Source organism: Cibotium barometz, chromosome 38, assembly GCF_041138505.1.
Source record: "Cibotium barometz isolate CiBa-2024 chromosome 38, ASM4113850v1, whole genome shotgun sequence".
Lineage (NCBI taxonomy): Eukaryota > Viridiplantae > Streptophyta > Polypodiopsida > Cyatheales > Cibotiaceae > Cibotium > Cibotium barometz.
The window spans coordinates 17934237-18006325 of NC_141083.1; the positions used below are offsets into that span (position 1 = coordinate 17934237).

The window sequence follows — 72089 nt, forward strand, 5'->3', positions numbered from 1 at the left end:
ACCCCATCATCCTCGATTGGAACTTAAGCGCTTGCCAAAGTCACTGTCTCGGGCTCCGAGTCCTCAGTAGTAAAGAAGATGCAAAAAACAAAGAAAACCAAAACTAAATTGGAGCAAGCGACACTTCTTTGAGTGTATTGGGCATTTCTCCTCTACTCTATTACTGCAGCTAGGAATCTTTTCAAGACAACGGCTAAGCCTCCTCTTCATGACTTTATCTGTTGCAAAATCATATGGATGAACATATCGTTCACCATCGGACATAACGATATTGGCAGAAACAGTGTCTTCATACTCCTGCTCATGGTCATCGATAACAATCCCTACAAGAATTAATGACGTTCTCAAGAGAAAGTTCCTTGTTGAACATTAAAGACAACTCCGGGATACGCTCGTGGGCTTGTGCATTGTACAAGAACATAAACTTTTCTGCACAAGAATCTTTTGCCTCGTCATCCGATTCATAGACAATGTCAAACTTTTTCATGCCTAAAAAAAACATTTCAGTCAATTAGAACATGCACACTTATTATACATGGGGTCAGTACTTGGCAATAAGGAGATTTGGATATACACATACAAGCCCCCTGTCACTTGGTACTAGCACCAAAAAAAGAGGGGTCAGTAGCAAGCGGTAGAGGGCTCACGCAAAATTCACGAGCCCATCACCGCTTGGTAGTACTGACCCCAAAATTTAAAGAGACTTAAAGGGGTCAATAAGTTTTATTATTATTTTTAGATAAATCCTTTATATATATTAAATAAAAGACATACAAACGGCATATTTTTCATTTTACATTACAAGAGAATCATTGTTTTTTCGACGCTTAGTTTTCACACGTCGTCGATATGTGCGTCGAAATAACAGTCGAAATATGCGTGGAAAAAGTCGTCGAAATAACAGTCGAAATTTTTCTTTTTAAAAAAAGTTAAATTTATATATAATATTTGCTAGTTCCCATCCTGGGGTGTGTTTTAGCCTTCTCTTTCTACCTCTTTGCAAGCATATGTATCTATGAGAGAGAGAGAGAGAGAGAGAGAGAGAGAGAGAGAGAGAGAGAGAGAGAGGCAGGGAGCCGAGGGAGAGGAGGGTATAACTTCCATCATGCTCTCTGAAGGAGAAAAAATGCTAGCTCCTCCTCCTCATCACTAAGGTGCAATTAAGAAAGTGCTCTATTTTACAATGAAATTAAAGTTCATCATCAACTTGCTTGTCCTCAGAGCGAGATCCATGGCTCCAAATAAATCTATTTCTAGAAATACTCCATCACTGTTGTCAATTTGGTAGAACTAGTTGTCTTGTAGTAGTAGAAGGTAATTCATCTATGTCGTCATCCTCTTCTAGCTCTAGCATGAGAGCTGTCGATGCATTATGATCATACTCATCTTGAATCTCTTCTTCTTCTAGATTATCTCTAGTGTCTGTTTCTTGTTCAAGATGTATTTGCTCAATGAGTACACCTTCATCCGATCCTAATCCCGTGTGAGCCTCACCTCAACTAGTATGTCTTCTTCTTGTTGTTCAATAGGTGCTATAGTGGTGTATGCTCAACCATCACATGATCTGGGGGGAGTTCCTCAACATCTGGCAAACAGTCAACTACTATTTTCACCTCTTCAAATATTTGTTTTCCACGTGGATTTATTTGGATCACAAACAACTATTTATGATATGTCGGGTCTTCCACAAAGATGACTTGCTCACAGTGCTCTGGTAGCACAAATGTGTCCCTTTGGTCAGTCCATATCTTTGTGTGGTCTACTTGAAGAAATCCACACTTGTCTTTGCGTACAGTTACTTGTGCCCCTTGAGTTACCAACTTGAACCATTTCACATCAAAAATGAACATATCAAACTTTTTGAATCCAACCTTGATAATATCTTGGATTGTTCCACAATAATCTAGCATGCCTACTTCAGTATTGCCATCACTTGCACTTGAACGAATTTCTTGCATGAAATTAGCCTTCACACCACAATCAAATGTTGTTCTCTTTTTATCTATTCCTTCTACTCGAAAGTGACATCCGCGTGACCAAATTGCCTCAAACTTACGATACTGCAAGCACACTAAATAAGTACTTTTATTGTATAAATTCACGAAAGCACAGCATAAAAAAGACAATGCGTAGATATCTCTAACTCACATACATGGAAATCACAACCATATGCAAGCTCCTCCTTCTCATCACTTATTGATTCACCATTGCGTTTAGCTTGTAGTATGGTTTTCTCGAGCCATTTATTAGAAGGAAAGTCTGGAAGAAGTGCAAGTTCTGTTGGGTACGGTAGTGTGCGGGTTGTTTGACTCCTTCTAAAACTCAAACGAGCTTGGTCCCTTTCAGCCTTCACAAGTTATATCTCTTGATCCGTTTCTCCATAGCATGTGAGTTTAAGATGTAAAATTTATTGATCTTCTTATGCAATGCTACATCCATTGTTCTCACAAGGCCTTTTCCTTGTGGCTCTTCCCTAACTAGTCGATCATCTTCTTCTTGTGTCCATAATCTTGGTATATCGGGATCAGAGAAATTCAGTTACATATACAAGTGATTCTTGAACAAGCCATCCCGCTGCCATACTACCTTCAAGACGAGCTCTTTGATGAACAAATCCTTTAAGTGTCTTTATAAATCTCTCCAAGAAAAGCATCCATCGGCTACTATCGACAACCCCAGCCACAGCAACTTCATCACCACATGAACTAGCAAGTGCAATTGAATGGTTAAAATACTTGTTGGAAAGTATTTCTCAGCCATTGTAACAGCCTCGATGGAGTTTAATCGTGCTGCTTCAAATGTCTCTACTAATCTCTTTCCTGGATATCCAACGTACCACTGCACCAATTTTATAAATTGTTGCTCTAATGTCATCATTGAGGCAATCCTTGATGGCTATGGCTATAGGAAGCACGAATTGCAAGAATTTGTGCCAATCATGACTCTTCAAGCCACTAAGCTCATCGTCCTTTGTAAATCCCTTCAAGCAAAGCATGCATCCTATAGGGGTACGAAACTCACTAATGCACTTCTTTACACGTCGTTGCTCATCCTTTGTCATGACCCAAGGTGCTTTTGGTAGCTTCACCTTTCCATCTACTCTATTTTGGGCCCATAAGTGGTGCATGCATTGAACCTCTTGTAAATTATCTCGTTGTGCCTTGCTCTCCTTTGCTCCTGTGATGGTTTTCCAAACCACCTCGGCTATGTTCTTGAAAATGTGCATTGGGTCAAGAAGATGGTTCACTCTAGAAGGTCATTCCAGTATGGAAGCTGATGAAAAATGGATAGACGCTTCATTCCTGGAGGTGTACAGGTTGGATTCAGCTCCCATAAGGTCCTCCAATCACTGCTCTTCCATATGCGAGGAGACCTCCCTAGAAATCCCTCACACAAAGGATGGTCCATAAGGTCCTCCAATCACTGCTCTTCCATATGCGAGGAGACCTCCCTAGAAATCCCTCACACAAAGGATGGTCCATTGGGAGATACTTCTTGTGGCCCTTGTATACTATCTTCTTCATGAACGTTGAGTATTGAGCCTCAAGTTGCGGCCCACATAATGGACATCTAGTATACCCTGACACTAAAAGCCTTGTAGAACATCAGAAAAGATTGTAGCAGCAGGTAAGTTTGGATGACAATCATGACTTAACATAATATGTTAACAAGCTACAGTAACTGAGCACTCTCCATAGCAATGCCAATCATGCATAGTCCACATAAGTATTCCTCTCAATGTTAGCGCACGTTGTCCAAACCTGTTGGAAATATCATGAACTTCAATGCCCTCCCATAGAACACGACGCTCCTCAACTAAAGGGGCTAAATACACATCCATGTTCTTCACCTTGTACTTTTCAGGAAAGACAATAAAAGATGTCCTTTTTTTATCACTAGCCATGGTGGAAGATTATGGTTAAATAGACAAAGAGGCCACGTAGTCCATGATAAACTTTGTAGACCAAATGGATTCACTCCATCCATCACTAGTCCGAGTCAAATATGGCAAGCCTTATGCCAAAAAAAAAATTTAATACCTACACGCATCAAAATAAGCGTTAAAAGTTTCCTGCATCCGTCGAAAACAGCGTCAAAAGTTTCTTGCATCTGTCGAAAACAATTTCAAAAGTTTCTTGCATATCCGTCGAAAACAGCGTCTAAATAACAGTCAAAATAAGTATCGAAATACGCGTCGAAATTGTAGTCGAAATAACCGTCAAAATTGTAGTTGAAATATCAATCGAGATAGTCGTCGAAAACATCGTCGAAAAATGCGTGGTAGAATTACTTTTTCGACACTTATTTTCTGTGCTTATTTTGACATTTCTATTTTGACACTTTCTTGGACGAATATTTTGACGTTTAGGGGATTTTAAGCTTAGTTCTAAAGCATCAAAAAAAGCATGGATAATGGCCCCGCCTCTTGTAGTGTTAGTTGTATTTTGTAAGCTGAAATAGTCTATCTTCCAAGCGTGAAAATTTAAGGCCTGCCCTAAGCTTCGACTTGAAGGCCTATAAACTTACTTGGCCTTCATGTTTACACATTTGCAACCCACTACTACTCTAGAAAATTTGATTTCAATTGAAACCTTAGGGAGGGAGAGATGGGCATACCTGTAGAAAATATTGAAAGCTTTGGTGATGGCGTTGGCGATGCAGAGGGACAGCGATGGCGATGCAAAGGGACGGTAACGTAGATAACTCAATGCAAATGGACGGCAACGTAGATAACTCAATGCAAATGGGTGTCTCAGCTTATCATAGAGGTGGTTAGCTTTGAGGATTTTATATAAGACTTAAACCTAGAAGGATTTTAGCATGCAAAAAAACTTTATGAAATAGTGTAAATTTCTAAAAATGTATGTCCCAAATTGCTTGATTTGCTAGTTTGAGAGGAGTCCACTGGGAATTTGGGTACGTTTCTCAAAAATATCCTCCCTAAACAGTGCTCCTAAGGGAGATTTGGGACTTAAAAAACTAGTACCACACACATGAGGAGTTTTGGGACGTTATCGACTCATACCACTCGTGCCATGGACATTTAAAAGGTCGATCGCATTAACGATGCATGAATATGGTATGTACTTTGTGCTCACTCATCGACTTTCTTGTATGTGTTCATTTTTTCACCTAAGTCTCTGACAAAATAGCAATAGCCAAATGCCATCACTGCTACATCCATCATCCTCCGAGTCTCCCACTACATCAACCTCCTCAACGCCCCCCAAACTGAGCCAGACGCCATCGGCCGCTACATCCATTACAGGTATTTCAAAGTTCTTTCAAACCCTCTATTGACGTTTTGTTGTCTGCTTTATGAGTGTTGATAATAGTGTCTATACAAAGCGCTCAGGGTTTCATCAGGGTCCTTCTGGTCCCATATCGCTTAATACTGACCCCCTTGGCTCACGTCGCCCACGGGTCTAGTACCAAGCGATATTGGTACCTCTGGACTCCTGGACTCCTATTTGTTTCATATCGCTTGGTCCCGACCCCATTGTGAGTCATGGGGTTAGTACCAAGCGAAACAAAGGCCTCGGGGATCCTGTCTCCTTTATATCTCTTGGTGCCGACCCCATTGTGAGTCATGTGGTCAGTACCAAGCAAAACAAAGGACTCTGGGATCCTGTCCCTTTATATCGCTTGGTATCGACCCCACTGTGAGTCACGGGGTCAGTACCAAGCGAAACAAAGGACTTCGGGATCCTGTCTCCTTTATATCGCTTGGTACCGACCCCACTGTGAGTCATGGGGCTAGTACCAAGCGAAACAAAGGCCTCCGAGATCCTGTCTCCTTTATATCACTTGGTACCAACCCCACTGTGTCACGGGGTTAGTACCAAGCGAAACAAAGGACTCCGAGATCCTCTCTCCTTTATATCGCTTGGTACCGACCCCACTGTGAGTCATGGGGTCAGTACTTAGCGAAACAAAGGCCTCCGGGATCCTGTCTCCTTTATATCGCTTGGTAACCGACCCCAATGTGAGTCACAAGGTCAGTACCAAAGCAAAACAAAGGACTCTGGGATCTTGTCTCCTTTATACCGACCCCACTGTGAGTATTGAGCAAAACACATGTTATTTTGCTAACTCTGTTCAGCAGTATCATGGTGGCCGCGTTAGAGAGTAAGTCCCTATTGACATTTCCCTCTTCCACAAGCATGTATATTTATTTAAGTAGGATAAGCTGATGCGGGTTTTTGGACCTCTCAGATGTGCTCAAAAGTTTGTATATGCATTGAAACATCTCCTAATGGAGCCGAACCTTGTTCAACGCATGACATATCATAGGATAAGGGTGCCAGTCCAGCCAAATGATGTCAGTTGTGGATGGAGGACGACCCTAAATGCCTATCTTTTAATAAAGAAGATTTTTGATATTCCTGATGTAAGTGATGTTTGTTAAGTGATGTTTGTAACGTAGACTTGCATAATCAAACGTAGCTATAATGTCCCTAACAAAGCTTTTCTCTGTGTATAGCAAATATGTTTGAAAAATATGCTCCCTTGCACATAAAACAATTCAGGACAAAATCTATACAAAGAATTATTTTGGATGTCCATGATCGTGTAGAAGAAGAGATCAGGAGGGCAGATGAATTTGTAAGGGAAGCTGCAGAGAGAATACGTCAGCGAGATGAGGAGCGGCAAAGACAAGTCCAAGAACATGTGGCTGCCCTTGAATGAGTATGACAAGTTGCAAGCAAAGGTGGATGAGTGGGTGGACTCCAGGAGGCAAGTCAAGCCGCAAGCGGAGAGCGAAAGAGAAGAAACACTATGGAAAGAAATGGAAAGGCTGCAAGAGAAGCAAAATCGATGGCCCCCTCAGTCCCAAGTGCAGTCGACCTCTCAATCACGACATCGCTCCCGTGCCCTTGACTCTTCTGATTGGCGTCACCATCATTAGACTTATATTGACATTTGTAACATTAACATTGTTTTGTAAGAAAAAAATCTTTCATATATACAATTGCTTTTGGAGTTATAATGTCTCGATACTCTCATCATTTAACGATTAATCAAGTGAATAGTATGAGAGATAGATTCTTTGCAAAAAGTCATTTTCTCTTTCGCCTTGGCACCTGTAAAAAAGGGGTTTTGTTAGCATTATATTACATAATGTTATGCATAGCATACTAAATGGTGAATGTAAATATAAATGGTTTACCTTTTAGTATCCATTGTAAATGTATAATCTTTTAGTATCCATTGTAAATGTATAATCTTTTCGCAATTGTTCAATCTCCTCGTATGCAAGGTCTTCTCTAATTTGAGAAAGATATGTTTTAGATAGTGTGTTCAATATTAAAAGCAATTGCCCTTCCAAATATATCTCCATTACTAGAGGCGTATTCTCGGAATATAACTCCAAATCTTGATCTAATGGAACAAGGTTGCCATTAACACAATGATATCTGGTGTAGTGAAAAGTTGCAATGAAGTTTTGGGAGCCAATAATGTACTTGCAAACTATTGACTTCTTCTCCAAAACAGAAATGATGCCTTCTGTCTTTATCCTGTCCCAACCATTGTCTTTCTCCTGTACTTGCAAACTATTGACTTCTTCTCCAAAACAGAAATGATGCCTTCTATCTTTCTCCTGTCCCAACCATTGTCCAAAAATTCGAGTGCCTTACTTGACTTGCAAATAAACATTGTTGAAGTATTTCCTATTTCTTCATCAAAGAAGAGGTCAACAAACACTTCGATAGGCATAAAAATAGTAAGCTTGACATTCTTTGTACAGATGCCTTAAGAGACTTCTGTATGTCGTGATACAACCTGATCCTATAACTCACTAGTTTGTGAAGTTGGCAATGGCCAATCTTTACTTCTAAATAATGGGAGGGGTAATGGAGTCAAACGAACCCATACCGAAGACGTGTTTGGTTCTAAGTATTGCATATCATAGAAAAATATATCGTAGTCTGCAAGATCTCTATGAGTTCTTCCTTTGTAAATTTGTTCTCCTACATATGCATGGAAAGCGTCAAAAATCCCACTTATACTCTCCACTGGTTGCGAGTCTATCCTATTGGATGGATAAATATCTGCATAAAACCAAATGACTACACATTTTTAAAACAACAATTAGACACTTTTAAAACAATAAGGAGACATGATTGAATGGATAAAAGAGTGCATAATAACAACAATTAAACACTTTTAAAACAAAATAAGCTTTGACTAAGATACTACTCACAGTTGGGATGATATCGTGGGGAAGACCAAGAGGAAATTTTTTTACCCTCAATTCTACATGCTAGAAAACATGTTGTATTAGTACCTCTGCCACACGCTTGCTCGATTCACATACCTTGAACTCTTTAAATTGTCCCTTCTTGAATGGCTCCACAAATTCATTAGCATTTCTCCTCTTCCTCTTTCTTCCCTGTAAAAGTACCCAGCTCCCGATTGTAATTGTAGATGGTATCCATGTCCCATCGTCCATATTATAACTATTGAATACAGTAATAGTTGAAATGCTAGTACGAGGCTTTCTACAGGTTACCATTTTGTGTAGCAAAAGACACACGGAAGAAGAAGATGATGAGAGCTTAATTTGGAGAAGACTTAGAAAAAGAAAGAACGACTATGTTGGAGACGAAGAAGATCAGAGCTAGTTTTGGGGGGAAACTTAGAGACTCTATCATTAACTACCATTCTCTATCATTAACTACCACTATCTTTTAGCATACGTGCAAAGATTCGGGAGTATTATTTTAAGTTGAGTAAATGTTATTTTAAGATGCATTTGAAGCATAAGCGCTCCTTCTCGTCACCCTGTAATAAACTCCCAATATCCTTTTCCCATGAGGAAGTTTGTCATCCTGAATGCTTGAAAGTTGTTCTTGTCCAATTTCTTGCTCACAAACTGGGATAGACTACTATACCTTTAGTAACTTTCATGTGCACCAAATATGGTCTTCTAGAGGCTAAATCAAACTTGCTCTGTAACTTTTACACTCACAACAATCCTACTACAAACCTATTATTTTATGTGAACCAATCACATTAACATAAATATGTCATACATGTGCAGATTCCAAAATATCCCTAGGCACTTCAAATCAACTACTATGCACAACACTCTATGCAAAACATGCACAGAAACACATGGCGAAAAAATATCAGTACTGACACTTCTACAGAGTGTGTAAAAACCTAGCAGAAACTATAAGGGAAAGTACTCAACCACTCAAACATTCACGGTCCATAGTGTGAACCTGACTATATGAGTTGGCGCTATAACTGTATGTAGCCATAGTGTGGACCCGACTATATGAGTTGACGCTATAACTATATGCAGCCTAATGGCATATCAATCATAATCTCACCAACAATGCCAGTGGCATAAGTGCGAAAGTGTCATCCTAATGTGTCATCCATATTCATATTCATACTAGTTGACCTGGATATCTTAACAATGGTTATGGTACCCACACCATCTCTTTGGTATTTGCCTTACCCGTGGGGTTTTCTTTTTTGTGGAGCGAGAGGGTGCCAAGGCCTTAGAGAGCCACACATCAGTGTTAGTTGACCTCGATATCTTAACAATGGTTATGGTACCCACACCATCTCTTTGGTATTTGCCTTACCTGTGGGGTTTTCTTTTTTGTGGAGCGAGAGGGTGCCAAGGCCTTAAGAGAGCCACACATCAGTGTTACCTTCATAATATCCATGTACTTGCAAAGCAATTCATCCTTGACCCATCATGTCTGTGGTTGAGGCTTTGAGTTTTTATACGAATTGGTCCCTTGTTTACCTCCCGGTGTGGGTATAGGTTCTTCTATCCGCTTGTGTAATTATAGATTGCTATTACCTTCATAGTACCCTTGTACTCGGAGTATATGCTCTTCGGAACCCACTATTGGTGACCTTCCTGATGATAGGTTTTGTCGAATTGAGGACCCTTGGGAGTTTGATCAAGAGGAGCTCCTATACAGAGGTTAGTTAAGTTAGTGGAGGTGTTATGGTGGTAGCAGGTGGAGACAATTATTGCTAGCAAGTTAGTGAAGGTGTTAGTAGTGTTAGTAGGTGGAGAGGATTGTTGCTCCTATTGGGGGGTTAGTGTTAGTGGTTTTAGTAGGTGGAGAGGATTTTTGCTCTTGGGGGGCAGGCAAAAGGTGAGGATGCCACATGCTTTGGAGGCTTTAAAGTGAATAGGACATCTTACATCTATCGTGAGTTGAAGCACGTACCTCTTTTTAAGAGGTATGGTTAATTGTGAGGTTTCCTTGATTCTCTTCGCTTTTACTTAACTCCTCAATGTCTCGGGTTCTTCATTTATCATGAGAATAGTTAATTATCTAGAGGCAAGTTGAATTCTTGAAGTCCAATCAATATGATTCAACAAGCTTATGTCGGACTAAGAGGTCCATCAAAAACAATGCCCCATTTCTCAAAAGGGGGTGTAGAGGCATCCTAACTTTGTCATGTATGGTGATGACACCCACAGCAACAACCGCTTATGAACTAGATTGCATCACCAAATAGTGTAGGCCACCACAAGCCTCATAGTAGGAGTAAAGGAATCTGGTGTGTGTGTAATGCACGAGTCTCCTGGAGCTCATGTTCCACACACGATTGGCTTGACCTTGTCGTAAGCCTCCCCTAAGCTAGAGTCTTTGCTATCACTTGTGTCTTGATTGCAGCGGCCGTATGGCTTCTGTAGGGCTCTAAGGACAGTGCTCGATGATGGGCTTAGTCTACCCTAGAGGGTGCTTGAGATTTTGCATTGTTTGAAGCACTTTCCTCTACGTGTAACAAACCTCCCCAAATTTTTTCATGTACATGAACTGGTTATTGGTTTGAGGAGGCCAATTGGGATAGGTTTGGCTTTTATCAGGAGTCAGATTCTGCCTAATTCAAAAATAATTTCGGTCTCTGTCACACCTAGGAATGTACGATTGCAAGGTGTAAGAACGAACGTGAAGTTGAAGTGGGGATGTTCCAACTCAAACTTTAGTTATAAAACACCTTGTCTATGAATCTTACCTCTTAATCTCTTAATATGTACCTTTAATTTCCACTAAAACTTTTAGGTACTTTTTACAACATTTGTAAATAAATCTTCTATAATTGTGCTTCTTTAGACTTCACTAAATTGTTTTAAATTAAAATGTCTTGTTTTGTAAGCCCTTGTAGTGTGCATATTCTTTGATAGTACCAAGCAAGAATCTATGTTTGTCCTCTTTGAGGCCATTGTACTTTCCCATTAAACATTTTTGTTGAATCACTTTTAACAATGAATAAGGTAATCATTTTAAATAGAGTTTTGAATGTGTTAGCTCCAAGTACATTTGCACTCAAGAGTACTCATATTCGTAAGTTCTGTTTGAGATTCCTCTCTTGATGCAAAATCTTTAAAGAAATGTATGAGGAACCGTATGAATTGGAGTGTTCCTGCTTCAGCATCACCTCAAAGAACCACAACATTCTCTTAAGGGCTTAAACCATTTCTAATATGGAATGCCATAGTCTTTTATTCCTCTACCTTGAAAGCTACCTAGCTCAATCTTGAGGAATCTCTATAAGGCATCTTTTGCTTGTTTACTAAAGAAATTAGCTACCCACAGCCCAAGTATTCCAGTTTGATATACCTGTCTTTGAGTGGCATAGTTAATTGTACACAAGTACACTTATGATCGTAAGTGTACACAAGCACCTGTGTTTCAATGGCACACGAAGGGATCATAAGTGTACACAAGTACACTGTGTTAGAGTGGCACATGAAGGGATCATAGGTGTACACAAGTACATAAGAACTGTGGTTATTAACCAATCTCAGTATTGATTTGCAGATTTGAAGCATACACCCAACAACATATTATAACATGAAGTCTTGATCTTTGTGATCAACATTCATCTACATAACATAGTTGTTCTAATTGGGATTCATTCAGTTTAGGTGTATGTGCCACTGCTTTTATAAAGGATAGAAGTTCTGAGATTAAAGTTTAGACGAAAGTAAAAGGTCATATGAGTAAACAGATGGAATCCTTTTAATATACACAGAAAAAGATAGAGGTAATTTAGGAGGTTCTCTGCATATTAGAGTTGTAGCCAGGAGTAACTATGGATCTTTCTGCTCTTTGTGGGTTTTTTTACTTTACATGATTTGGTTTTTACGTGAATAACCTCTTCGGTGCTAATGGTGTAGTTTCTTGCACTGATTCCTTGAACCCATATTTCAGAACAGTTAGGATCTCTGCCTTGTCTTAATAACCCCCCTTGCTGGGCTTCGTTCAAGCCTTCAACAATATTAGTTCCAAATCTCCATTTCCTAGTTCCAAATCTCCATTTCCCATATATATGCATTTGTAACTTTATGTCTAGGTTACTTCATTAAAGGAACAAAAAAATACAATCCTTAACTTAGTGTTAAAAATTTATTATTTTTAAACCATAACTCCACCATGCATGGCATAGGCTGCATGCTATTACATCACTACTCAAATCCACAGCATACTGGAGTACAAGGAGGTTAAAATGTAAAGCAATGTGTCTGCCTTGATGATCAGGTCTTTAAAAGTAACCACTTGGCTGAGTTTCTCTCACTTCAACGAGGGTCAAGGAACACCCAGCCATGCTTTAAGACCAGCACAAAAGAGAAAAGCCAATCAATTGTAACAAGTTTTTATCAATCAGCTTAAGAAAGAGAACAAGACAACATAGATTGAAAGTGGAGCAGAAATCATCTTGATTTGTACACAATGACTACTCTTAACAAAAATAAATTGCAAATGGGATGAAAACAAGCTTCTGGTTCTCCACAAAGAAGCCATTAAATGACCTCCCAATACAATGATTAGAGTTTGGTACTCACCTGTGTAAGATCTGTTGTAGATTCAGTCTGCATTTTAGAGAAGTGTCTATCATACTATCTATATCTTTTTTGGTAGGAATAGAGCACATGCCAGCAGCATAAGCATTCAGCCTGGTTACCAAATGAGAGCGGGAAAACTCTTCGTCTGCTGCCACATTCCCAAGAAGCTGCATAAGCTGAGGTTTTCTCCGGAGTTCAAACTTCTGCAGCAAATTATGGTGTTTAGAGTTATCTGCATTTTGAGCTGTTCATTAACGAGTACAACATTGTAATTATCTAGGCTGGATATACACAAAGGGCATGCCCATGAGGGGGCGCCATCTTGATCGCTACTGCAACAGCAGGCAGCCATGGATTTGTTTATCCAACCTTAATGGAGACCTACTGCACAACTACATGAACTGACGCCAAATTCCAATCTGAGCCAAACAACAACAATTGATACCAGTTTGAGCCAAGCAAGCCAAACCGCCTAAGGTCTACCTGATGTTCCGGCTCTGCAGGGAAGAAAACGCCTGCCTGCTCTATTTGGGTTGTCAGAATGCCCTTTCCTACCTTCGCTTCCTGTCTCGCTTTGCTTAACAAGGCAAGATTTTCCTGTTCAGGTCCTTGGACAAAAATAGCAGACCTACATCATACAACCTATCCATCATTGAAACCACTGCTGTGCAAAAGCTCATGATCTGCCTGTGCAAAGTTGCACCTGTAAAGTCAAGAAGCCCTACCGGTACTGATCACCAACATCCGGGCCTTGTCCAAACAGTTGGGTTGGATCATGGCTTGCCCAAAAAACATCCAGTAGCTGTTCGTAGTTTATAACCTTGGGGTTGAATTCTACCTATATAACCCACATGATCAAAACAAAGTCAGTAAAAAATGTTCACACCACGTAAAATAGCCATAATTAGTACACAAGCAGCATTAATCTGAGGTTAATCATGATTGGAGTAAGAGCAGCAAGTAATCTCACTGATTAAGAAACTATACAATACCTTAAATCTGGATGATATAAGTAGATTCAGCAATGAGAGGGCTTTCTGCATAGTTTTTTTATATATCACTAAGCCAGACGTGTCTTATTAGGCTAATTTGCAAGTAGCATTTCAGAACAAAGACAAAAACTTACAAGCATCAAACACAGCAATACCTAATCTGCTAACATGTATAATGCTGAAATATGTTGAGCATATACAACTTCCTTCTGCAGCCTGTCAGAGAGTGACGTGATTGGAAGTTGAATCACAGACTCCTCTCCCGCCCGTTTTCTCCTTCTACGAATGAGACTGACAAGTACAAAGCTGCTGGCTGATTTCTACTGTATTACCAGCCTTGTGCTCTCTTAAGCATTAGCAAGGTCAGATCCCTTTCAACCTGTGACCCTCCGTCCAGTTCCATCCATCAATCTCTGTCCAGTTCCATCTACCGAAGGAAAGCAATCACTTGCTGCTCAATTTTTGTGTGCTTGTTGGAGCTGTGTTTTGCTTGAGTATCCGCTGAATGGGCTACAAAATGGGACTTTTTCCTCTCTTTTTGTGTGTGTGTGTGTGTGTGTGTGTGTGTGGGGGGGGGGGGGGGGGGGGGGGGGGTCTGCACATTATTTACCCCCTACTGCTTCTGGGTCTGCTCAACCAGCAGTCATGAGGATTTTTAAAAACCTTTTTGGCCCTTTTTTAAGGCGACTTTCTCACCCATGGCCCATGTCAAAACCCCAAAGAATCTCCTCGTAGAACGCTCCCGGTTCGAGACTCGAAACCTGCAAACCAAACAAACAAGAAAGGGGTGCAGGCCTGACTCACCTCCCAACCATGTAATAGTCTTCCGGGTCGGTAAAAATCTAGCCATTTTTGTCAAGCGATCTACCACAACCCAAATAGAATCATGGCCTTGATGTGTTCTTGGCAATCCGGTAATAAAATCCATGGAAATACTTTCCCATTTATTACCTAGGATTTGCAAAGGATGCAACAACCCAGCCTGTCTAAAGCGTTCAGCTTTATTTGCCTGACAAATTTGACACTTGAGAACATAATCTTCCACATACCCTTTCATCTTTGGCCAATAAAAAGTGTGTTTCACTAACGATAGCGTCCTGTGTACCCCAGGGTGTCCAGCAGAAGGGACGCCGTGACACTCCTTAAGAATCTTGGACCGAATGTTCGGGATCTGTGGTACACAAATTTTGTCATTACGGAATAGTAAACCATTCCAAATCATCCACTGGTCTCAAGTAGCCTGAATGGTAGACTGCTCAGTCATTGAGTCTTGGTCAATCAATGAGCTCCCGTCCTGGATCTTCTGCCAAAATGGACCAAAATAACTATTAGTCCTGCAAAGCCCTCTCAATGACTGAAATAAGTCAGTAGAAATCTCGGTGAATAACAAAGTATTCACCTCTCTAATTCGACTAAGCGCATCTGCGACACTATTCATGGACCCTTTCCGATAACGAATCTCAAAATCAAAATCTTGCATTATCTCAGCCCAACGAGCTTTCCTTCTTCTCAAATCATCCGCATCACACACATATTTGATTGACTGATGATCAATCAATACCACAAACTTGGAGCCATATAAATAATATCTCCAAACCTTGAGAGCGTGAATCACAGCATAAAGCTCTTTCTCAAGGGTTGGCTAACGAGATTGAGTGTCGTTTAGCTTTTTACTTTCAAAAGCAACAGGTCTACCATCTTGAAATAGAGCAGCCCTGATGACATAGTCACTGGCATCAGTTTCAAGAACATAAGGCCGACTAGGATCGGGTAATGCTAAGATAGGTGCTTCCTTGACTTTATCTTTCAAAAGTCAGAAGGCCATATCCAAATCGTTATTCCAAGTGATAGGCTGATTTGACTTGTGTCCACAACCGTTCAACAAGTCGCTCATCGGTAGTGTGAGCTGAGAGTACTCCCGCACAGATTTTCGAAGAAAAACAACAAAACCGAGAAAAGAACAAAGTTGTTTCACTGTTCGCGGTATAGGCCAGTCGAGAACCTTCTGAACTCGGTCATAATCAATGCTCAATCCATCTCTAGTGATCTTGTGTCCCAAGTAAATGATGTCTGTCATAAAAACTCACATTTACTTAATTTAGCATATAGTCGATTCTGTCTTAAAATAGATAAGACTGAAAAGATGCAGGGGAGAAGAGAGCTTGAGCTCTTGCAACAAACACACACACACTCACAAAACCCTAAAAGAGAACACACAAGGTGAGAGGATGAAAATCTTCTTCTTCTTCACACAACACTCAACACACCATATACAAAGATAAGAGTACACACTATATGAAAAGATACTCAACCAAATACATACTAAGGTTCTCTATAGTGTGAACCCAACTAAATGAGCTGGCGCTATAACTATACCAGTCTCTAGAATGGCTATCACATAGCCTATCATCCCACTGGCCGCATATCACCCATGATCTCACCAACCATGCCAGTGGTGTAAGTGTGGGGCCTATCTCCCAGGCGGGTCATCAGTGTCCACCGCCTCACTAGATGAGCTCGATATCTCAACACTCCCCCTCGAGCTCAACTCCATCTCATGTACACCAAGCGAAGCCCTGAATCTGCGGAGCTTCTCTGTACCCAATGCTTTGGTGAAGATGTCAGCGACCTGATCCTTTGTGCTGACATAAACAAGGTCAACGTCTCTTGCCAAAACCTTCTCTCTGACAAAATGGTAGTGGACCTCTATATGCTTCATGCGAGCATGAAAAACTGGGTTCCTGGCCAATTGTATACTGCTAATGTTGTCACAGAAAATGACAACTTGTCTATCCACTGATAGACCCAAATCTGCAAGTAGCTTTCTCAACGAAGCTACCTCACATGCTGCCATAGCAGCACCTCTGTACTCAGCCTCTATACTCGATAGAGCAACCGTAGGCTGCTTCTTGCTGCTCCAAGTCACAGCAGCACTTTCCAAAGAAAACATGAAGCCACTAGTAGATCTTCTATCTGAGATACTACCAGCCCAATCAGCATCTGTGTATCCATGTACACATATCTCTGTCCCAGTTTCATAAAATAGTCCACAATGCAAAGTAGACCTCACATACCTCAGTATGCGTCTCAATACATCCAAATGTGGCTTCCAAGGAACCTGCATAAACTGACTCACCAACCCAATAGCATAGCTCAAATCTGGCCTGATAATCGTCATGTAGATCAAGCTTCCTACTATGCGCCTATACATAGTAGGATCCTCCAAAATCTCTCCTGAATCTGCACTCAACTTGCCATTCTGATCCAATGGCACTGAGATAGGCTTACAGCCTGTCATACCATACTTGGACAACATGTCCAAGCCATACTGTCTCTGCAGTAATCCAATACCATGTGGTGACCCAATCACCTCAATGCCCAAGAAATATCTGAGCTCTCCCAGATCGTTCATCTCAAACTTCTGTCTAAGCAAGATCTTTACATCAAAGATCTCTGCATCATGGTCCCCCGTAATGATCAGGTCATCTACATAGATGACAACAAGCACAACCTCTCTATCACTGTGTCTCACATACAGCGAGAAATCTCCATTGGCTACATGAAAGCCAATAGTGACAAGATATTCAAAAATCTTGTCAGACCATGCTCTTGGTGCTTGTTTTAAGCCATACAACGCTTTCTTCAACCTGCAAACATGCTCAGGGTGACTCACATCCTCATAACTAGGTGGCTGCAACATATACACCTCTTCCTATAAATCTCCATGCAAGAATGCATTCTTTACATCCATCTGATGTAAAGACCATTGCTTTGACGCAACCACTGCTATCACAACTCTCACTGTTCCCATCTTGGCAACTGGACTGAAAGTTTCCTCATAATCAATGCCATATGTCTGCGCATATCCTTTGGCTACCAATCTAGCCTTGTACCTGCTTATGCTTCCATCACTGTTATGTTTTACTTTATAGACCCACTTGCATCCAATGGCTTTCTTGCCTTCAGACAATTGCACTAAATCCCAAGTCTCATTTCCATATAGTGCATCCATCTCCTCATCCATAGCTTTCTCCCAACACACATTTCCAATAGCCTCATCAATGCATGTGGGCTCTACAACCTGCACAACTTTTGCCATGTATGCATAGTGATGTGCCACATAACCATCATAGATAAACCTCTGCACAGGATTCTTCACTCTCCCAGATCTTCACAGCTTTGCATTCATGGCTTCCATAGCCTTCTTTACACCAGGTGTTCTCATAGCTGGTATTCCAAGATCCTCATCAAGGCTCATCTCTGAGCCACTAGACTCTCCATCAACATGAGAATGCCCCGCAGAAATGTCAGGCATACTAAGGGGCTCAACCACTTTCTCTTTGCCTTTATGTGATATACTAATCACATTTGCAGGACTGGTATTATGACGCAGCCTGCCACTCCATGGTCTATCAACTGAACCACTAGATGAGGACTCTCCTGGCCCACTCAAAGACTATGATTGCTGACTTGCATTCTATACAACCACATTTCCACTCACATCAGCCCCAACAGCTTCTTTTTCAACAGCATACCAGCTGCTCATCTCATCAAAAACAACATCCCTGCTTACCCTCAACTCACATGTAGCAGAGTTATAACACGTGTATCCCTTTTGCTCAAGGGAGTATCCAATAAACACACATTTTTCAGCTTTTGGATTCAGCTTAGTTCTCATCTCATCTGGCACATACACATATGCAATGCATCCAAAGACTTTCAGATGAGACAAATCAGGTTTTCTGCCAGTAAACCTCTCCTCTAGAGTTACATCATGTATAGCTGCAGTTGGAGTCCTATTCATGATGTAAACTGCTGTAGAAATAGCCTCAGTCCAATAACTATGCGGCATATTCTTCTCTCCCATCAATGCTCACGCAATCTCAGCAATGTGCCTGTTTTTCCGCTCAGCAACTCCATTTTGTTGTAGAGTGTATCTGCATGTAAACTGTCTCCGAATACCATTCTTCTTCAAAAATTCAGAAAACTCACTGGAGAAGTTCACTCCCCCTCCATCTGACCTTGGGCACTTTACATATTTCCCTGTTTACTTTTCAACCATAACAATAAAATTCTGAAAATGAGTGAACACCTCACCCTTCTCCTTCATGAAGTATACCCACACTTCCCTTGTGTGGTCATCAATAAATGTCACATAATACCTGCAGCCTCCCATAGACATGGTCTTCGTAGGACCCCATACATCTAAATGCACAACATCTAGTGCATTTCTGTTCACATTTCTGTCACGTGGAAATACATGCTTTGTTTGCTTTCCAAATTGGCATGCTTCACATATTTTCTGCATACCTTCAACTTTAAACTTTGGCAGTCCTGTAGTCTACATAGACTTCATTCTCTGCACATTCACATGTCCAATTCTTTTATGCCAAATGTCTGTGTCTACAACAATTCCTGAACCATTTGCAAACATCGCAGCACTCACTTCAGGCATGTTTACATTCAATGTAAACATTATGCCCACTCTGTTGCCTTTTGCAACCAACCTGCACTTGTCTTTAAAGTCTTCAACATAAAACCCTGCTCAATCATCTGGCCAACTGAAACCAGATTCTTTGTTATGTTCGGAACATGAAGTACATCTGCAAGGTACTTTACTTTGCCATCTTGCACAGACAATGGCACATCTCCAACATGGACAATTGGATGAGCAGTGTCATCCCCTGTTTCCACAAAACCTGGTCTTTCAAGGTTTTTCATCTCCTTGAACCACTCCCCATGACTTGTCATGTGGTTCGAAGCACCTGAATCAACGTACCATACATCATCTTTATGTGCTACTTCAACATTTTCAGACATGGCATTAACGACATGCTGCATAACAAACAACCTTTCATTATCCTCATTGTTTTTGCTCGGAGATGCATAGTTATTTTGCTGCAATTTCTCATTTTGCATGTCAACCTGCTTCTTATAACAATCTGCCTGCACATGTCCAGGCTTACCACAATAAAAGCATCCACGTGTATCATTGTACTGCCTTTGCCAATTTCCACGACCTCTTTGACTCCCCCTGCCTCTGAATTGGCCTCTTCCACCTGCGTGTTGTTATTGTTGTGAATTCTGAGACTGTTGGCCATAATTCTAATTACCTGTTCGGCCACCTCCTTGGCCGCGTCCACGGCCTCCTCTACCTCGTCCTCTTCCTGAACTTGTATAGAAGGCCTGTTGCTCTCAACTGTTTTTGTTTTGTGAAGACTGTTGGTCTTCACCCAAGCTCTTCTCTTCTATAATCAGCATAGACACCAAATCTGTGAAATTGGGAATGTTTTTTCGAGTCTGAATAGACGTCTTGAACGCCTTGTATTGTGGCTCGAGACCACGTAGACAGACTTCCACCTTATCATCATCATCTACTGAAATGCCAATAGATGCAAGGTATTCCACAATACCCTTGATCTTGATCTTCAATGCATAGTCATTCACACTCCACAGTATGAAGTTCATTCTTCAACTATATCTTTCATGCCTTGATATTCGTTTCATAGAGTTTTACCAAGGTATCCCACGCCTCCTTGGGGAACTTGGCATCCTATATGTACCCAATCATGGTGTCCTGTATACTGATAGAGAGCCAATACATAACTTTTCTGGCTCCTTGGTTCCAATCCTTGAAGTCTTTCACATCTGCAGCAGTCGGATTGATCTCCGGTATCTCCGGTACCTTTTCATGCTCACCTTCTATGTAGTCCCAGTAACCCTTTCTCATCAGGAAATTTGTCAACCGGAACCTCCAAGCATGGAAGTTGTTCTTATCAAGCTTCTCAGCAATAATCTGGTTTATGCCATCATTTGACATCTTGCCAAACACACAAATTTACCAGAAACAACACTCTGGTTTGTCCTGCACAAACTACTGTATTTTCTGCAACGGTACTGTACTACACTCAAATGTCACAACCAGTGACCTCAATGTGCATGCATACACCCACTGGCAACTGTTGACCTTCTTGCAGCACACACAATGTCTGCACAACCAATCTGTCTTCCTACAGTTCTTAAAACAGAGTTTTGCATAGAAACGATGACTTACCCGCAGTGCTCGAAATCGCCTGCTTTCTGAAAAACAGAGGTCCTAACGTGTCCGAAACGCGTTTTCGGCTCAAAAATTCTGTCCGATAGGACGATATAGTTGCTCTATAGCTTTACTCCCACGAAGAAAGCTCCTCAAATAGAGATCGTTTGCCGGTGCCTCCCGTAGAGCTCCCGACAAGGGTGTAGTCGCCAACACAAATAGGGAAGAGTAGGTGAAGCTCTTACCCTCGTACCGCTTCCTGTGCTTCTCTTGCTTGCAGCTCAGCCCTTAGCCTGAACCAGGCTCTGATACCATGAAAAGATGCAGGGGAGAAGAGAGCTTGAGCTCTTGCAAGCACACACACACTCACAAAACCCTAAAAGAGAACACACAAGGTGAGAGGATGAAAATCTTCTTCTTCTTCACACAACACTTAACACACCATATACAAAGATAAGAGTACACACTATATGAAAAGATACTCAACCAAATACATACTAGGGTTCTCTATAGTGTGAACCCAACTAAATGACCTGACGCTATAACTATGCCAGTCTCTAGAATGGCTATCACACAGCCTGTCATCCCACTGGCCGCATATCACCCATGATCTCACCAACCATGCCAGTGGTGTAAGTGTGGGGCCTATCCCCCAGGCGGATCATCAGTGTCCACCGCCTCACTAGATGAGCTCGATATCTCAACAAAGACAATCGTGAGGTGTCTAACATGATCCTCAAGAGTACGACTATATATCAAAATATCATCCAGGCACACCACCACAAATTTCCCAAAATGTTCACGAAAAAGATCGTTCATCATTTGCTGGAAAGTGGCTGGAGCATTGGTTAACCCAAAAGGTAATACGAGAAACTCGTAATGGCCATACCTAGTCCGAAAGGCGGTTCTTTCGACATGCCTTTCATGAATACGTATCTGGTGATAGCCAGTACGTAAATCTATCTTCGTGAAATATTTCGCTCCTGCTAACTGTCAATCAGGTCATCTGATCTAGGGAGAGGATAACGGTTCTTAATTGTCAGCTTGTTCAATCTCTTGTAATCTATACACATTCTCCAAGTATTGTCATTCTTTGTCACGTGCATCCCGCACTTGGATGCCACGTAGACATTTCTGTACAGAAGGTGCAGGACCTGGGATGGTGAACTGGTCCCATGTGAGCCCAGTCCGGGACGTGTCAGCCAGGGATCCATCTCAGTCGTCCGAGGTCAGGTGTGCACTGTCCTGCACATGAAACAGTGCCAGTCCGCGCTGTGAGTCTCCCTCTGGAATGATGTCAGATGTTCTGTGTATCTAGTTTGCAACTGGATGCCAGACCTCTGTGGGCATGTAGGTTTGCATGTAGAGATGGGGCCAGCCCATAGGGCTACCCCAATGCGAAGATTTGCACCCTTAGTGTGGGCATGGGGGAGATGTAGAACCACCCCCAAGGGGCCAGGAGGGCCCAGGCTGTGCCCACCAGCCATGGCATGGGCTGGAAGGGCTGTCGGCCAGCTTTAGTGCTTCTGGACAGGCAGCCGACAGGGCTAAAAACCCTACCCAGCAGGTCGGCCAGGTGTAGGGGGCAGTCCCACACCCATGCGCAGAGTGCCCAGCAGCCTGGTACTGTCCCACACAGGCATGCGCAGAGTGGCCAGCATATATTATAGTGTGAAAGCATTTTATTGAAAAAGACCTAGTCGTGGGGCTTCATGAAGCTGGCCGACTGGATGATAAAGGTGTCAGAATATGCAGCGGAGATGATGACCAAATCTGGGAACACGAGCAAAAACGCAGGCAGAAAAACAGCACAAGAGAGAGACAGATGTAGGCGTGTAACTCTGCTCTATATACACAAGAAGATCCCGAGGAATGATACAAATGAGGTATGGGGGCTGGGGTCCTATATATACCTCCCATAGAGGGCAGTCGGCCAGCATAAGGAAGAGCCCACGACTGATAAAAAGGTCCACGACTGCATAAATGCAGTCGGCCAGCATCCAGATGCCCACGATTGATCAAAACCAGTCGGCCAGCAGCCCAGTAGCCCACGACTGATCAACATGGAGTCGGCCAGCACTGGGGTGCTCCTGGCATCACCTGGCAGCCCTCCCAAGCCTCAGAAAAATGGGAAAAAATAGGGAAAAAATACGGAGTGTGGGGAAAAATGGGAAAACACCTCATAAGGGCGGGCACACCCACAACAAAGGCCCTGGTGTAAAAATCTAGACAGGAGATGACTTCTAACACCCCCTCTCAGCTCCTGGCTATGTAACCAACCACTGGGAGCTGGGGTGCCGCCTGAGCAAATCCTGAGAGCGACTTCGTGAAGAGGTCCACCATACTGTCCTCCGTCGAACAGAACTCCAGCAAGATGTCATCAGCAACGATCTGTTCACGAACAAAGTGCCTCTGGATGACCATGGGTTCCTCTAGTGGAAGCCCAAACCTGCCATGCAACCTCCCCTGCTCCGTAAAACTGCTCCTGGGCCATAAGTAGATCCCCTCGTGTCCGGATCTCCTCCCCAAACCGAGTCACTCCAACCGCGGAGTCGGACTCCATCCAACAATCCCCCTCCTGTGTACAAGAGTCCATGATCCTTCGCATGCCGCAGAAACCACAGGAAACGCAATCCTGCCTCCCAAAGAGACATCCGCAAAGAAGAGCTCAACTGCCTCATCAGGAAGCTCCCGTCCAATCCGGTGTCAATCAACCAGATCAATGAACCATACAGCTTCTGAGTCACAAAGACATCACACTGCTCACAAGGATCAACACCTGTTACGGTGCACAAACAAGTCCTGGAAGCCTGATGAAACCTGTCAACCACCCCCTCTGAATCCGGAACCACAAAGCCTGGAGAAACCACCTCCTTCTGCAAGTAATCACCTGTCACCTGCCTGGCTTTCCGAAAGGTCCCCGTGGAAAGAACATCCTCAACTACTGGAAGTTCTATGTCCCGAACACTACGAGACATCAGAGCATAAGTGACCGGTTCAGCTTCCTCTGACTCACGAACACAAGAACTACCAACCTCAGTACTGGAAAGTTCTTGCCAACTGCTGCCATCTACTGGTAAGCTATCCACCATCTGGTCCCGGAAAGCCCGCACCTGCAGCGTATCCACACCTGAGTAGCTATTACCACACTGCCACTCATCACAATCTTGAGGACCTGGGAGAGAGAGTGCTGAAAGCCTGTAGACTCCATTCTCCACTCCACCTTCCCAAACCACTTGGCCTGTTGCTTTGTCCCGGAGAGCAACAAAGTGCTCATCAAACTCCACCCGTACGCCAGTCTTGCAAACCTGATGCACTGACAACAGATGAAAACCAAGTGCCGGAAAATAGAACACCTGGGAGGAATGCTTCCCCCCTCTGCCATCGGGAACTATCTCCATCCTGCCCTCACTATGAACTGGGATAGTGGACGTATCCCCAGTAAGAATATGACCAGAACACCTGCAGAGATCCTGTAAACCGGAACGGGAAGGAGTCATGTGCCTGGAAGCACCACTATCGAGAATCCACTCCCTAGTATCCGTTGCGGAGAGTCCTCCAATCTCCTCCCTGCCTAAAGAAAATGAAACATCGGTGTCCATCACCTCCAGGTGCACAAAAGCCGGAGTCTTCATGATTGCTGAGGGGTCTTCACCCTTCTCGGTCTTCCGCTTGGGACACTGTCTCCAGTAGTGGCCTTTCTCGCCACAATCATTACAGGTCCTCTCTGCCTTCAGTTTCTCGCGGTCAGCGTCGGACTTCTTCTCAGAAGACTTCTCCGATGAAGCCTTCCCTTTGCCCGAGTTACGGCCTTTCGACCGTTGGCCTGTAAAGGCCTCCGAACCTCCACCCTGAGGAGGGTTCGTGAATCGTTCCTCCTGGTCCAGGACCATAGGCACAAGCTCCTCCCACGTGATGGTGCTGAGCCTGCCACTGGTAATCAAAGACGAGTAGAATGCTGAGTACGAAGAGGGCAAATGTGACAGCAACGTTATGGCCATGTCCTCTGACGATATCTCCTTCCCAGCCTGAAGAACTTCCTGCTGAAGAGCCTGCAGCTTGTTAATATGCTCCCGCATCGTCGACGACTTTGCAGGGCTCATAACCCGCATCTGTACTTCCAAGGAAATCCTCTTCATGGGCGATACCCTATTGTAAAGTGAGGCCAAATGCTGCCATATACCTCTGGCCAGCGTCATGTGCTTTACATGATTGATTACCTGTGGTGTGCAGTTGAGGAAAATAAACGAACGGACCCTGGCGTTGACACGATCCCACATCTGTGTCTGGGCCTCCCGGTCCTTTCGGGTTGACGGTAACTCCCCTTCCTCTACTTCCGGCCGTGGAACACCAACAACGACGAAATCGGCGAGATCGTAGGACTCCAGAACGGATTCCATCATCACCTTCCATATGCCGTAGTTGCTCCCGTCCAACTGACGGTCCACCGGGAACGTGGGGAGAGTCGGAATCTTCACGTGTCTCTCGGCCATCTCAAACAGATCTGCCATAGCGGGGATGTACTCTGAAAAGGGTGGGTGGCTGGGAACAAAGAAGAACTGATACCTGCAAGTGGCTGTCCAGCAAATCAGCCCGCCTTCCTCTTGCTTCTCCTCTTCCCGATCAGCCCAAAACAGTCCACCAATCAGCCACAAAACAGTCCCCCTCTTGCTCACACAAATCCCAAGAACTATCTAGAGCCTAGGCTCTGATACCATGTCAGAATATGCAGCGGAGATGATGACCAAATCTGGGAACACAAGAGCAAAAACGCAGGCAGAAAAACAGCACAAGAGAGAGACAGATGTAGGCGTGTAACTCTGCTCTATATACACAAGAAGATCCCGAGGAATGATACAAATGAGGTATGGGGGCTGGGGTCCTATATATACCTCCCATAGAGGGCAGTCGGCCAGCATAAGGAAGAGCCCACGACTGATAAAAAGGTCCACGACTGCATAAATGCAGTCGGCCAGCATCCAGATGCCCACGACTGATCAAAACCAGTCGGCCAGCAGCCCAGTAGCCCACGACTGATCAACATGGAGTCGGCCAGCACTGGGGTGCTCCTGGCATCACCTGGCAGCCCTCCCAAGCCTCAGAAAAATGGGAAAAAATAGGGGAAAAATAGGGGAAAAATACGGAGTGTGGGGAAAAATGGGAAAACACCTCATAAGGGCGGGCACACCCACAACAAAGGCCCTGGTGTATAAATCTAGATAGGAGATGACTTCTAACAAAAGGGAGTATAAATACTCCAGCCTAGAATCATTGAGATCATCTCATAATTCACCAAGTGCTCAAGCAAAAAAGGGCCAGGACAGCCAAGAAGTTGCTAACGCAAAGGGGTGAAGGACTGAAGGTCAAGGGCAGGATTCTCCAGCCAAGAAAAGGTCAAGTTCCTGTATTTGTTTTCAGATTTACATCATTCTAATAAAGCAAATACACCATCCGTGGTGGGGAGGAGCGTTCTCGCTCCCCAGCGTCGCGTTTTCCATCTCCTCCTCCCTCTCCTTCCGTATCCGAGATACCAGATCCTCGTCACAGGGACCCTCTCGCGAGGTCACAGCCGCAGCCAAGCTCCTTGCTTGAGATGCAGATGCGTGCATTGGAGATTCGACAACGAGAAGACGACGCCATGCGACGAGCGGAACACGAGCGTTACCTCAGAGCTTTGGACGCCAGATTGACACCGGCGGCGCCCTCGAATCATTTTCCCGAGAAAATGAATTTCAGTAAGTATAATGGTAAACTCGATCCCACTACTCTTTATTCATGGTTACATCAATTTGAAGCTTACTTTGCCGCAGTTAGGAAAACAGATATTGACAAAGTGATCTTAGCTAGTTGGTACTTGGAAGGTGAGGCCATTCCTTGGTGGACTCAGTGGGCTCATGCCCACACCAGAGCAGGTATGGCAGCTTATGTGTGGGACGAGTTCGTCCGCGACCTTAAGCAGCGGTTTCTACCGCCCCACTACCTTGAGCGACTCGAAGACGAGTTCAGGGGAGCGCGTCAGAACGCGCAACCAGTCCTTCAGTTTGCCAATAAAATTTCGACCTTGTGTCTGCAATTAGGCTTATCTGATACGGACAAGAAAGGGCAGTTTTTGTATGGCCTGGACACGCAAATCCAATGGGAGGTGCGTATGTTTAGGCCAGCCACCTTTGAGGACGCACTCTCGCTTGCGCAGAGTGCAGAAATGAAACACAATGGTGGCAAGCCCAAGACTTCCCAGCCGGCTTCTCCCAAGGCTAACGCTTCGGGGGGCAAAAGCCAGAACCAGACGGGGTCTTCCCCAGGACAAAGCCCGGGAGCCTCTGGCTCCAAGAACTCGAACAATGCGTCTAAGCTTACTCCAGACCAAAAAGCGGAGGCAGGCAAGACAGGTGGCAAGTTGAGTGCTGAGGAGCTTTCTCAGTACAGGAAGGAGGGTAGATGTTTCTTTTCACACAAAAGGACATACTTCTCGGGATTGTCCGAAGAAGTCTCCAAAGGCCGCCGCCGCCTCCACAGCTTCCGTGGTGAGCACAGCTCCCACACAGACCCCAGCGGCTACCCCTAGTTCTTCAACCCCCGGTGCTTCAGTTGGAGCAATTATTAGCCGGGAGCTCGAAGATAAGCAGAAGGGCGCCCATGACCAGGAGTATGAGTGCAACAAATTGCTCAAGTCCTTTGGCTACATAGGTGGCCAGAGAGTCGTTGTCTTGTTTGACAGCGGCAGCACGGAGGATGTGATCACGGAACAGGCCGCTAGGCGTGCCCGTTTCGAGCTGACTCCGGTGGACAATCAAGTTGAGGGTTTTAGCACAGGTATGACAACGAGCGTCAAGTATGAAGCTCTAGGTGCTAAGTTAGTGATTCAGGGCATAGAGTTTGTGCGTGACTTTATGGTTGCCCCTCTTGTAGGAGCAGACATAATTTTGGGTATCCAGTGGTTTCACAAGTTTCTTCCTGATGTCAAGTGGGACAAGCACACGTTCCAAATCGATCGGAATGTGTCAAACACCCCGGTTGTCATGTGCATCACAGATGCCATGGACATTCTCAGGGCTAGATCAAGAAGAGGCAAACATATAAAGACCATGAACCAGTAGAAGATGAACCAAGAACCAATAGAAGATGGACATGGAGCAGGACTTGGAGCAAAGATGGATCAGAAGGCTATCGAAGGCTGACGTCAGCAGTACCAGAAGGGTGTGTCGGCTGAAGGCGCTGAAGTGTGTGGACTGGAGTACAGTCGGCCAACGTGTACAGCAGTCGGGCAGCATTGATGGTCGTGGAACTGGCCGACCAGCAGTCGGCCAGTTTCCCACATACTCCAAGGGCTATAAATAGGGCTCCTTGCTCCTTGTTTTATTCATTCAAACCCACTAGGGGTTGGGATCACTAGAGGTCCCATAGGGGACAGGTTTTGGTGTTTTACCACCTTTTCAAGAAGGCAGCCAAGGGCTGCAAGATATGTACCTTTTTGTACCATAGTATATACTGAATTTCCAGCACTTCTCTCTCTCTCTCTCTCTCTCTCTCTCTCTCTCTCTCTATACTCTCTCTACCTGCGTTTTTGCATCAGATGGTGCGTTTTCACATCAGAAGGTTTCCACGAGTGTTTAGGGCTGAAAGAAGACTACCCAGAGCTTCCGCGTGTTACATTGGTATCAGAGCATCAGGTTCAGCAAAGCTAAACACTGATTCAGTCCCAAATGATGGTGTACAGGTCCAAGGTACAGGAAAGTACACGGATTCGAAGCCCAAGGCAAGAACACAGATCGGGAAGAACTCCCAGGAGGTTTGTTGGTGGTGTTCCACAGTGCCAGATGGGGATGGCAGTTCCGTGAGCCAGATAGGTTCTCAGGTAACGGTCCCAAGGGAGGTTGATCCTCCAAGGGTGATGTGAGAGTGCCAGACTCAGTTCCAGGAATGAAGACCAAGACGGTGTTCAGAGTCAGGGCAAGAATGGATTGTGGACTAGAGGAAGACCAGATGCATAGATCAGAGATAGAGTGGTTTGGAGAACAGACCGGATTTTCAAAGAAAAAGGTTTGCCAGGGATGGATGATGACAGAGGGACTTCGAAACAGGATTGGGATGATGACAGTCATCCAAGAGCAGGTTGGATTCCCGTCATCAAGTTTAGCAGAGGGGGATGTCATGTGCATCACAGATGCCATGGACATTCTCAGGGCTAGATCCAGAAGAGGCAAACAGATAAAGACCATGAACCAGTAGAAGATGGACCAAGAACCAGTAGAAGATGGACATGGAGCAGGTCTTGGAGCAAAGATGGATCAGAAGGCTGTCGAAGGCTGACGTCAGCAGTACCAGAAGGGTGTGTCGGCTGAAGGCGCTGAAGTGTGTGGACTGGAGTACAGTCGGCCAACGTGTACAGCAGTCGGGCAGCATTGATGGTCGTGGAACTAGCCGACCAGCAGTCGGCCAGTTTCCCACATACTCCAAGGGCTATAAATAGGGCTCCTTGCTCCTTGTTTTATTCATTCAAACCCACTAGGGGTTGGGATCACTAGAGGTCCCATAGGGGACAGGTTTTGGTGTTTTACCACCTTTTCAAGAAGGCAGCCAAGGGCTGCAAGATATGTACCTTTTTGTACCATAGTATATACTGAATTTCCAGCACTTCTCTCTCTCTCTCTCTCTCTCTCTCTCTCTCTCTCTCTCTCTCTCTCTCTCTACTCTCTCTCTACCTGCGTTTTCGCATCAGATGGTGCGTTTTCGCATCAGAAGGTTTCCAAGAGTGTTTAGGGCTGAAAGAAGACTACCCAGAGCTTCCGCGTGTTACACCGGTGACCATTAAGTGTGAGCCAGGTATTCCGAACTTTCCGCTCATAAGCCACTTGCAGGCTAAGCGAGCAGTCAGGAAAGGCGCACAGTGTGCGATGATTTACATCCAGACAGCCCAGACGGTGGCCAGTGCTTCCGAGAAGTACTCGGTTCTCCATGAAAAGTTCCAGAAGATTTTTCTTCGGGACAGTCTCCCTCCCCAGCTCCCCCCGTCCAGACCGGAGGATCACAAGATAGACCTCCTCCCAAGCTCGGAACCCCCGAGCAAGTTTCCGTATCGCCTTTCTAAGGCAATGGAATCGGAGTTGGACAGCCAACTCCAAGAATTGTTGCAAGCTGGCTTCATCCGCCCCAGCGTGTCGCCATTTGCAGCACCGATCTTGTTTGTCAAGAAGAAAGATGGGTCTTCTCGGTTGTGTGTCGATTATCGTGCACTCAACAAGCTGACTATCAAGAGCAGATTCCCGATGCCTCGAATTGACTATATTCTTGAGAGGCTGAATGGAGCAAAAGTGTTCTCAAAACTGGATTTAAAGAGTGGGTACCACCAGGTACGGATTGTTGAGAGGGACATCCCCAAGACAGCCTTCCGTACAGAACGGGCCCACTATGAATTTGTGGTCATGCCATTTGGATTGACGAACGCCCCCGCTACCTTTAACCGCATGATGATGCGTATTTTCCGGGAGTTGATTGGAGAGTGTGTGTTCATATTTCTGGACGACATACTCATATTTTCAGCTACAGTTGAGCAGCATGACATTGATGTGAAGAAAGTCCTTAAGTTGCTGGAAAGCAACGAGCTCTATGTCAATGAAAAGAAGTCAGAATTTTATATGTTCCAAGTATATTACTTGGGATATATAATTAGTGCTGAAGGCATTCGACTTGATCCGGCTAAAGTGGCCGAGATTGTTAACTGGGAAGTACCTCAGACTGCTTATGACATTAGATCATTTGTGGGTATATGCCAGGCATATTCCACCCGCATTGACAAGTTTTCTGATCTCTCGGCAGACCTCACCGATCTGCTAAAGGGAGTGAACTCCACGAGCGTTGGAGGCATTCCAGAACCTCAAGGTGGCTTTATCAGAAGCGCCTTGTTTAGCCCTTGCCTCGTGGGACAAACCATTTCAAGTGATCACCGATGCGAGTAACATCGCAATTGGAGGTGTATTGCAACAAAATGGTCATCCGGTAGCTTACATGTCTCGTAAGTTACTGCCCGCCGAAAAGAACTACTCGGTCTATGATCGTGAACTCCTAGCAGTTATACAGGCCTTGAAACATTGGAAACATTTCCTGTATGGCCGTGACTTTGAGGTTCGCACTGACCATCAGGCATTGCGCTGGATTCAGACGATGCCAAGTGCACAATGGAGTGATCGACAACACCGCTGGAGTCAGATATTCCAGCAGTTCGGTGGTATGATTGAGTATCTTCCAGGAAAGACCAATCCAGTGGCCGATGCTTTGAGCAGGAAGGGACAAGTATCTGCGATTCAGACCACTAGACTTGACCTTGTTGGTACAGGACTAGAAGACATGAAACACACGTACGCGGATTCCGAGGAATTCGGTACACAGTGGGAACAGGCATTGGATGCCACAGGACCATGCCATTTTCTAATACGCGATGGTTGGCTTTTCTACAAAGGCCGACTATGTGATTATGAAGCAAAGATTGAAGCAGGTGGGCAAGCGATGCCCAAAGTTGTCTTTCAGGAGCTTCGGACCATTTCCCATCCGGAAAAAGATTAATGAGGTGTCTATGCAGTTAAAGCTACCTCCGAGTTGGACTATGCACGATGTATTTCATGTCAGTTGGTTAAAGCCATATGCAGGTCCACCCCCTTCAGAGGTCAAAGACGAAGCGGAACCAGACATTATTGATGAAGCAGAAGTAATGGTTCCAGAACAGATCCTTCTGCACCGTTTCAAGCATGGCTCAGGCCGAAGACTACGACAGTTCCTCACGAAGTTTCAGGACCGAGGAACTCATGAAGCGGTATGGCTCGACAAAGAATTTTTCGAAGACTATCCGGCATTATTGACGGATTATTTCGAGGCTATGCAGCTTCCGTCAAGTTAAGCAGAAGGGGATGTCACGTGCATCCCGCACTTGGATGCCACGTAGACATTTCTGTACAGAAGGTGCAGGACCTGGGATGGTGAACTGGTCCCATGTGAGCCCAGTCCGGGACGAGTCAGCCAGGGATCCATCTCAATCGTCTGAGGTCAGGTGTGCACTGTCCTGCACATGAAACAGTGCCAGTCCGCGCTGTGAGTCTCCCTCTGGAATGATGTCAGATGTTCTGTGTATCTAGTTTGCAACTGGATGCCAGACCTCTGTGGGCATGTAGGTTTGCATGTAGAGATGGGGCCAGCCCATAGGGCTACCCCAGTGCGAAGATTTGCACCCTTAGTGTGGGCATGGAGGAGATGTAGAACCACCCCCAAGGGGCCAGGAGGGCCCAGGCTGTGCCCACCAGCCATGGCATGGGCTGGAAGGGCTGTCGGCCAGCTTTAGTGCTTCTGGACAGGCAGCCGACAGGGCTAAAAACCCTACCCAGCAGGTCGGCCAGGTGTAGGGGGCAGTCCCACACCCATGCGCAGAGTGCCCAGCAGCCTGGTACTGTCCCACACAGGCATGCGCAGAGTGGCCAGCATATATTATAGTGTGAAAGCATTTTATTGAAAAAGACCTAGTCGTGGGGCGCCGACTGGATGATAAAGGGAGTATAAATACTCCAGCCTAGAATCATTGAGATCATCTCATAATTCATCAAGTGCTCAAGCAAAAAAGGGCGAGGACAGCCAAGAAGTTGCTAACGCAAAGGGGTGAAGGACTGAAGGTCAAGAGCAGGATTCTCCAGCCAAGAAAAGGTCAAGTTTCTGTATTTGTTTTTAGATTTACATCATTCTAATAAAGCAAATACACCATCCGTGGTGGGGACCCTACAGAGGGTAATTGGGACCCAATACTGTGTCCTCTCCATCTCCCCCTTCTCTCTCTATTTGCTGCACTTCTCCTTTCAGTTTGCGTTAATTCCGTCGCGAAAGAGTGCTGATTTCTGAGTTTTGAAGTACCGATCCTTCTCCGAAGCTTCCGCATATTACATTCTTTCTCCTAAGCAACACAGGTGCACCCCAAAGTGATTTACTTGGACAGATCTGGCCCATCCTCAAATAATCTTCGAGTTGTTTAGCCAACTCATCTTCCTCAGCTTGGCTCATCCTGTAAGGTGGAATACTGACAGGATGAGCACCAAGGATCAAGTCAATACGATGATCTACTGTCCTTTCAGGTGGTAAACCCGTTGGCAGTTCCTTAGGAAATACATCTTGAAACGAATCAAGTATCTTCTGTAATTCTTTACTTTCAAACACACTTAATTCATTGACATCCATGGAAGGTATGAGAAATGAAGAAACTGGAATCAATACACAATGAAAAGCGGTATACAAAGAAGAATCCATTATATTTCCAAAATCAACTGTATTTACAAGAGGTCCCTAAGAGGGATGTATACAATCACCTAAAATACTATACTGGGTGTTCCTATGTTGAAAAGAAAAAATATGACTAGACCAATCTATCTAGACTTGAAGAGTCTTAAACCACTCAATCCCTAATAACAAGTCTACATTTTCTAGGTGCATAACATAGCATTCTAGAGTATCTTTTGTCACATGCGGAAGCCTCTGTAACCAGATCATCACTCATAAGAAAACGCAGCACTCCCACTGGATGCTTGATGCACAAACAACTGGATAAAAACGCAAGAGAGAAAGCAGTGACCTAACCTACTCAAAATCTTATTCATATACTTCTCTGTTACAATGCCATGTTGGAAGCTTAGCTTCCCTTGAAAAAGGTCACTTGTACTCCTACCTATGACCCAAGACCCAAGTGGGAACTTGAATGACTGACTAAGAGACCTGGCCCTCTTTATATAGGCCCTTATAATCTGGCCGACTGGACCAAACCTGGCCGACCAGCATTTAATGCTGCCGACCAGCACTTTTGGGCGTTTTCCTCTTGTCGGGCTGCTGTTGGCTGCCTACCGACTGCGGCTATACTACTAAATGCTCCACGCTGCCCTTCACAGCCTTGTGAGGCTACCACCTGGTCCACGCCTTCTCATCCACTGCTGCTGGCCACTGGTTACAGTCCTCTTGGTCCCACTCAGCCCTAAAAAGGTGTCTGACCCTGTCCTACTGCTTGTCCAGATCAGAAGAAGCATGTCCACGTGGTTGGATGTCTGGCAACTTGACTTGACCTGGAAACATTGCTATCCTCCGCGATTGCTCCCCTTGAAGAACCTGCATCCTGATCCACTGAGTCCCCTTGCCATCATGCCTTTTCCCTTGAACACGGGGTCTTGGTGTCCTTCCTTAAGGCTGGTCACTGGCATCTTCGCTCCACCCTTGGATGACTACCATCCCTTGAAACCAGTATTCCTATGGGCTCACCGGTATGCCCTTTGGCATCCACCCACGGACTGCCTTTTCCCTATGGCTTTGCTGAACACCGACCATCCTCCTTGGAGATCTACCCTTAGCTGTGTTCCTTGCCTCGGACTGTGCACCTTCTCTTGGGACTGCTCTTGGAGCACTGGAAATCCTGCTGAGTGCTGGCGCTCTGATACCAATGTCACATGCGGAAGCCTCTGTGGCCACATCATCACTCATAAGAAAACGCAACACTCCCACTGGATGCTTGATGCACAAACAACGGGATAAAAACGCAAGAGAGAAAGCAGTGACCTAACCTACTCAAAATCTTATTCATATACTTGTCAGTTACAATGCCATGTTGGAAGCTTAGCTTCCCTTGAAAAAGGTCACTTGTACTCCTACCTATGACCCAAGTCCCAAGTGGGAGCTTGAATGACTGACTAAGAGACCTGGCCCTCTTTATATAGGCCCTTATAATCTGGCCGACTGGACCAAACCTGGCCGACCAGCATTTAATGCTGCCGACCAGCACTTCTGGGCGTTTTCCTCTTGTCAGGCTACTGTTGGCTGCCTACCGACTGCGGCTATACTACTAAATGCTCCATGCTCCCTTCACAGCCTTGTGAGGCTGCCGCCTGGTCCACGCCTTCTCATCCACTGCTGCTAGTCACTGGCTACAGTCCTCTTGGTCCCACTCAGCCCTAAAAAGGTGTCTGACCCTGTCCTACTGCTTGTCCAGATCAGAAGAAGCATGTCCACGTGGCATGCACGTGACATCCCCCCCCTACTAAACTTGATGACGGGGATCCAACCTGCCTCTTTGGATGACTCTCATCATCCCTCATTCCCTGCCGTGTCTCCTCACTGTCATCCTTGGATGTCTGGCAACTTGACTTGACCTGGAAACATTGCTATCCTCCGCGATTGCTCCCCTTGAAGAACCTGCATCCTGATCCACTGAGTCCCCTTGCCTTCATGCCTTTTCCCTGGTTCCAAGGGATGGTAGTCATCCAAGGGTGGAGCGAAGATGCCAGTGACCAGCCTCAAGGAAGGACACCAAGACCCCGTGTTCATGGGCTCACCGGTATGCCCTTTGGCATCCACCCACTGACTGCCTTTTCCCTATGGCTTTGCTGAACACCGACCATCCTCCTTGAAGATCTACCCTTAGCTCTGTTCCTTGCCTAGGACTGTGCACCTTCTCTTGGGACTGCTCTTGGAGCACTGGAAATCTTGCTGAGTGCTGGCGCTCTGATACCAATGTCACATGCGGAAGCCTCAGTGGCCAGATCATCACTCATAAGAAAACGCAACCTTATTCATATACTTGTCTATTACAATGCCATGTTGAAAGCTTAGCTTCCCTTGAAAAAGGTCACTTGTACTCCTACCTATGACCCAAGTCCCAAGTGGGAACTTGAATGACTGACTAAGAGACCTGGCACTCTTTATATAGGCCCTTATAATCTGGCCGACTGGACCAAACCTGGCCGACCAGCATTTAATGCTGTCGACCAACACTTCTGGGCGTTTTCCTCTAGTCGGGCTGCTGTTGGCTGCCTACCGACTGCGGCTATACTACTAAATGCTCCACGCTCCCTTCACAACCTTGTGAGGCTACCGCCTGGTGCACGCCTTCTCATCCACTGCTGCTGGTCACTGGCTACAGTCCTCTTGGTCCCACTCAGCCCTAAAAAGGTGTCTGACCTTGTCCTACTGCTTGTCCAGATCAGAAGAAGCATGTCCACGTGGCATGCACGTGACATCCCCCCCCCCCCCTCTGCTAAACTTGATGACGGGGATCCAACCTGCCTCTTTGGATGACTGTCATCATCCCTCATTCCCTGCCGTGTCTCCCCACTGTCATCCTTGGATGTCTGGCAACTTGACTTGACCTGGAAACATTGCTATCCTCCGCGATTGCTCCCCTTGAAGAACCTGCATCCTGATCCACTGAGTCCCCTTGCCTTCATGCCTTTTCCCTTGAACATAGGGTCTTGGTGTCCTTCCTTGAGGCTGGTCACTGGCATCTTCGCTCCACCCTTGGATGACTACCATCCCTTGGAACCAGTATTCCTATGGGCTCACCGGTATGCCCTTTGGCATCCACCCACGGACTGCCTTTTCCCTATGGCTTTGCTGAACACCGACCATCCTCCTTGGAGATCTACCCTTAGCTGTGTTCCTTGCCTCGGACTGTGCACCTTCTCTTGGGACTGCTCTTGGAGCACTGGAAATCCTGCTGAGTGCTGGCGCTCTGATACCAATGTCACATGCGGAAGCCTCTGTGGCCACATCATCACTCATAAGAAAACGCAGCACTCCCATTGGATGCTTGATGCACAAACAACTGGATAAAAACGCAAGAGAGAAAGCAGTGACCTAACCTACTCAAAATCTTATTCATATACTTGTCTGTTACAATGCCATGTTGGAAGCTTAGCTTCCCTTGAAAAAGGTCACTTGTACTCCTACCTATGACCCAAGTCCCAAGTGGGAACTTGAATGACTGACTAAGAGACCTGGCCCTCTTTATATAGGCCCTTATAATCTGGCCAACTGGACCAAACCTGGCCGACCATCATTTAATGCTGCCGACCAGCACTTCTGGGCATTTTCCTCTTGTCGGGCTGCTGTTGGCTGCCTACCGACTACGGCTATACTACTAAATGCTCCATGCTCCCTTCACAGCCTTGTGAGGCTGCCGCTTGGTTGATGCCTTCTCATCCACTGCTGCTGGTCACTGGCTACAGTCCTCTTGGTCCCACTCAGCCCTAAAAAGGTGTCTGACCCTGTCCTACTGCTTGTCCAGATCAGAAGAAGCATGTCCACGTGGCATGCACATGACATCTTTGTAGTCCTGAATCTGGATTGGTAGCATCTCCACCTTTCGATCCCATACTTGCCTTCCCGCGCAGGTAGGCGTACCTCATAGGTATGATCGCTGGGGGTCGTATCAAGACTCAATTTCTGCACAAGTTTGTAGTTAACAAAATTGTGTAAACTGCCAGGGTCTAGAAGAATGTGGATTCTATAGCCATTCACTTCTCCATAAACTCGGAGAAGATCATTCAAGCCAAAAACTTTAGAGTTGAACAAACAATCAGAACATGTAATAGGGCGAGAAAGTATAGTAACTGACGTACCTGTCAAAGACAACTGGTTAGCTGCCTTTGGCTTGGGTCCTGCGTTGGTCTTTGCACCCTTTTGTTTTGGGCACTCATTACGCATGTGTCCTTTTTCTTTGCAGATGAAACAACGTCCCTCCTTCTTAACCTTCAAAGCTCTAAGGAAACGTTTCTTCTTCGCTGGTGTTGAACTAGAATTCTTCGAAGGTTGGTCCGAAGACTTTCCTTCAGTCGTGTTAGCCATTGGTGCAGAGAACTTTCTTTTACGCTTGTTCTCCTGCTCAGTAACTCGTTTAGACTTGGAGGAGACCATTGTATCATCATAGATACGAGCTGAATGAATGGCTTCGTCCAATGTTTTGCATTTGTTATTTTTAACCTATAAACGGTATGAGTCTGGTAAACTAGCTACGAAGAACCCCAAAAGAGTAGTGGGATCCATCTATGTAGCTTTCACCTGCAAGTCCCTAAACTTCTGGAGGTAGACCTCATAAGTGAGGTGCTGCGAGGTCATGGTCAAAGCGGTAAACCGGGCAACATCATAATCATCCTCTTTCTTGAGGAATTCCTTCTTGAAGACGTCTTCAAATTGTGCCCAAGTCGTTGACTTAGGGTTCAGTTCTTTCCACCAAAGCAAAGCTTTGCCTGAGAGGAAACCTGCTGCTAACTGGATCTTTTTTCCATCATCATATGGATGAAACTGAAAATGGGCCTGCCACTTATGTAGCCAAGTGTCCACAATCTCCTTGGTACGCTGCTTTTTCTCGCCCCCAAACGGTTCCGAAGTAATGTTGGGGCCTAAAGCAGAGGCCAAGGTATCCATACCCGAAAGAGTAGATAGGGTAGTGGTCAAGAGAGAGATGGAGTTCTGCAAAGCTTGCATCTGGGCGGCGATTTGTGCCTGACGTTCCGAAGAAGAAGCTTCGAGAGCTACTTTGAACTCTTGGAAATCTGATTTTGACACATAATCGTCAAAAAGATCGGCATCGGTATCTTCCGTAGCCGGCAAGCCTTCGCGTTCGACAAGGGGCTCCAACTCCGATTCTTGGGTCGACATCTTGAAGAGGGCAAGTGGAGAGAAATTTCGATCTTTGCACAATAAAAGTGCGAAAACTTGAGAGATGTGTGGCAAGAAGCCCACTTAAGGGGTTTATATAACCTTCCCCAAAAGCAACTTGAGCTTTTGCTTTTGTGTTTTGTTTGTATGTATGTATGTATATTCTGCTTTCTTAAAAAAAAAACACACCTTTAAACCTTAGAGGAGCCTTCAAACTCTTTAAAAAAAAGTTTAATCTAAATAAAAAAACAAAAAAGCCTAAATCGGCGTTTCAATGCCTTTCTTTTTGTTCTTTTTTTTTACCTCTTCCCTCCTGGATTTATCGCTGCCAGCGCCTGCGTTGCTGTCGTCGGCCACCTGGCTGCCGTCCATGCTTTCTTGCCGGCGCCACTTCGTGCATGCGTAGCTGTCTGTGCCAGCCTGCGCCAGCCTGCTTGCATAGGCGTGGCCCTGCATAGGCGTAGGCGCCTGCCTGCGTAGGCCTGGCCGACTACCTACGTAGGCCTGGCCGACTTCATGCGTGCGCCTCCAACAGCCAGCATACACGACCAACACTCGACCGCCCACGATCAGCATGCGACCGCCAACGATCCACATCTCACGCTTTCTCTCTCTCGCGTTCAACAAAAAGCAAACATGCTTTTTTCTCTCTCTCTCTCTCTCTCTCTCTCTCAACAGTTCGTGCGACTACACAAGCACCGAATCTAGCCTTCTTCTTGCAAAACAAATCAACCCTACTAGACCACCTTCTCCTTCACGGGTTCTTTGATGAAAAAGCACATACTATCTAAAAAAACAGCAGCATGCATAAACAAAACAGCAAGCTTCTTGAACACATACCTTTCTTCGACCTCATCTTCTCTACCTACCGACTTACTCGTTCACAAGGCACGCTCTGATACCACTGTCAAAACCCCAAAGAATCTCCTCGTAGAACGCTCCCAGTTCGAGACTCGAAACCTGCAAACAAACCAACAAACAAGAAGGGGGTACAGGCCTGACTCACCTCCCAACCATGATAGCCGTGGGCAAGCCCCCAGTCTTGGCTGTCCCCACCGAGCCACGAGCTGAGCTAACTAGGTTGACGTACCAATCTCTACCTCGCGACGCCCCATACCGCCACGAAGCTACCCTCGCAGGCCTCGAGATTGCTGTCGGCCTCGGCTGCGTAAAGCAGGTGCACGTCTGCACTAGATTCAAGCTCCAGACCATAGAGCTCTCACAAAACATGCAAGACTCTATATGAGTAATGACTAACCTTGGCCACCCTTTTATAGGCTCTTGGCCGGTCATCGGGCGTCCACACTTGGGCGCACACCCGTCCATACTTGGGTGCCCGCCCATTAGTCTCTCCCTAACTCAGCTTGCTAATCAGCCTGCCTAGCTCCAAGCTTCCCCAAACCTCGAAGCTAGTCTTGTGTGCGTGTAGCACACGGTAGATACACATTGTGCACATGACAGCCCAGCTAGCCGGCCACTCTTGGGAAGGCCCAAGCTGCCCACTACCAACCCAATCTACCTGCAATCGGACTGCAATGATGCCTTGCAGCACATCCCCAGGTGTCCAACAGTTACTTGTATTGGCTTCGAGTTTCTAGCATGCTCATTTTCATCTGTTGCCTCCAGGTACTATTTTACCAATCCCTGGCATGAAACTAAGCTATCCTATGCAAAAGCCTACCTGCCTAAGTCCCTGCTTACAAGGACTCACAATTGTCTTTCTTCTACCCTAATTCTCCTTATACATGTCCTCAGGTAGTCATAATACATGCATTTGACATCTGATGCAAATGACAAAACCTGCCTGGTGGGCTGGGAAGGTCTCAGCATACTTGTCTAAGACAAGTACTGTCACATGCATCCCGCACTTGGATGCCACGTAGACATTTCTGTACAGAAGGTGCAAGACCTAGGATGGTGAACTGGTCCCATGTGAGCCCAGTCCGGGACGAGTCAGCCAGGGATCCATCTCAGTCGTCCGAGGTCAGGTGTGCATTGTCCTGCACATGAGTCCAAGGTCAGGTGTGCACTGTCCTGCACATGAAACAGTGCCAGTCCGCGCTGTGAGTCTCCCTCTAGAATGATGTCAGTGGTTCTGTGTATCTGGTATGGTACCGGATGCCAGATCACTCAGTAGATTATGTTTAGGACAAGGGGCCAGCCCATAGGACTACCCCGGATCTGAGTGTGGGCATGGGAATGGTGTAGAACCACCCCCATGAGGGCCAGGAAGGCCCAGGCTGAACCCACCAGCCATGGAGGGGCTGTAGGACAGCCCTAGGGTACAGATAAGGCAATCTCCAGGAGATTACAGCCTTTGTATGGCTGTAGGGCATGTATGGGGCAGCCCATACAGGCTGCCCAGCCTTGGGATTGTGGACAAAAGTGGTGTCCAGCCAATCAAAAGCAAGCGCATCACTTTCAGCCTGTTAGGAAAAAACGGCAGTATTTTTTGGGATTTAATTCAGCATTTATTGCTGAATTTCACCAGTCGTGGGACAATAAGCTGTTTTACAGCTGGCCGACTACTCCTGAGGAGGAGTATAAATAGGGTAGGCCTAAATCCCATCATTCATCTCAGTTTTCACCAAGTGCTCAAGCCAATCAAGGGCCAGTCAAGCCAAGGAGATTGCCAAGCAAAGGGGTGGACTTCTGAAGGTCAAGGGCAGGATTTTCCAGCCAAGAAAAGGTCAAGTTTTCTATATTTGTTTTCAGATTTACATCATTCTAATAAAGCAAATACACCATCCGTGGTGGGGGCCCTACAGAGGGTAATTGGGACCCAATACTGTGTCCTCTCCATCTCCCCCTTATCTCTCTATTTTCTGCACATCTCCTTTCAGTTTGTGCGTTAATTTCCGTCGCGAAAAGAGTGCTGATTTTCTGAGTTTTGAAGTACCGATCCTTCTCCGAAGCTTCCGCATATTACAGTGGTATCAGAGCCTACTTCAAGGACAAAGATTCAGCAAAGAAAACCAGAAAATTTTTTCGCTCGTGTGGTTGGTTTTTAGACACCGGTGGACTACCCCTTTTGGAGTGACTCCTGTCCCTCAAAGGACGGTTGGTTTTTAGCCTCCGGAAGCCTCCGGAAGTCTCCCACACAGATAGTGGATGGTCAGATTGCGTTCCGGAAAGGAATTGCATTTTCCCGCTATGGCGAGTTTCGGCGACGAGAGAGAACCAGAACCATGGGACCAGAGTGCACCAGGCAGCCCAGCTAGGGCACCCGGCTTGAGTGTCACAGACATGTTCCAGCAGATGATGCGAGCAATCGCAGACCAAACAGCCAAGTTGGATGAGCAGAAGGCGCGGATCTTGGCTCTGGAGGAGCGAGATCTCCATGATACCGTTTAGTGCATGAGGGAAGGTATCGGTAAACGCGATAGTATCGATCACGGAAAGCCAGGCCTTCTTGGACAGACTCTCGAAAGTGACTTACAACCTTAGGTTTGTAAAAGGAAGTGTGCGGGAGATACCCAAAAATTTGAAGGTCATATAAAGACTTCCCAAGTCAAAACCTGTAAAGCCGAGAAAGCTTTGCGCCCACTCCGGAAGTGAAAGGACACTTGAATGACACGAGAGAATTGGCTCCAGGTCCGGATGGATTAAAGCCCGAGGCTTTGACGATGGAACAACAACTACGTGTCTTATGGGATCTAAGCTGTCAGTAGGCCTACTGTAGAACAAGACAATAGGAAAATTTCACTATTTCACAAACAAATCACAGGTGTGCAACTGATCTGTGTGCATCCATGATTCCTCACTTCATTCTCTGCCTCTGAAGCCTTCTCAATTAGGGCTCACAATGGCTAACACTCTATTAAACCTTGAATAGTATGATGCATGCAATGTAACGTAAGCTATAACTGGGGAGTGTGGGTCTCGGAAAACCTAACCATTAACTTGATTAAACCCAATTAACCACCATTCTAATGCCACAAAAATATGAAGACCATCACACCACATTGGGGGCTGAAGATGATGAGCGGGACCCCCCAAAAAAAACATTCATGAGGTGAAGATGCTCCTTAAGAAGAAGTTTTAAATGAAACATTGAGCTACGTTACTTCCTTTGTATATAGGTGATCAGATCATATAATGGTATTCATGTAGTAATGGGATTAGACAGTATGCTTTGGACATAATTTATGGGATGACTGGGTTGTAAGCCAATCTCTGAGCCATTAAAGCAGAACACAAAATTGGCTACGTATATAGAAGATCTTTTAGAGAACCCTACTATGTACAAGTGCAAATTTTGGATTTTTTCAAAGCGAATTTCTCTTGTTTTTCATGCCAGTGTCGGTGTGAATATTTTGTTTTCCCCTCTCTTTAAAGTATTTTATTACCACAAGGGCGTATCCATGCAAGCTTGTGGGTTATCTCCCGATGACCAGAATTCCAGTGCAACGGTGTGAAAACAAAGATCAAACACGTATGGCGATGAAGTAGGTCACAGGTCTACCCATCTATGGAAAAACGCCTTCGCTCATTGTCCTGGACCTCTAATCGCAGACATGATTAACTCATACTTGTGGATTATGCTCTAGCTAAATCGGTATGATAAGAGAAGAACCTTAAACTGAATGGATTACGCTCCATTCAAAATCATCGTACTCGATGCATCGAATGACAAGGAGGAGAATTAAAGAAAGAATCAAAGCATTCTGTTATAAGACCAGAAAACCCTTAAAAACACGATGAGCAACAGAAACCCTAAAAATGCAACAAAAAACAGAAACCCAAAGATGTAATGAGAGAAACTGTGCTACCTCCACTGCTTCAGCGTGATCCCCGATGTTGCGGTATTCTGGGTTGAGCTTGGAGCCACCAGTGTAGCCAGCGGTGGTTCTGAGGACACCCTTGAGGCACCCAAACACGGCCTCGCCCTCCCAAAAACTGCCCAGAGCAAAAACAGCGATCTTGGAAGAAGAAATACTGGTAGCAGATGGATCCGCCAATCGGATAGCTGAGATCCCCTGCAGGACCACACACCGCAACAACAGCAACGCTGTGACCCGAGGACTCATGCTGCTGCTGTTGGGCGACATTCATTCACCAAAGGAGGAAATAAAAAATGGTGGTAATTTTTTTCTGTCGAGGCATTTTGGTTGGTCAAAGTTCGGTGGTAAAACAATGGACATAATGAGTGGTTTAGAAATGTTGTTTTTTTCAACCCTTAAAATTAACGGCAACTAGTATTGCACCCGCCCAGTCCAAGGTTCCAGAAAACAACTATTCCCTATCTACAACCACCTCTCTCTCTCTCTCTCTCTCTCACACACACACACACACGTGTCACACACACTATCAAATGTTGGAACTCTCTCTCTCTCTCTCTCACATGCACACACATGCTCTCTCTCTCTCTCTCTCTCTCTCCCCCCCTCTCTCTCTCTCACACACACACATACACACTCCCTCTCTCTTCTTACACTCTCCCACACATAGAAGCGCTCTCTCTCTCTCTCTCTCTCTCTCTCTCTCTCACACACACACAAACGTGCGTATGCACACATACACACACACTCTCTCTCTCTCTCTCTCACGCACACATATACATATGTAAATATATAGTATATACAATATTATGTTTTAGATATATATAGCACACAAACATATATATATATATATATACACACACACACACACACACACACATTCTCTCTCTCTCTCTCTCTCTCTCTCTCTCTCTCTCACACACACACATGCTCTCTCTCTCTCTCTCCCTCTCTCTCTCTCTCACACACACACACATGCACACACTCCCTCTCTCTTTTTACACTCTTCCCACACATAGAAGCTCTCTCTCTCTCTCTCTCTCTCTCTCACACACACACACGTGTGTATGCACACACACACACACTCTCTCTCTCTGTCTCTCTCTCACTCACACATACACATATGTAAATATATAGTATATACAATATTATGTTTTAGAAATATATACCTATACATAGACACATATACTTATACATATATACATGTATTTAAAAATATAAATACAAACATCGACATAATTTAATTAATTTTGATTGATTTTAATGTGCGAAGATGGGTGATAAGCTGTGGTCACTTTTAAATATATAGATAGATATATCACACACATCGAAACACACACACACACACGCACACAAATATATATATACACACACACACACACACATGCTCTCTCTCTCTCTCCCTCTCTCTCTCTCTCACACACACACACATGCACACACTCCCTCTCTCTTTTTACACTCTTCCCACACATAGAACCTCTCTCTCTCTCTCTCTCTCTCTCTCTCTCTCACACACACGTGTGTATGCACACACACTCTCTCTCTCTCTCTGTCTCTCTCTCACTCACACATACACATATGTAAATATATAGTATATACAATATTATGTTTTAGATACATATACCTATACATAGACACATATACTTATACATATATACATGTATTTAAAAATATAAATACAAACATCGACATAATTTAATTAATTTTGATTAAATTTTAATATGCGGAGATGGGTGATAAGCTGTGGTCACTTTTAAATATATAGATAGATATATCATACACACATTGAAACACACACACACACACACACACAAACATATATATATATATGTATGTATGTATGTATGTATGTATGTATGTATGTATGTATATGTATATACATATACATGCATACATACATATGTATATATGTATGTATAAATGTAAATAAAAACACACACACATGTATATACATATATGTTTTCTATTTAATTTATATTTATGTTTATATTTTATTAAAAGATACTTTTTATTCTCTATCTCTCACTCTCTTTCTCTTTGTTTTCACCCTCTCTCTCTCTCTCTCTCTCTCTCTCTCTCTCTCTCTCTCTCCAGGTCTGCCCCATCTCACTCTCTCTCAAGCACATTCTACACATAGATGCATATGTGCGCACATGCATGCATATACTCTCTCTCTCTCTCTCTCTCTCTCACACACACACACACATGTACACACCGTATATACACTAATGCAAACGCACACTCTCTCCTCCCACACAAACTATCTCCTACATAGAAATTCTCTGCCTCTCTCTCTCTCTCTCTCTCTCTCTCATACACACATGTACACACCGCACATACACTAATGCAAACACACACTTTCTCCTCCCACACAAACTATCTCCTACATAGAAATTCTCTACCTCTCTCTCTCTCTCTCTCTCTCTCTCTCTCTCTCATGCACACACACTCCCTCTCTCTTCACGCACACTCTCTCACATAGAAACTCTCTCTCTCTCTCTCTCTCTCTCTCTCTCTCTCTCTCTCTCTCACACACACACACACACACAAATGCTTAAATAGATTTACACACATATATATAATTTTAATTAATTAAATTTTAGATTAAATTTTAATGGTAGGGATGAGTGGTGAGGTGTACTCACTCTCAAATAAATGCATCTTACATGTAATGTCTCTCTCTCTCTCTCTCTCTCTCTCTCTCTCTCTCTCACACACACACACACACACACACATACACACACACACACACATGCACATGCACATACACACCCTCTTTCTCTCACATACACATGCACACACTCTCAAATGTCAAAACTCTCTTTCTCTCTCTCTCTCTCTCTCTCTCTCTCTCTCTTACACACACACACACACGCACACGCACATGTACTAATGCAAGCACACACTCTCACACATAGACTTCCATATCTCTATCTCTCTCTCTCTCCCCCCTCCACTCACGCTCTCTCTCTCTCTCTCTCTCTCTCTCTCTCACACACACACACACACGCTATCTCTCTTCTCACACACACTCTCCCACATATAGAAACTCTCTCTCTCTCTCTCTCTCTCTCTCTCTCTCTCTCTCTCACATACATTCATGCACACACACAAACACACTTCTTTCTCATGCACATGTGCACTCTCTCTCTCTCTCTCTCTCTCTCTCTCTCTCTCTCTCTATAATATTATGTTTTATTATATTTAGAGACGTATACCTATATAAAATAAATAAACACATATACACATATATTTTTAATTAATATTAAATTTAATACGTGTGCAGATGCATGATGAGGTGTGTTCACTCTTAAATAAGTGTATATTATATACAATGTCTTTTGTCTTCTCTTTTGCATACATATGTGTGTGATTGTGTGTGCACATACACATGTATGTGTGATTGTGTAATGTCTTCACGTGCATGTGTCGTGCAAGTGTCTTGATTGTGTGTATGTGTTAGTGTGTATTTGTTGTGTGTGTGTGTGTGTACGTGGTGTGTATATTTTTATTTATGTGTCTGCATGTACGTGTGTGTGAGCATGTGAATATACTCGTGTGTACATCTATGTGTGTGCACGTGCAGGTGCATATGTGTGTGTGAGTGTGTGCATGTCCATGTCCATTTTGCTTTTGCTCTTTTGAAAGAAGGGACCAAATTTGGGGAAAATTTTCTGTTAATCTTGATTAACTTTTCCTAATCAAAACATTTAGGTTTTCCCTCTTCCTCATGTTTGATCTTGGAGAGAATAGAGCTTCAATCCATAGCCGTTGATGCCATGAGTTTAGGGCTTTGATTCATCTCCCCTTAGCTTCCTTTCAAGCTCTTCAATGGAGCCTTTTATGGACATATTCACCACTATTTTGGTCGTGAATCAAGCATCTATTGGACTTCAAATTGGAGGCTGATTTCACCACATTCCAACATGAGAAGCTTGTGCAAGCTTAGGTTAGTTAGGATGTGATGATTCATGGCCATTCTCCCTTAGATTGCAGAGCTGATTCGCACCATTCATGTTGGATTAATTGAGCTACGTTAACCATTTTTCAATGCCATTGATGCAAGCTTAACATTACTTAAGCATTGCAAGGCATAAGCTAGAAAAAAAAATATTACGTTTTTTATGTGTTTTTTTGCGCACGGTGGTGGAGAGTTGCTCATCCACGTTGTTGCATTTCCGTAGCCTCTAATGCAAGCTTAAGCTTGCTTAAGCTTGGTTTAAGTATTACCAGCTTAAGTGTGGATTATAATGGTTTCCATGGCTGCGTTTTCTTTTGATGTGTTGCCTCTGTAATAGCAAAATGCCATGAGGTGATCTCACCACCTCTATGTCCAAGAAATACCACGGCTCACCCAGATCCTTCATCTCAAACTTCTGCTTCAAAAGCATCCTGACATCATGTATCTCTGCATTATCACTAGTGATAATCAAGTCATCCACATAGATGACTAATAGTATGATCCCTATCTATCTTTTTCACATGTAGTGAAAAATTTGCATTGGATATCTAAAATCCAATGGTAACAAGATACTCCCCGATCTTGTTTGACCATGCTCTGGGTGCCTGCTTCAAGCCATACAGGCTTTGTGTAACCTGCAAACAAAATCTAAATGTGCATCACTCTCATAACCTAGTGGTTGCATCATGTACACTTCTTCTTTGCAAATCACCATGCAAGAAAGCATTCTTTACATCCATTTGATGTAAAGACCAACCCTTCGCTGCAGCCATATCAATGACAGCTCTCATGGTTGCCATTCTTAAGTTTGGTAACCGGGCTAAATGTCTCCTCATAGTCTATGCCATAAGTCTGTGCATAGCCCTTGGCAACCAATCTTTCCTTCACTAAATGTCTCCTCATAGTCTATGCCATAAGTCTGTGCATAGCCCTTGGCAACCAATCTTTCCTTGTACCTGCTCACTGAACCATCAACATTGTGCTTGACTTTATACACCCACTTACATCCAATTGCCTTCTTTTTAGGCAAAGGCACTAACTCCTATGTTGCATTTACATCCAATGCTGCCATCTCCTCATCCATGGCATCTTCCCATTTCTTATTTCCAATTGTGTGCTCAAAGCAAGTGGGCTCAACCTCCTGTATTAATTTTACCATGTAAGCATAATGATGGGATGTATATCCATCATATCTCGACTTGTCAATAAGGTATCTAACCCTCGTAGACCTGCGTACACCTGGATCACTACCAGGTGTCCTCAAAACAGCCCTGATTCTCCTTACACACGGAGTAACCACATACGAAATGCAAGCTCCTCATCAAGGCTCTGCTTAGAGCCACTAGAGTCACCATCCACATATGAGTGACCTGCTGACAGATCAGGCACAAAAGGATGATCTACCTTTTCCTTCCCTTTCTGTGATACATGTGTACTTGCATCATTTCTCAACCTGCCTGACCATGGGCTAACATTGGATCCACTGCTCTTGAGGACTCCCCATGTCCACTCAGCACCTGTGATTGTTGCTCTACATGTGGTGCAACATCAACACTTTTTACATTTGCATCTTCTGCTGCCTTCACTAACTTGGTGCATACCAGCTACTCATCTCATCGAAGACAACATCTCTGCTTACTCGCATCTCACGAGTGGTAGGGTTATAGCATTTATAACCTTTTTTCTCCATAGCATAACCAATGTAGATGTATTTCTCTGCCTTTGGATCCAACTTTGTTCTCACTTCATGAGGGACATGTACAATACACCCAAACACTTTCAAGTGAGACACATCCGGTCTTATGCCTGTAACTTCTGTTCAGGAGTCATACCATGAACAACTGTAGTGAGTGTCATGTTCATAATGTACACAGCAATTGCTACTACTTCTACCCAAAAGTAATGTGGCATATTCTTTTTAGCCATCAAGGCACGTGTCACTTCTGCAATGTTCCTGTTTTTCCTTTCTACAACACCATTCTGTTTGCGGAGTGTACCTGCACATAAACTGCCTCCTCTTGATTCCCTACTTTCTCAAGAAATCATTGAGCTCATTGGAGAAATATTCTCCCCCACCATCTGATCTTAGGCATTTTATTTGCATGCCTTTTTCCTTCTTGACCAAGGCTTTAAATCTCTGAAAGTGAGCAAACACCTCACTTTTCTCCCTCATGAAATAAACCCACACTTTCCTAGTGTGGTCACTCATCAATGAATGTAACATAGTACTTGCAACCTGCAATTGTTGCAGTCTTGGTCGGTCCCCATACATTTGAATGTATGACATCCAATGGCCTTGCAGCAGTGACATGCTTTTCATGTGGGAAAGCATGTTTGGCCTACTTACCAAGTTGGCATGCTTCACATACCTTATGCATATCGTCAACCTTAAACTTTGGCAAACCTACAACAATATTTTGGGGCTGCATAGACTTCAGTAGCTGTACATTCACATGACCAATACGTTTGTGCTATATGTCAATATATGCAATGACACCTGTTCTGTGCGCAAACATGGCTGCCTTTATCTCAAGCATGTTCACATCCAAAGTAAGCATCCAGCCATTTTTGTTACCCTTTGCAACCAAGCGACACTTATTTTTGAAGTCTTCCACAAAACATCCTTGAGGATTAAACCTCACTTATAGAGCCTGCTCAACCATCTATCCAACAGAAACTAGGTTCTTTGTAATATTCAGAACATGAAGTACATTAGCAAAGTACTTCATTTTGCCATCTTGCATAGACAATGGCACTTTACCAACATGCGCAATGGGATGCACAGTATCATCACATGTTTCTACATAACCTAGTATTTCCATTTTTTGCATATCTCTAAACCACTCAGCATGACTAGTCATGTGGTTAGAGGTGCCATAATCCATATAGCATATATCTTGAGATCCTGACACATGCCCTATTATGGAACTAAGCATGTGCTGCATCACAAACAAGTGCTCACTTCTGTCATCATCTCCATGTTTGCTAGATGATGCATAGTTGCCTTGCTGGCAACTTCCCAATTTTAATGTCATTTTGCTTTTTGTATAGTAGTCCTTTGCCATGTGTCCTAGTTTGCCACAATAATAGCACTCTATGCTATTTGCATTTTGATTTCTTTGCCAACCACCTTGGCCTCTTTGGCTCCCCTTGCCTCTAGAATGGCTTCTTCCACCTGTGTGTGATTGCTGTTGCTTTGTGAATCATTAGATTGTTGTTGTCCAGAATTTTGATTTCCTTGTCGGCCACCACCTTGGCCTCGACCATGGCCTCTACCTTTGCCTCTACCTGAATTAGAGTAGAAGTCCTATTCCTGATGTGTTCTTGCTTTGTTGTGAAGAAGAATCCTTACCTAAAGCCTTTTCTTCTATGATCAGCGTAGATATCAAGTCCCAAAAGTTGGGAATATTCTCCCTAACTGCAATGGAGGTCTTAAATGGCTTGTACTCTTTGCCAAGCCCTTTTAGACAGACACTCACCAAGTCATCATCCTCCACTAATACATTGATAAACCCAAGGGATTCAATAATGCCCTTGATCTTTAAGGCATATTCATTGATGGACATGCTTTTCTTTTCCACAGTATGCAATTGCAACTTCCTTGCCTTTGTGTTAGTCTGGAACATCTGAACTAGATTCTGCCATGCAACTGCTGGAGTGTTTGTATCATGTATATACCTTTATATCTATAGGAGTGGCATTCTCCTCAGACAACTCTGAAGGCTCCTCATTGTCTCCTTCTACATAATCCCAAAATCCTTTACCAAAATTAGAAAATTGGTCATTTTGAACTTCTAGGCATGGAAGTTATTCTTATCCAGCTTCTCACTAACAATCTGATTAATTCCGTCACACATGTTTTCCCGCAGCAATCAAATAACCTGCAAATAGACAACTTCTGTACGCAACCTATAATACAACAGTATCTCCTATATAACTGCTGCAGAAGAGTAGCGGTACTTCATCATGACCTGTGTCACCAAATGTGACCAAAGTACATGTACATACACCCAGTATCAAAAGTACATGTACATACACCCAGTATCAACAATACATGGGTAAACCTTGTTTGCACTTCCAAAATGCACTGCTGCACTGTAATAACGAGATTTTGAGCAGAAAAAGTTCTCTACACCAGAACTTCTAGAAAACTGTCGAAAATACCCTACAGTGACAAAACGGGGTCCGTAACGCGCCCGAAACGCGAATCTGGCAAAAAAAAAAACTTTGTCTCAAAAAAGAAATTATACCTGCCCTATAGCTCCGCTCCTGAGAAGACAGCTTCTCAATCGGAGATGTGTAGCTCCCAAAGCTATTGAGGGGGTGCTGTACCTAAACCAAGAAGGGGAAAGAGATGATGGTGCTCTTACCCATGAAGTACCGCTTCCTTCCTTGCTTGTTCTTGCCTCTTGCTTGCCTCCTTAACTCTCACATGAACCAAGCTCTGATACCATAAAGAGAATGTGGGGGAGAGAGAGAACTTCAAACCCTAGCAAAACACACACACACACACACACACACACACGAGAGAGCAAGACATAAGAGAGAGATGGATAGTTAAATTTTCTTCTATCTTCTATCTTCTATCTTCTTCTTTTCTACTTAACCAACATAACATAAAGATAAGAGTACACACTATATGGATTAGTACTCAACTATTACAACATACAAGGGTCGGTCCATAATGTGAACTCGACTAAATGAGCCGGCGCTATAACTATGCCAATCTCTAGTAATCTAAAATGGTTGTTACTACACAGCATGTCATCCCACTGGCCGCATATCACCCATAATCTCACCAACCATGCCAGTGGTGTAGATGGGGAGGCTATCACCCAGGTGGGTCATCAATGTCCGCCGTAGCACTAGTTGAGCTTAATATCTCAACAAAGTGTACAAAGGGATGTGGACAGGTTTGATCATGCACCGAATCCACATGGGAATCTTGGTGGCATGCAAGGAAAGTCCAATATGCCTTAAAGAGACCATCAAAGTGGACATGTTCCAGGTTCTAGGTTGGGGAAGCAGCCCATAGTTTTGGATCCCATGGAAGGCTCTTCAAGGGGTGTTTACAATGTTAGTGGGTGATGGGATATTCCGCACAATACCCTTGGTTGTTCTACATTGGAATCACCAAGAGCCAAAGATGTAAAAGACAAGATTACACTTCCCAAGTTCAAAGGGGGGTAAATACAACCACCAAGGAATTGGAAGAATGGACTAGCAAGATGGAGATGTACTTTGCATTGTATCCCCATGAGAAAGAAGACAAAGTAATTTGCCGTGTTGCATTTGGAAGATTATACCCATTCATAGTGGTGGTTTACTCAACATGAAGGATTGCATTTTGACACTTGGGAAGCATTCAAATATGCCATTCAAAACTTCACATCTCCATTAGAACGAGCTCAATTAGTGGGACAATGGTATGATTTGGAGCAAAAGGGAAGTTCCGTCAAGGAATATAGTAGCCAATTTAGGAAGTTTTCCATGTTTGTTGGAGGAATGAATGAATACAATAAAATGGTGAAGTACATACATGGATTGCAATCCTCACTTGGAGCTGAAGGCACAAAGACCTCCATGTTTGCTGGAGGAATGAATGAATACAATAAAATGGTGAAGTACATACATGGATTGCAATCCTCACTTGGAGCTGATGTGAAGGCACAAAGACCTCAACCTTTGCAAGATGCCATGTATTATGCGGAGGTCTTTGAATCTATGTATTAGGGGAATGTTTCAAATTGATGGAATGCAGGAGCAACTAAGCCATCTACTTTCAGCCCAAATGCAATAAAATGGCCAACTTCTACCTCTTCAAACACCATATGTACCTCGTGCAAGTTTCACTCCAACTTCTACTCCCATACAACGATACCCTAGTGTGTATGGACAGCCAAGTAATGTGAAATGGAGTGGTTCTATTGCCAAACCGCCTCTCAAGAGTGATGCCAAATCTTCTTCCCTTCAAGGCAAGGTGATTAAGCAATTGTCACAAGTGGAGATGGAGGAGAAGAGGAAGAAAGGGGTTTGCTTCCTTTGCAATGACAAATGGAATCCTGAGTGTAAAAAGGTTTGCAAGGCAAAGGAGGTGAGAGGCAACATGATCCTTGAGGTGGTGGAAGATGAAGAGGTACCATTGGATTATGTGGATGAGGCTGAATTTTAATATTGTGCAAAAATGAAGTGATAGAAGAGCCTTCTCTTAACCCTTATCAAGAGTTTCCTTTTGATCCGAGTGGAAAGGATTGGGTAGAAGTTGAAACAAAAAAAAAATAGCCATGCTTTGTGTCATTTCACAAGAAGCTAAAGGGATGCAAAGGTTCCAACACCTTGAGGCTTATGGGAAAGATTGAGGGCACATCCATTCATATACTTGTTAATTCGGGGAGCACACATAGTTTTGTGAACTCCAAATCAATAAATTCGTTGAAGCTATGCCCAATAGAGATGATGAAGCCTCTTAAAGTGGAGGTTGCAAATGGACAGCATGAGCTAAGCAAGAGTTGGGTTGCAACAATGATTTCTTTGTCTTCCAAATATGCCTATGATGCCCGTTTGATTGTGTTTGATATGGGCCCCATTGATGTGGTACTTCCAAGGGTGTGATTGGTTGCACACTTTGGGCAGATTCTTAATGGATTTGAAGCACATGAAAATGTGGTTTATGCATGAGGACAAAGAGCTATGCTTGGATGGAATTTGTAGCCATGCTTTAACCTTGGTGTCCATGAAGCAAATGAAGAGGGAGTTGAAGAGTTTATGCCTTGTTTACATGCTACAACTCACTCATCAAGAAGAGGACAATGAGCTGCAAATACATGATAAAGAGATGGATGCCTTGTTGCAAGAGTACAAAGATGTGTTTAAAGCACCCAAATGCTTGCCTTGTTGCACGAGTACAAAGATGTGTTTAAAGCACCCAAATGCTTGCCACCTACTAGAGAAGTTGATCATGCCATAGAGCTTGAGAAGGATGCAAAACCAGTCAATAAGCCTCCTAAGCTTTCAAAGGTTGAGCGAGAAGAGGTGGCAAAGCAAGTGGAAGAACTTTTGGGAATGTGATTCTTACAACCAAGCCAATCACCTTTTGCCTCACCAGTTTTGTTGGTGAAGAAGAAGGATGAATCTTATAGAATGTGCATTGATGATAGGGATCTTAACAAGATCACTATAAATGATTGATATCCCATTCCAAGGATTGATGATTTACTTGATGAATTGAAAGGAGCAAAATACTTCTCCAAGATAGATCTCAAGTTCGGGTATCATAAAATAAGGATGAAAGATGGTGATGAATTTAAGACGACATTTCTGACTGAACGGAGTCTATTTCAATTCATGGTTATGCCTTTCGGATTATCAAATGCCCTGGCCACATTTCAAGCTCTCATGAACAAAGTCTTGAAGCCATTCCTCTACAAATCAGTTTTGGTCTTCTTTGATGACATACTTGCGTATAGCAAGTCAAGGGAAGAGCACCTGATGCATGTGGAGCAAGTGTTGAAGGTATTTAGGGAGCACAAGTTGTTTGCCAAGCAAAGCAAGTGCACTTTTACGTCACAAGAAGTGGAATATTTGGGTCACATTGTGAGCAATGATGGTATTAAGATGGATCCCAACAAGGTGCAATGTGTGAAAAAGTGGCCTACACCATTCAACACTACTCACAATTGAGGGGATTTTTGGGATTATCATCCTTCTATCCGAGGTTTATATGCCATTATGCTCACATGGCAACCCCACTTACCGATAGGCTTAAGAAGGAAGCATTTTTTTTGGATTCCGTGGCCGATAAGAGCTTTCAAGAGCTCAAGCAAGCACTCATTTCATCTCCAATATTGGTTTGCCCTGATTTTTCTAAGCCTTTCACTATACGGACTATTGCAAGTGGGAGAGGAATTGGTGCCGTGCTATATCAAGAACATGGGGTAATTGCTTATGAGAGTAGAAAGCTTACTGAGAAGGAGAGGGAGCTTCATGTGTATGATTAAGAAATGTTGGCCATTTTGCATGCCATAAAGAAGTGGCATCACTATTTGTATGGTGGGCATTTGAGTGTAAGGACCCATCATCGAGTACTCCAATATGTGGCGAAGAAGGTGATTGGAATGAGGGAAAGACACCTTCATAATAGGTCTATTGTTGAGTACCTTGTGAAGTGGAGAGGCTTGTTGCCTAATGAAGAAGCTTCTTGGCAGAAGGATTCATGAAAGACCATTCGGAGCTTCTACAAGCAATGAATGAAAGTGGATAAAGTGTACAACTATTAGTGTTTTTGGACAGCTATTTGCATGGATTTGGATGATGATATGAAGGATCCCATTGCTGTAAATTTACTGTATGTACAACCATGGTCATTGGTATACTTCACTACTCATCAATCATGTTCAACAAGACTCCGCGGGCTTATGGATATCATAGAGAGCAGTCCATATGTACATCAAATAAGTGGATAGCTCTATGTGGAGTTTTCTTATGTAAGGTATTTTTGGAATTGCAGCAAATGTACTTACACATTCATGAGATGGAAGTCAAGAAGGATTCATATAGCCCATACATTACTCCATACATGGTTTCAAGGATGAAACCTTTGGGTGGGGATGGTTTGTAATGAAAGGGGCTTGAGTTTGTACATAAGGAGAGGCTCATGGGCATGATTATGGCTGGTCAAGTATGAGGCCCAACATTAATGAGTGTGAAATGGTGGACAAGAATATAAGTGAATATTGTAACTAAGGTCATAACACACTTTTACTAATGAAATCATACTTCTTGGAGCTCCATGCTTCCATGGCTATGGTGGTACTCCCTTAAGTGCATGTGGTACTCCATCATGAGTGCATGTGGTACTCTATTATGAGTGCAATCTTTCTTTCTTTCTTTTCCCCATCATTACAAATGGTCTCATATGAATAATGGGGCCAAGGCCGATGGGCCGTGCTCATGGACAACAGTTGTGATAGTGTGAAAGGGGTGGTCATGTATATATGTGACATATGCTATATTTGGGGAACCTTTTGATAATCATCAATATACAAGTCAATTACTCTATCTTCTCTCTAAACCTAGGCTAATTAACCTAATCTAAACTAATTAATCTAATCTAAACTAATTAAGATAATCCAAGACTAATCTAGATGCTCATTTCTTTCATTGGTATCAAAGCTTAATCTTTGATCCACTTTCATCTTAGTTTCAAGAAAATTTGAGGAATTATTGGGTTTCTTGATTTTCTTGATCAAGAAGAGAGACGTGGTGATCTTGGTTGAGTGGATTTGATCTTTTTGATTCGTCTTTCCTAAGTTTTGGGGGCATGGGTTGGATGAGGATCAAATTTTGAGGGAGCCACTCCTAATTTCAAATCACAGGACCAAATTTGGGAAAAACTTGCTAATCTTGATTAGTGCTAATCCAAAAACACTTTTACACTTTCTTCTTTGTGCTTGACTTGGAGGGATTAGGCCTTTAATCCTTGGCTAAGTATTGGCATTAACTTAGGGTTTTGATATGGCATATCAAGAGCTTCACAAAGGATTGCTTTCTGTCATGAGGACACTAGTCAATCGTGTGTGTTTTTTCCCGTCATTACGGAGCTTGTAGTTCACATGGAAGATTATCTAAGCTTGAGAGAAGCCTAAGCAAGCACAAGATTCCTTTTAAGCTTGATCTTAGAGAGTTTACTTGGTGATTTGTGGCACTAAAGGGACTATTTCAGCTACGCGATTTCTGCAAGGTTGGGAGCTACGATTCATGATCAATCGCTTATCATTGCTTCTAATCAAGGCTTCCTAATGGCTTATCATTGCTTCTAATCAAGGCTTCCCAATGGCTTCCTTCACTTCGATGGCTTCTAATCTTGCAAAGCTATGGACATTGGTGAGCTCTTGGCCATCTATTTTATACAATTTTTTACATTTTTCACCAAGAAAGAAAAAAAAGGGGGCATCATCCTTCATCATAAGCTTCACTTTTCATCATTAACGCTTCATTGGATGCATTTGCAAGCTTCTTTGATCAAGAAACAAGAGTAATGGATTTTCCATGCCTTTTTCTTGATTTTATGGGGTTGTCATCATGGCCATACATGCAAATATGGGTTGCATTTGAATCCACATCAAAATTAGTGATTCAAATGGCAATTATATCTTCATTTTGGCTTGATTGATGCATAAATGGTGGAAAGAGGAGCACATTGAGCTATTTGGATGCATGATGTTGGGAATGGCACATGCCTATGCTTCTTTGAGATGCCTTTTATATGTTCCTTTGAGCCCATGGTGAGGGGCTATGTACCGGATCCATAAGGGAGGCATAAGACTAGTGAATCTTGATATTGTAATCATTTGGCATGTTTTATAAATGCCATTGGTACGCGTTCTTTACTCTCATCCATTTCTAAGCTTTCATTTGATTCTTGCATAACTAGAAAGCTAGATATGTGGTGAGGGCACCTTGCAATAAGGAGAAGAGGCCAAGGAGAGTGCGTTTTGAACTCATCGTGCCGTGAGTGCCATGGTAAAGTGGTACAATGGGGGATTAGGTACTATGGTGGTGAAGACTTGGCCCCCAAGCCCTTGCTCTCGGATTTCAAACTTGAGTAAGCGGGTTGAAAGAGCTTGGCCAGGAGGTTGGCAAGCTTCAACGCACTACATCAACCTCCAAGTGTTCTTAATGGATGAATTTTGATGGGCAAAGATTTGGCAATCAAGGAATATAGTATTGCAAGTGAAATTCAATTCAGTTTATACTGAGATTTTGCTACAAATACAAAGGAGATGCTGTTAATTTTTTTTACAAAAAGCACATATGTAAGGCACTTGGGGTTATATTTGGATGCCAAAGATGCAAATTGATGTGGTGCATGCCTTTGAATGGGTCCGAGACATTACCAATGCAAAGGGGAAGTGTGGATAGCAATTGGAGACAATCTTGACAGTTTTCTACTTTGTTGCTAAACCCTAATTCAGTCCAAGAGGGTTGGGGTTGTTTTCAAGGGGTTTACATAGGTTCATTCTACTCTCCAAGGGCTACATTTGGAGCCCTCAAGTGCTCCATTCCGACTCCGTTTACTTCTCCAATCAACAAGTCTCCCCGCAAGGCAAAAGTGGTACCCAGTCAAAAACAAAGAATTAAGTTGGAGATTTGAGCACGTGGGAGCATTGTACATGCCATTAGCTCCCTGATGACAAACCAAAGGGCTCTTGATTTTGGCACTGTTGGCTAATAGTTTATTGTTGTCAAAGGGGTCAAAACAAGGAGAGTTTGCCAATTAAATTTGGTCAAGGCATTGATATAGATGTGTAGGTCTTGATTAAAGCATCCCATCAAGCTAAAGACTCCCAAAATCGGTTTCTGTTTAATCAAGATTTGGTCACTTTTGTGTTGAAGTTGACTTTTCCAAAAAAAATCAAAACAGAGAATAGTACAGGGTTGGCCAAGTCAAAGGCAACTACATAAGTGGATAGAGCATTGAAATATCTCTTTATAGAGCCAAAGACCATTCAATTTGGAGTTTGGGAACCCTTCCAAAAGTCTTTTGAGTAATTGGGATGATGCCAAAGGCCAAACTCAACAAGGGGAAGTACAAGGAAGCTCTTGCGTATGAAGCAGGCACATTGGAAGCAAGACAAGAAGTAAACCAGGTTGCTCTCAAAGAGCTATGCAAGATGAAATTAGTGGAAACACCAATGAAGGGGTGCATCAAGAGACAAATGTTCCACAAATACCTACAGAAGGTAGGGACATGAACATGAATAACATGATGTATCTCATACAAACTATGATTGAAAGGATGGACCAAAGATTTCAGTTCATGGTGGACAAGTTTGACTCTATGAGCAAGGAGTTGCATGATGGGATCTCAAGCTTGAGGCAAGATGCGGGATAAAATCAAAGAAGCTTACGGTGGACCTATGTTGCATCCATATGCACCAAACACTTTTCTACCAATGGGGCCACAAGCTTATGGATCTTTTGCGGGACCTTCACATGCAAATGCATTGCATACTCCTCAAGCTAGTATGCACCATGTTGATGGGAATCATGGGTCTATTCTTGGAAAGGACAAGATGCCTCCATTATTGACGCATCAAGGTGGAACAAGTATGCCCAGTATGCCTATGCATGGACCTATGAATGGGGCATCATCAATGCAAGGGAGAAATGTGGAAAAAAGCAAAGGCATAGTTTTGGAAGAATCAAGGGTGAATGGAAATTAGAATCATCCACACATGAGTGGTCATCACTTTGATGAGATTGGTCATCATCCTTCACACATGAGTGGTCATCACTTTGATGAGATGGGTTATCATCCTTCACACATGAGTGGTCATCACTTTGATGAGATGGGCCATCATTTTAATGGGATGAAAACTAATCATCCACACATGAGTGGTCATCACTTTGATGAGATGGGCCATCATCCTTCACACATGAGTGGTCACATCTCTTTGATGAGATGGGTCATCATTTTAATGGGATGATAAGCATGGTAGACCTCATCACTTCAATGAGTTTGGGGCCAATCATGTTAGACCAATTGAGCATAGACTGCATGTTCATCATCGAGGTGGTGATGAAGATGAGTTTAAGGGAGTGAAGGACAAGTTGAATTTTAATAAGTTCAAGGGTGAAGGCTCAACCAATGAGGAGTTTGAAGAATGGATTGATAAGATGGAGCTGTACTTTGAACTTAGTCCTCGTAGTAGTGATAGCACCAAGGTTTTGTTTGCTACTTTGTATCTAGAAGGTTATGCCCATGCATGGGGGCGGCACTTGAATGCTCATGTTGGCTATTTGATCACTACTTGGGTAGATTTCAAGAATGAGATGAGGAGAACCTTCGTTTAAGCCCTTAATAGATCAAGGATCGTGGAGAAATGAGATGATCTAACTCAAATGGGCAATGTCAAGGATTATGTGCACAAGTTAATGAAGTCACTTCATGTGGAAGTCTTAAGTGAGGAGTACAAATTGAGGAAGTTTATCAAAAGGCTACAAAACCACATCAATGGATGCTCAAATACCCGAAAGCATTAAGCAGGCCATGTTTCTTGTAGAGATGTATGAGGCAAAATATACACATGCCAGTGGAGCAAGGCATGGATTTAGGGCTCATATTGGCAATTCAACTTTGGGAAAATCTTCAAGTGGAGTTTCTTTTATCACACGTATCCTCCTAGATTCCCAACCATCTATGGAAGAGGTGGAAGAGGAAATTCCAGATTTGGCAACTCGTTTCCTTGACCTCCAAATGGTGATGGGAAGCAAGTTGATGCGAAAGCATCTAACAAGAGCAAGGTTATCGGGAAAGATCATATTAATGATTTGAAAGACAAGGGTTTGTGCTTCAAGTGTGGTGACAAATGGAACAAAGATCATTGGAAGGTTTGTAAGGCCAAGAAGATGACCCTTAGTATGATTCTCACCGAACCTTTCCATGAAGTCATTAAGGAGGATGTGGATGAATATAAGTAGTATTTTGAAGATGCCAACAATCAAGTTGAGGATGTAGAAAAGGATGGTGAATTCCGTTTTGACCCGGGTGGATCAAAGAAGGGAGATGTTGACTATGATGATGGGTTACCATTGCCTATGTGTGCTTATCTCATGACAAGGACAATATGGCTACCCTATGCAATATCTCAAGTGATGCCTATGTTGGTTGCAAAAGGAGCAATAAATTAAGGTTGAAGGCATGCATTAATGGAAGGGTGGCACATGTTTTGATTGTTAGTGGAAGCACACATAGCTTTATCAACACCAAAGCCATGTGCAGTCTCAAATTACAGCCCATATCTTTATCTTTGTGGCATGAGGTTCAAGTGGCTAATGGACAAAGATGGATTTCACAATGGTATGAAAAGATGTGAGGTTGATTCTCACAAATGATTACACTTGCAAGGCTAATTTACTTGTATTGGATATGGGTCCCATTGAAATTGTTTTGGGATGCGATTGGTTGGCAACTCTTGGGTTGTTTCACATGAATTTATAGCAAGGGTATATGAGTTTCATGAATGGAAACCATGAGGTTACATTGACCAAAACTTATGTGCCAAGTATCAAGATGATCAATGCAACACAACTTAAGAGCAAGCTAAAGAAAATGGGATGCATATATGTTTTACAACTTTGCAAAGAAGAAAGCAATGAGCAAAAGGGTGAGGTTATGCATAAAGGTATGAATGAATTGTTAAAGGAGTATGAGGATGTATTCCAAAGTCCAAATTGCTTGCTGCTAAAAGGGAGGTGGATCATGGGATAGAGCTTGAGCCGTATACCAAGCCCGTTAACAAACCACCTTATAGATTGTCCAAAAAGGGGAGAAGGATGAAGTGGCAAAGCAAGTGCAAGAGCTTATGGACATGGGATAGGTTACTCCTATCCAATCACCTTTTGCATCACCCGTACTTTTGGTCAAGTAGAAGGATGAAACTTTTCGCATCACGTGTATGGACTATAGGGATTTGAATAAATCTACAATCAAGAATAGATTCCCTATTACAAGAATTAATGACTTGCTTGATGAGTTGAAAGATGCATGTTTCTTCTCCAAGATTGATTTGAGATCGGGCTATCACCAATTGAGAATCAAGGAAGGTGATGAGTACAAAATTGCATTTCAGACCGAGAGAGGTTGGTTATGCCGTTTGGGTTGTGTAATGCACCAGCAACATTTCAAGCCTTAATGAACAAGGTGCTTGGACCTTTCCTCTACAAATGGGTACTTTTATTCTTTGATGATATCTTGATCTATAGAAAAGGGGATAAGGAGCACTTAATGCATGTAAGGGTTGTTTTGGATGCTTTGGTGTTATGGACACTTGATTGTAGCTGGAGAAACCATCCAAGAAGCTGTATGCTTCTCTCCCAGAGCCACTCTTTCTAGAATGTGTTCTGTATAAGGTAATGGGTAATGATCCTTCCTAGTGGCTGCATTAACCTTTTTAAGATCAACGCATACCTGAAGTTTTCCATTCTTTTTAGGCACTATTACAATTGGTGACAACCAATCCGTATGTTTGATTTCATAGATGAAATCTGCAGCAACAATGAGCTTATCAAAGTTCCTCCTTTACAATTGCCGCATACTTAGGATTCATCTGGTATGGTTTCTGCCTGGTTGGTCTCAAACCTTCCATGATTGGAATCGTATGCTGTACCACCTCAGGCGGTACCCCCTTCATCTCATTGTAATTCTGGGTGAAAAAATCTTTAAATTCCTTAAGGAGAGCAATGAGCTCTTCCTCCTCTACCGAAGTCAAATCCTTACCAATGTATACGGGTCAAGCTCCTTCCCTCGGCCCCATAATCTCCACTTCCTTGACTTCTTCCGGGCCATCGTATGATGCGGATGGCCCATCCTTTTTCACCCTCGTGCTGTCAGTCGAACCACCCTAAGTTCATCAATAGTGTAGTTCTTGAAATGGTCAGGCACCGAAAAGTAAGTATGGCTTGTCCTCACTATCACTTTTGGCTTTAGCCATGATCTTTTTTGCTTCACATTCTACCTCTGCTAGGGCTTTATTGCATTTTCGGCGTCTTGCTTTTGTAAGCTTGGGTGTGTCTGGCACTTGAAGAATGACCACCTCTTTATGCCTCCCCTCCAATGATATCTTACTCAACTCCTCGTCCCAATCCTTTGAGAATTCATCGTGTACCTTAGTAGCCTCAAGGTATCTCAGCCATCCGTAGGTCTGCTTCATAGTAGGGCGTTTTGTTGGGCTGTATATTATTTCTGTCTCCGCCATCATCTGAGGTGTTGAGCACTGGTACGGCTTCGCGCCACATTTGTGCCACAGTACCTTCTGTACTTGATGTTTCCCCTCCTGATTCCTCATCCATGGTCTGCCAATTAACCATGCAGATAGAGGTCGTAGGTACAGTTCCAGATTCCAAATACTAGGTTCCCCTGGGCTGTATTACATCAATGGTAGCCAACACATGCATCCAGTTTTCACTAAATTCCGAAGGAGGTAGTGACGCATACATCTTCATTTCCTCCTCATCCTTGGATTCCCCCTCAGCGGGTTCGCATATCTGTATGGATGTGGTTGAGACTGAATCATTACCAAACAACCGCCCTTCCATGGGGTGTGTTTTCCATGTTCTCAAATCAATCTTCAAGATTTGCGAATCCCTACATACATACACGTGATCCAAGGCCCAATCATGCACCAATTTACATTCCCTCATAAGAAGGTCTCCCCAATATTATGTCGTATGTATCAGGTTAGTGCAGGAAGTCCATGCCCACAAATGTATGACGATAGCGAATTGTAAAAAGTCTGAATTTAACATTTTCCAAAAGCCCAATGGGTCTTGAAGATGTTCCGTTAGCCATTTTAACGATTAAATCTACTCTTTTTAGATATCAGGTTTCCCCCAATTTTCCCAGCAATGTTTAGTAATGATGCTAACCCCTGCCCTAGCATCCAGGATAGCCAATGCTTGTGGTATCCATTATGATGAATCGGGATGGTGGCTTTTTGTGTCGTCGCTTTCATAGTAGCATCCCAGTTGGTAAATCGGTATCTTGACAGCTCGGGTTTCCCTTGTATGCTTCAAGGTTCTTTCTACCAGGGTTGGTAGAGTCTCATCTATAGTATCAGCTGGCCTTAGTAGACTTCCCCCTCCACCCATTCTTTTATGTCTGTCCATAAGGTTGGTGAATTGCGTAACAGTTTTCCCAATGGCATTTGGATATGCGTGGATAGCACAGCTGCGAGACTCCCTATATCTATAGGTTCTTTCAAGACAGAGGGCTCTTCCCATGTAGGTGTCTCATAATCTACCATAGGGAAGGAATGGATGGACTCCCCTAACCCATTTTCTTCAAACATTCTGGACATTGTGTCTACTTGGGACTCCTCTTATGTTCCTTCTGGAATTGGGGTTGGCAATGTCCAACGCCTTATCCTAATTAGGCTCGTTTCATGGGTGAATTGTATGCCTTATCCTGTTGGCCCTTAACTTGGCATCATGACACCGCTGGCATTCCGACTAAGGCCTTAGCATCCTTAAGCTTTCTTATTTCTTTGTTGGCATTGGGATATTCACTGACCCCCTTAGGAGTCGTCGGTTGCTCTCCTTGCTTCCCTTGATCTGATCCTCTATGATTGATCTGATTCTCTATGATTGATCTCTTGACTCCTTTCATCCTTTGATTGGGTGGATCCGATATCAATTGTATCTTCTTCGAATCCGTCTTGGATTGTGACTCGTGTCTCACCCTTACCCACTTTTTTAACTCTTCTTCTTCGGCTAGTTCTGGGAATGGTCACATCTGCTCGATTTCTTCCCTTGTCTTCTAGTTGAGCTTGAGCTTTAGTCAAGACATTGAGTGGTGTGATCTTTCCAGGCTATACACTAATGGTCCGGATGGCGGTTTGATTGGTAGTAGGGTAGAGTTACTTGCTCGGTATGGACAGTCTTTGATCAAATGATCAATACTGCATTTGGTATAGGTGAGCACTGGCATGTCATTGGGCGAGACCGCCACTTGTTGTGGTTGATATGTATGACTCATATTCTTGTTTGGGCAATTGGCTACTCGATGTGGCCCTCCATAACCAAAGAATTGGAGCGTTCCCCTTCTCACACTCGAGTTCATGTCCTTGGCCTTCCATTGTACCATGGTTTGAAACACACGTACTGGCGTGTTATTCTGTAGGACGTAGTATTCTGGCATAGCTTCCACCATATCCTCGTAATACTCTCCGCTAAGTTCTATTTCCCACACCATTTCAACATCTTCTGACGGCTCTTCAATCAACACCATCTGATTGATCTTAGCCTATGGTGGTTGTGGTGGTAGAACTAGTGTGGCGGCAAGAGTGAAGCATCTTGCGCTCGGAACATTCCCTTGGGTAAGTAAGAAGAGTTGGGTTGTCCCGCAAAAAGCATGGTGATCTATACAAGTGGCAACGGTAAGGCCAATGGGACTCGTTGTGTAACATTTTGAAACCTTGGGTGTATCTACACATTGAAGTGTCATGATTTCTTAATTTTACATAGTGAGCACAATAGAGTAATGGCCTCGTTCTTAACTGTGGACACTCGGTGGTGGTGTGATTTAAACTGCACATGGAGAACCACACCAATTCCCTGCTGCAGGAGTAAAGGTGATTATGCCCATGCCCATATATTTCTCTTCCCTTCTTGACTTTCAATTTTTCTAGTATGGCATTATTGAGCTCATCCACCATCATGTTTTCGATTTGTTTGCTTCGGGTTCCAATTTCTTGGTGGCTCAAGACATGCGAAGTTGTAGTTGCTTAAGATGTTTTAATATCTTCTGGTTGTGGCAATTCTAACATATTGTCTTCATATTCGATTGCAATTTGCCAATTTGCAGCATGCATCAAGAGTAGAAGTTCGGGCTAATACCAAGTAATCGTGCATTTTATGGTCTCTACCCCCTCCCTTTCGCAAACAAGGCAACAAGTGATCAGTTAACCTTTCACAAAGTTTTCATCTCAAATTTAAGTGCTTCAGATGAGAAACATAGTCCCTCATCGAATCTTCTTCCTTTTGTTTAATATTATGTAATTGTGCCACAGGGCTCCACTTGTCTCCACTACGGGTAAAACTAGGCACAAAAACATTCTTCAGCCTTGTGAAGTTAACTTTATCCTCAAATTTAAGAGTTTGGAACCATTGATGAACTTTTCCTTCCAAGGTCAATGAGAAGGCATGTATCATTGTCACATTGCTGACCGGCCCACATGTTTCACATGTGGACTAAAAAATCTCTACAGGTTGGATAGGATCCCCATTCCCAGAGAACTTTTGGACAAGTTTTGAAATGATATGTGGTTTCATGTGGGAAGATCGGGGTTATAGAGTAGTACCTAGTTCTCTAACCATCCCCTGACCCATCTCTGCCGCCATATTTAGCAGATTCGCTCTCGTGACTACATTAAGGTTCATGATTGGGTCCTTGGGGAATTACTCCCTCCCTTCCTAGGCCACGTTCCCTACCTGTATTGGTTCTAGGTATTTTGGATCCTTGGGATGGTCCAGCCGTGCGGTATCTTGGAATGACCCCCCATTCGTCGCCTCCATACGTCTTTGCAGAATCAGGACTTCCATGTCTTATAGGAACGTAGAATTATTGATCATCTGCTCAATATCCTTTTTGGTGTAGATTCGGTCCTCTACTTCAACTACCCTGCCAGCCAAGTTACCCTCTTCTTCTATGGTTGTAAATCCTTCCTCTGTTTTGGATTCCTCGTTTATGGGTTCCAAGTTTGGAATTTCTCCTTCACTTCTATCCATAGCTATTTTTGGTTCCTTCCCCCGTGGGGCTGAAGTGGTTTAAGACTTCCTGTTTCCTTCTTCTCGGCTCTTGTCCTACGAGTATTGAGCTCTTGTTTCCTTAAGCTCAATTCTCGTAGTTGTCATTCCACCTCACTACATTTGAGGTCTAACTCTACTTCCTCCATAGTGGGGAAAAATATTTGACCTGTCCTAGCTTCACTTTCCATGTCTCATCTTATTCAAGGGGTGCCGATATTCGACATCCTAGAATTCGACAATTGGAATGGCACTTCTTATCGTGGACCAAGTCTAGCACTGGTTGATGGACCCATGCCCGCAGATTGCGCTTCTTCCTCATGGCTGGTTTGGAGACCAAAAAATCCCCAGGCGATATCAATGATACCATTGGACCTGGTCGGGGAGGGTGGTTTCTCCTCTTCCCCAAACCGAGCGTATCTCAGCTCTTCTTCCATGGACTCTTCACTAATAGTTTTAGCGGTTGTCAAGTTTCTTAAGACACTCAGGTGTGTACTTTGCGGAATGTCTTGATCTCACACTTCTTTGGGGTAGGAAGATCCTGGATGATTCGATGCACTATTGTCAGAGGCGGCGTAAGATCGTCTTCGATGAGTTTTTCGGATCTTAAGTGCATGTATATATGATTTGATAAGATATTTGTCAACCCAATTTGATTTTACTTTTGATTTTATTGCTCTGTTTCAGATGTCATGAAACTACAGATAGTGGTGGTTCATGTCGTGAAACTGCCAGAATTGGTTCACGTCGTGAACGTTCTCTTGCACTTTCACGTGCTCAAAATTTGTGTACCCTTAAGGTTGGATTCCCTCTTTTTGGTATAATATGCCTTTCTTAACTAACCCTTGTGGCCTCGATCTGTCCAATCGTTGGTTTTGGCCTACCCATCTCGTGAATCAGCAGAAAATTGTTTCACATCGTGAAACAATAAGGGTTTCACGTCGTGAACAGTTTTAGATTGTTTCACGTTGTGAAACATTAAGGGTTTCATGCCGTGAAAGCTTTAGCATCATGAAACAGTAAGGGTTTCATGCCGTGAAAGCTTTAGATAGTTTCACGTCATGAAAACCTTCCTGAATTTTCACATACTCAAGAATTTGGGCAGATTGCAAGGTGTCAAAGGTGTCATGATAAAGTTTTCTATTTTTGGAAGGGGAATCCCATGATTTTTGACGTTAATAAACAGCACTGATTTCGTGAGCGATTTGCAGCGTGAAACTACAGGAAATTGTTTCACGGCATGAACAACTTTTTTGCACTTTCATGTAAAACTTTCCACGTCAAATTTGGTGACTTTGGGTGAGTAATACTTATCCAATTGATAGCAAATCGACTGTGCCACTCCTAAAGAACGAACTGCAAGTTCTTGGCACATTCAATGGTCCCTTATGTTTTTGATTTTTATGAATTTTTTGAAACAGAAAGACAACAACACACCAACCTGCTCATTCATGCTATAGTGGTTTGAAAGATGCAAAAATAAAAATTAACAAGAACAAATAGTGAAGCCTTATCTTAGCAACACTCCACTCCAAACACACACACACATCACAACCAATTTCTCACAATTTTTTTCTACCACACACATCTTATCCATTCATTTTCTACACAATGCACTACCTGAATGCAAGGGCAATAATGAATCCTATGTAATGGGAGATGAAACTCTAAGAGGTTGAAAGAAACAAAGGTGTTTCCCCGGTAGCGGCGCCAAAAATGTATGGGCTACCCCACCTCCAAGAGGGAACTCTACACATTCACCTACTGGATGAGCAATAGATCACAACTGTCATAGGGTACTTACCAATGCTTCGGTCTTGATTCCCTTGAGGCCTCCAAGCTCACCTTGTTAAGCTCCAAACTCCAAGCTCCACCTCCATGCTATCACCATGGAGTCGCTATCATTGCATAGGACAATCACTCTCTCTCACACTCTCTCAAACAAGCATAAGAGAGGCACGATGCTAGAATGCTCTCACTCCTTCAATCTCTCTCAAGACACAAAGGGAGAACTCTTAATAGCACAAAGGGGATTGTATCTCTTCATTATGAGAAAATGCCTTACATACAATTGGCCCTTATTCTCACTTAGGCACCCAAAACTTACTTACGAGGCCTTGGGTGGCCAATATCTCATAATGTACTTTTATAGTGCCGTTTCATGACACTTATTAATGTCCTCAATTTAGGATCATGTTTGTTAATCCAAAATGGGATCAACAATTGTTCGTGATTATATCATAATAGAAAACCATATTATGATTAAGGTAATAGTGTACTAATATAGGGTTATCACAATCCTCAAACTGGGAGGATTTTAAGAGAAAAACATTAAAGGGTCTTTATTATGGATAAAATATGACTCCACTTGCTTATTTACAAGAGCAACTCTAGCAGCCCAAAAGTTAGGCCTCCATTAGTATCAACTTCTTTCCAAAGAACATGACCCACAAGTATCTTAATTACATATCTTAATCATGGATTTTATATATTCAAAAGTTGACAATCTCAAGCTTGCATAGGAGAAAGCTTGGAGAAAGAAAAACTTCCTATAGTCATTGCATAATGGAAAGAGTGAACATCACCTTATAAGCTCCCCCACTAAAAGAAATCGAGTTGTCCTTAACTTGCAAAGGAGGGAAAGTTTCAACAGACTTCATCGAGTTGCTTCAAAGAAGCATCTTCTATTGGGTAGAGCTTATATTGTATTAGGACCTCACCAATAAGCCTATTTCTAAGGGATTTTCTTGAATGTCCAAATTTTTCTCTGGTTCCATGGGAAATTCAGTGTGAACTTTAAGTTCAACCAGCTCATCATCTAAAATATGAGCCTCATCTAGAACATATCTCTTTAGTAAACTAACATGAAACACATTGTGGATTTGGAGATGGGGAGAAAACATAAGTTCACAAGGTTGCTCTTTAAGTTTCCTAATTATAGCATATGGCCCACAATATCTATTAGCTAGCTTCCAAAATTTTTGAATGTTAAAGAACTTCTTTTGGTCGGACTCTAAGGAATATCATCTCTCTTTCTTCAAAGGCTCTGACAAATCTTTTGAACTTACTGATAGTCTTGAGCTACTTTTAAGTTTTGATGGATAAGCTTCATTTGAATTTCCATTTCATCTAACATTTGTTTGCTAGATTCAACTCTGATTTTGGGTTGGACCAAGACAAGGGTGTAATACATTCTTACCCATATAGAGTCGTTAATGGTGGTGACATACCTAAGCTTCTTAGGAAGGAAGCATTGTAAGAAAATTCTATTAAATGAACATGGGTTATCCCCATTTGCGAGGTTCTCGGCTGCAATAAGCTCAAAGCATGTCTTTTATTACTTGATTTACCCTCTTACTTTTCCATCCAACTCAGGGTAATATGCCAAGCTCATATCTAAATGATTTCCTATAGACTAGAATTAAGTAGTTGAGAAAGGTTTGATAGAATGAAAAAAGTTCAAGACAGGGAAGGTTGCCAAAATGCCCTTTAGCTTGTCGAAGCTACTTTGATGTTCTAAGGTCTATTTAAAGGGTAATTCCTTTTTTAGCATTCCAATAAGCAAAGTAGCTATCTTGGCATAGTCTTTTACAAAAACACCATACCAACTATTAGTCACAAGAATCCTCGAACTTCCATAATTGCCAGCCTAGGTGGATAATGTCTTCAAGCTTTTTAGGTCAGGCCATGGTATACATTGTAAAAAAGGTATAGGCATTAACTCATGGTTGGCTGACAAGTTTATTTTCTTTTGTCAACCACACCAATCACTACTTTACTTGGTGAATAAGCCTTACACCATGGGGGGCATCTCGAGATGGTTGCTTATTCATTTGGTTTGATTTCACCATCATCGTCATACTATGGTGGTCTACACTCTTTTGGAGACACAAATAAGCTTGGCAAACATTGTGATGAATGCCAAAGGTTCTCCATAGTCAAAAAGAAGGATTGAATGCCCCTAAACCCTTTAATTTTTGAATAATTATTTAAAAAATGGGCTTTAGGCTTTGTGGGTCCCATTAGCCCACCTTAACATGGTAATCTCGCCTCCATTAGTAGAAAGATTGTTAGATGCAATATTTTGCTAATGTAGAAAGCATGACTACTCTAAGTAGCACACCTCATACGCAAGTCTAAAATTCCTATAAGTTGTTTAGAGCATTTGACTTCAATAATTCTCCTTTATAACCCACAATAGCTATGAGCAACAATCAAGGTGGCCACCTCAAGTGGTTTGATGTGTAGGCAATGCAAACGAATATATAAATTGGTCTATTTTGGTAAAAGCATTATGCACTTGAACACTGTAACACAAAGTCTCCGCACAGTGGTGGTTGAATACATGCTCCTTGGAATTCATATCCTTGATAGTTTGCTAGTATTCTTCCTCACTATAAAATACACCATCAACTCCTTTTATTTTAGTACAAGGTCCTCAACGTTTAGGACCTTATTGGTGGTGTAAAAACACTTGAACACTGTAACACAAAGTCTCCTCTAGTTGTGGTCGAATACATGCTCCTTGGAATTCATCTCCTTGATAGTTTTCTCGTATTCTTCCTCACTAGAAAATACTACCAGCAACTCCTTTTATTTTAGGATAAGGGCCTCAAGGGTTAGGACCTTACTAGTGGTGTAAAAACATCCTTAGGGGTTCACTAAAGAAAATGTGTAAGGAGTTTTTTAAGGATAAATTAGCACAAATGTATTTATATGAAAGTTTTTTTAAGTGGATGTTGATATATATATATAAAGGGATCATTTTAAAGTTAAAATTCACAAATATGGGATTTTTAAAATACCCCTTGAATGCACATGCTATATAGGTTTTGTATAGAGTTAACTCCCTAATAAAAACACACCCCTAAAAGTCTTAAAAAATCTAAGGTTAAAATTTATAAAACTCTCTAAAGTTTTGTTCTAAGATGCCCTGAAACCTCTAAGGTTTAAATTTGTAAACTCTCCACAAAGAAAAATAATTAAAACCTTTAGGTATTAAAGGTATAAGAAGGATCATTGAGACACGAATGCTTTTATATTATAAAAAATGACATCATCACCATCATTATTCATATGCATTGATGATAATTTGATGTGTACTAACACATAGATCACTTCATCCACATATTGGGCTTAATTGACTTCTGTCATAGAGATTCACTTTATTGGCTCAATTTTCTTAGAGAAAAATTGCATAACTATTTAGCAAACATAAGCCTACATACATGAACATGTAGATGTGAGTACAGAAGCATGAAACTAGGCTTGTATATGTGAACCTAGACAGATGAGCCTAGAGATGTGAGCCTACAAATGTGAGTCTAGAGCTGTGAACCTACATAGATGAATCTAGACATGCGAGCTAGCATATGTGATGAGCTTGTAGATGTCTAGAAGTGTGAACCTAGACACATGAACCTAGAGACATGAACTTACATACATGAGCCTAGCAATAGCTAAAAAAGGAAAACTTGTCTAAAATTATCTTCAAATCTACACTAAAAGCACTAAGGACTTTTGATGTCAACCCGATCTTGATTAATTATTGGAAAAAATAATAGAGTTAAGTGTAGTGCATCGAACCACACTTTTTTAAACCCACCACGCCTTTGGTCCCAGCAAACGACTAGCACTCAACGCAATGCTCCACTATTAAAAAGGCTAGACTCCTTCAAATCCACCTCAACAAGTGAGGATCTTTGGGAATAAATAAGCCAATGAAAAATATATGTGA

The 72089-nt window shown here is 43.3% G+C and overlaps 1 protein-coding gene across 2 annotated transcripts; it reads right to left on the reverse strand.

Annotated features, from left to right (window-relative positions):
• Nucleotides 1-12376: 12376 nt before the first annotated feature.
• LOC147616406 (peptide methionine sulfoxide reductase A5-like) lies at nt 12377-43421 on the reverse strand. 2 transcript variants are annotated; one of them, XM_086777476.1, is made up of 5 exons: nt 43078-43421; nt 13558-13670; nt 13316-13460; nt 12833-13035; nt 12377-12595 (listed from the first exon to the last, which is right to left on the reverse strand). In XM_086777476.1, the coding sequence occupies exons 1-5, from the start codon at nt 43354-43356 to the stop codon at nt 12532-12534; spliced, it is 804 nt and encodes a 267-aa protein (XP_086633602.1). In that variant the 5' UTR covers nt 43357-43421; the 3' UTR covers nt 12377-12531. The 2 variants fall into 2 exon arrangements, with proteins under 2 accessions (XP_086633602.1, XP_086633603.1); XM_086777477.1 differs by lacking the exon at nt 12377-12595 and having other exon boundaries at nt 12661-13035; nt 43078-43418.
• Nucleotides 43422-72089: the final 28668 nt, after the last annotated feature.

What these genes read in the sequence shown, in the direction of transcription:
- LOC147616406 (XM_086777476.1), bottom strand. Translation starts at nt 43,356, where the DNA reads ATGTCGCCCAACAGCAGCAGCATGAGTCCTCGGGTCACAGCGTTGCTG. An exon ending in GATGTTGGTGATCAGTACCG is followed by an intron (nt 13,461 to 13,557) that starts GTAGGGCTTCTT and finishes TGTATGATGTAG; the next exon opens with GTCTGCTATTTTTGTCCAAG. An exon ending in CTACAACAGATCTTACACAG is followed by an intron (nt 12,596 to 12,832) that starts GTGAGTACCAAA and finishes CTGGTCTTAAAG; the next exon opens with CATGGCTGGGTGTTCCTTGA.